This window comes from Nerophis ophidion, linkage group LG18 (assembly GCF_033978795.1).
Source record: "Nerophis ophidion isolate RoL-2023_Sa linkage group LG18, RoL_Noph_v1.0, whole genome shotgun sequence".
Lineage (NCBI taxonomy): Eukaryota > Metazoa > Chordata > Actinopteri > Syngnathiformes > Syngnathidae > Nerophis > Nerophis ophidion.
Genome location: NC_084628.1, coordinates 25,827,147 through 25,899,235, shown reverse-complemented (window position 1 = coordinate 25,899,235; position 72,089 = coordinate 25,827,147). Strand labels below are relative to the sequence as shown.

Sequence of the window (72,089 nt, the reverse complement as noted above, 5' to 3'; positions counted from 1 at the left end):
ACTAAATTGGCCCTAGTGTGTGAATGTGAGTGTGAATGTTGTCCGTCTATCTGTGTTGGCCCTGCAATGAGGTGGCGACTTGTCCAGGGTGTACCCTGCCTTCCGCCCGATTGTAGCTGAGATAGGCGCCAGCGCCCCCCGCGACCCCGAAAGGGAATAAGCGGTAGAAAATGGATGGATGGATGGAGGTAGATCCCCTCGATTTAATCCATTGAAAAGTAGCTCGCGTGCAGAAACAGTGTGTGCACCCCTGACTTAAGACCTTCTCCGTACCTTGAAAACAGAAAAATACAATTACTGTCCAGTAAATAAACAGACATCATTTGTGTCTTCATATAGAGATCTGATCAAAAGAAAAGGAAATGTTACGTCTGTTTGGCATCGTGGTGCCGGGTTTGATTCCCTCGTGGATATGTCAACAAGTGAACACAGCAAAGGTAAGATATGAACAATTTATTTAACGAAAATTATCTATGAAACAAAACACTGGTGCTAATAAAAAGGCAAACCAAAGACACTAGCATAAAAGCTAGGATATACAAAAATGAGAACTAAAACTGGCACGTAGGCACATAAAAGAGTAAAACAAAACATACAGTATGAGAGCTGGAATGAACAAATGGCTGAGCGTGAAAAGCTAGCGAGAATGTACATACGTGACAGAGTGCAGGCGTAACTTGTTGCGTGAAAGCAAATTATGAACCCAGGCTGAACAAACAAAAGAGGACGGCTTATAAAGTGACGGTGATTATCTGTAGCAGGTGTGCGGGGCGTGAGCAGCAGGTGAACTGATGAGTAACCATGGTAATGACTAAACAGGAAGTATGAGGGTAGAACGACGGAGTGATAAAAATGCAACAATAAACCATAATATGGGAAGATCGGAGTACGGATCTTAACAGGAAACCCAGGTTCTTACAACACAACAAACAAGTCATAGTTAGTCTGAACTGACCCCATCATGTTATAAGCAAATGAAGGCAGCTTTTTGTCCTTTTTGGCACACCGGAGGACTTTCTCCGCATATTCAGGAAGCCACATTTCGCATAGTTTTGCTGAAGCCTCGCCATGCATCACAAGGAAGTCCTGCGCAATCTGAAAAACAAAAACACTCTCTCTTAAAATGTAAGTCCGGTATGCACAGTGTGTGCAACGTGTCTCAGTAGTTCCATACCATACCTTAACTCAGTGGTCCCCAACCTTTTTGTATCTGCGGACCGGTCAACGCTTAATAATTTGTCCTGCGGCCCGGGGTGGAGGAGGGGAGCTTATTTTTTTTTTTTTTTTATTTTTTATTTGTCATGAAAAAGGGAGGTTTTTGTGGTTGGTGCACTAATTGTAAGTGTATATTGTGTTTTTTATGTTGATTTAATAAAAAAAATATATATATATATATTTATTTATTTATTTTTTTTAAATAAAAATAAATAAACATTTCTTCTGCGGCCCGGTACCAATCGGGCCATGGACCGGTACCAGGCCGCGGCCCGGTGGTTGGGGACCACTGCCTTAACTGATGAGGTGAAGGTACTCCGAAGTACCTCCGAGACATTATTTGAGTTATTTGCCCGTATGCAGTTAGCACGGTGGTGTTGAACCTTTTCCATATCGATAATGCTGGAGCGTCACATATACCAGGACTTTACTTGTAAATCATTAAAGGGGAACATTATCACAATTTCTGAAGGGATAAAACAGATAAAAATCAGTTCCAAGTGCCTTATTTTATTTTTCAAAGTTTTTCTCAAAATTTTACCCATCACGCAATATCCCGAAAAAACGGCTTCACCCGTCGTTATATCCACCCGTCCAATATCCTGTGACGTCACAGCGTGACCACACAGAAACAAACATGGCGGATAGCACAGAAAGGTATAGTGATATTAGCTCGGAATCTGACTCGGATTTCAGTGCAGTAAGCGATTCAACAGATTACGCATGTATTGAAACGGGTGGTTGGAGTGTGGAGGCAGGTACCGAAAACAAAATTAAAGAAGAAACAGAAGCTTTTGAGCCATATCACGACAGACAGCGGCACAGGAGGAAGCGCGGACGAACTCTGCGATCGCCTTCTAACCAACGATCTGTATGTGTTTGTTTGGCATTAAATGTGGGTGGAGGGAAAGGCTGGTTGCAAATATAGCTACAAAGGAGGCATAATGATGCAATATGTACATACAGCTAGCCTAAATAGCATGTTAGCATCGATTAGCTTGCAGTCAGGCCGTGACCAAATATGTCTGATTAGCACACTCCACATAAGTCAATAACATCAACAAAACTCACCTTTGTGATTTCGTTGACTTTATCGTTGGAAATGCATCTGCTTTGAGTGTCGCAGGATATCCACACATTCTTGCCATCTCTGTGCCATCTCTGTCGTAGTATAGCTGTCGTCGGTACAGTGTGCAGAACAAACGAGGGACTTTCGCATCTTTTGACCACTGGTGCAACTTGAATCCGTCTCTGTTCGTGTTGTTACACCCTCCGACAACACACCGACGAGGCATTATGTCTCCAAGGTACCGGAAAACAGTCCAAAAAACGGAAAATAACAGAGCTGATTTGACTTGGTGTGTGTAATGTGTTTGAGAAAATGACGGGTCGCTTCACGATGTGACGCCACAAGGGAAAGGCCATTGCTCCAACAGGCGAACTATTGAAAGGCGTTTAAATCGCCAAATTCACCCTTTTAGAGTTTGGAAATCTGTAAAAAAAAACTTATTGTCTTTTTTCTGCACCATCAAGGTATATATTGACGCTTACATAGGTCTGGTGATAATATTCCCCTTTAAAGGAGCCATATGTAATAATTGCATGTCAAGTCATCACTAAATGGCGCTGATATGTCAAAAGGCGGTAATAAATCATGTTCTTTTTGAATACCTTTATAAATGAAAACTGTAGGGTATATGCTCATTTCAAAATTGGATTTACAGCCCCAAAATCTTGTTCTTGTTTTCATTTCGATGCCCCACCCTCTACCGTTTGACCAATTAGAAAGTCTGTGAGTGTGTCACATCCAGGTTGCCAGTTACGCACCGTCATCTTTGTCTAGCTACTGCCATTGGTAAAGTCACTAAACATGTCAGACATTAGTCAATCCAAAAGGCCTCGTTACGATTCTTAACTTATTCATGACAAAGCTAGGAACAAAACAAGGATTTGTATCGGGATGCTTTTGAAAGGTGGAGACCATTTAAGGCGGGGAAGATTTTTTTCATCTGACGCCAAACCTGCTAATTTCCTCCTTGATTTACATTTTCTTATTACTTGTAATAAGTGGAAATTAACATTTGGCATGTAAACTATATTTTTCAATACAGTCTATGATCTTGTCTAACAAAGCTAGTATGTTCCTGCAACTAATGCATAGCATGCTAGCTCGGTCAATGACACATCGACATATAGGCAAATGGGGGAAATATATCCCCGCCTGTATGTCGATGTGTATTTGGATTGACTGGGCAAAATATACTTTTGACAAATAAAACCCATTTGGATATGGGTAGTGTCAGTGCCTATTTCGGTCTGAATATGCTGATACGCTGAGGGAAAGGGTTCCAACATTAGCACAGTGGTCATGGCAATGTGAAACATATAGAGACAGCAAAATCACATGACAAAATAATTCCTCATTCGTGTTTGCATATTGTGGACTACATGTACCAACTTATATGGCAATCTGAAATGTTTGAAACAGTAGCCTAGAGGCATACCTTGGTAAAATGTCTCCTCTTTAGTTTTGGCCGTACAATTGGCTGATATATAAGCACGCTCTACTTATTTTCACCAGTAGAACCATTGCTCGCGTTGGTTGTAGTTTGTTTTAGTCTTTGTTTTCTGATAGTACTGACAATAACCTAATGATTGCCATTTGTTATGATATTGGACACAGGGATGACATACTTCTTTCTTCCTTAAAATAGCCTCATTCTGTGTAAAATGTGTTAGTTAGTTAGAGATTTGTTATTGACTAAACGCTTGTCTATTCAGCTATTATGGTCCCAACACCTCAACCCCTAGTAAGAGGCAGTGGAAGTTTGAAGTTCCTTGGAGTAGCCCAGTCCATCGAGCTGGATTCGGCTGCGTATCTGGCAACCTCAGTCAGGGAGAAGGGGAGGGGACTACAGAATTTCGACCGTGATTGCAGTATCATTTGTGGTCAGATTCTTACATACGGCTCCTGTAATGCCTGTTGTTTTTTTTTAACTCCATCAATTTGCCAAATTCAGAAAATGAACAACAAATAAAAATTAAAGGGGAACATTATCACCAGACCTATGTAAGTGTCAATATATACCTTGATGGTGCAGAAAAAAGACCATATATTTTTTTAACCGATTTCCGAACTCTAAATGGGTGAATTTTGGCGAATTAAACGCCTCTCTGTTTATCGCTCATGTGGTGATGACGTCAGAACGTGACATCTCCGAGGTAATACAGCCGCCATTTTCATTTTCAACACATTACAAACACCGGGTCTCAGCTCTGTTATTTTCCGTTTTTTCGACTATTTTTTGGAACCTTGGAGACATCATGCCTCGTCGGTGTGTTGTCGGAGGGTGTAACAACACTAACAGGGAGAGGGATTCAAGTTTCACCACTGGCCCGCAGATGCGAAAATGTCTGCCGCCAGACCCCCATTGAATGTACCAAAGTGTCTCCACATTTTACCGGTGATGACAGACGTGGCACAGAGATGTATGGATAACCTGCAGATGCATTTGCAACGATAAAGTCAACGAAATCACAAAGGTGAGTTTTGTTGATGTTGACTTATGTGCTAATCAGACATATTTGGTTGCGACGTGACTGCCAGCTAATCGACGCTAACATGCTATTTACCGGTGGTGCTAAAGCAGACATGGCACAGATATGTATGGATAACCTGCAAATGCATTTGCAACTATAATGTCAACGAATTCCCAAAGGTGAGTTTTGTTAATGTTGACTGCCAACTAATCGATGCTAACTTGCTACGGTAATCGATGCTAACATGCTATTTACCGGCGGTGCTAAAGCAGACATGGCACAGAGATGTATGGGTAACCTGCAGATGCATTTGCAACTATATTACGTTTCCTTCCACCCACATTTAATGCGAAAAAAAACACTTACCAATCGACGGATTTAAGTTGCTCCAGTGTCAAGAGTTGCGAAAGTCCTGATCGTTTGGTCCGCACATTTTACCGGCGATGCTAACGCAGCTATTCGGCCATACTATGGCTATGAATAGCATCAATAGCTATTTGCTCAATAGCTTCAGTTTCTTCTTCAATACTTTCATACTCCAACCATCCGTTTCAATACATGCGTAATCTGTTGAATCGCTTAAACTGCTGAAATCGGAGTCTGAATCCGAGCTAATGTCGCTATATCTTGCTGTGGTATCCGCCATTGTTTGTTTAAATTGGCAGCACTGTATGACGTCACAGGGAAATGGATAGTGGCATCGCAAATAGCGAAAATCAAGCACTTTAAAGCTTTTTTTAGGGCTATTCCGGGACCGGTAAAATTTAGAAAAAAACTTCCAAAAATACAACAAGCCACTGGGAACTGATTTTTATTGTTTTTAACCCTTTTGAAATTGTGATAATGTTCCCCTTTAAAGGCCCAATTCCAATCCACACCCTAAAGACTAAAGCCCTGAACGCTCACTCGTTGAACTGACGTCAGCTCTAAGTGAGCGTTAGAGTGTGAGGGTCCAGATGATGTAAACATGACTGGAACAGTGCTTACCCACTTTCACTTTCACGTTGTCAAATCTGGTCTTGGACCAATAATTGACCGCTTACTTTCAACACGCACAAGGTGTGTGATAAGGATTCTGGATCCGATTTGATCAAATCAATAATCACAACTTTTTTTTGTTCTTCCATTAACAATAAAGAGACTGGCAAAGCTCTCTCTGATTACATGTGTTTATTTTCTTTTTCTTTATTTCTTTCTTCTTTCTCTCTGGCACTCACCGAGGGTGGACGCTCTCCTTTCCTCTCCCTTATCTCTCCTGCTTGCTTCTTTGTTTTGTCTTGTCTTGACTTTCTTGTTGCCTCTTTTTGCACTGCTCTCCAAATCTAAACATTGGAACTATTTAACTGGCCTCAACAAAATTGACAAGATCTTGGGTTTGGGGGAACCTGCTGTCGTGACAAAGCGGTTGTTGCTGGACACACGACGGACTCTTGCGAGAAGAAGGAGGGCCGCGTGCCTGGCGACCCTTTTCTGTCGAGGACGTGAAGATATCCACCTATTCGGAATTATGACAACAGGACACCTGCTGATTGGAGTAAGTGTTGCTCTGGTTTGTCGACAAATTGGAAGTTGCTGGCAGTCTTCAAAGTACCCCAAAGCTGCCACAAATGATTGGAGGATGCGGGAAGAACTGTGGATTACATCGGACTGTCCACCCCGCAGTTTTTGAGGACCAGTCATAGACAATTTTAGAGTGAAAAGCAAATTTTATTTTCATTCACATACAAATCATTTTAACTAGGTTTTTTTCCCCTGGCTTCGAGACTCTCCCAAAGATCACTGCAGGAAGACACAACAAACTCCCTTTTTTGTCTCTCATGGACACCCACCTGTTGTTGTGAACTTTGGACTAGCAACGGCAAATATATCAAGGCCCCGGAACAGAGACACACAATGGGCTTATACACACACACACATCAACAAAAAAAATATACGCCACACATACACCCTCCCATCCCCCAATCCAACGCCCTCAACGCAATCCCATTGGGATGATGAATGGATGGTCAGCGCCTGAGAGCTGCGACCTACCACCATGACCTTGAACTACCTTCCCTCTGTTGCTAGATATCTCGAGATGTATGTTGTAATATTTATATGTGCTTTGCTATGGAGGTTTTTTCTCACTTAGGAGCCCAGTCTGGACAGTATTTTTTTACTCATCCTTACCCAGCGTTTACCTTTTTTCCATCTTTTACGGGGCGCCTAATGGCGACACATCAGCGTTCTTGTTCTGTAACCCTGTACACTGTTTGTTTATCTAATCTTGAACAGGTTTGTGCTGAAAACAAAGTTTTGTTGTACTTGTTGCAATGACAATAAAGACCTACCTACCTACCCTTTTTCAACGCCAATGGCATCCCTTGTACTTGACGTCACTACACTATGAACTGTGGGTAATACCCTTATGTTAAGTCTGCATTAATGCAGACTTACGCTCAGGGGGCAAAAGGGGTATCTTGGCGGATGCACTGACTTGATTCTCCGACAATGAAACACCCCTCACACACTTCCTCTGAGCACGCCTCGAAGTAAGTCTGTGGACCGTCGGATTGGAACTGAGCCAATAACTTTAGGAACAAAAGGGAGCCCGCGTTCCCCGGTATGTACGGCCTTTATGGTTGGCTGGTTGAACTTGCTCGCGGGATCCACGCCTCAGCCTCTTTCTGACATTCCTTGGTCGCTCTTTCCAGCATTTATACCCCTGTGGCTTGGGGTGTACCATATTTCCTGAGAAAAAAGAAGATTGAACTATCATAATCCCAGGGGAAATGTGGATGACTTCAACAAAAGTTTTGCACTACAGACGAGACACAACAGGGACAAATAATGAACAGTTAAGAGAAACATGTGCTAAAAGTACAAAACCGAAAACCAGTGAAGTTGGCACGTTGTGTAATTCGTAAATAAAAACAGAATACAAAGTTTTGCAATTCCTTTTCAACTTCTATTCAATTGAATAGACTGCAAAGACAAGATGTTTAATGTTCAAACTCAAAAACATATTTTTTTTTGCAAATGATCATTAATTTAGAATTTAATGGCAGCAACACATTGCAAAAAAGTTGTCACATGGGCATTTTTACCACTGTTCATGGCCTTTCCTTTTAACAACACTCAGTAAACGTTTGGGAACTGAGGAGACACATTTTTGAAGAGGAATTCTTTCCCATTCTTGCTTGATGTACAGCTTGAGTTGTTCAACAGTCCAGGGCCTCCTGGAACTCTGCAGCACACACCAACTCTGTATCCCCTCTTCCTTCTTTCAGGGCTCAAACTCCTCCAAAGTCACCTGGCGTCACCCTCATTCTAAACGCTGGCCATTAAAAAATATGTACTTATTTATATTTAACATTTATTTTCATTCAAGTTTACTTTTAGGGAAACCAATACAATTTGAAGCAGTGACTTAGAATGGTACGCCTGGCTCGAATGAGTCATTACTGTTAATATTATAGACTTGGCTTCTGTATAGTTCATGTGGAAACATGGACAGGATAAAATGATAGGGATATAGATGTTTATAATGCTACATGGTTAGCTTGTAATGACTTACCTGTACCACTAGGGAGGCAAAACCCTGGTTGTATCTGTACTCGGGTTATTGAAAGCAACTTTACATGCTTGCTCTTCCTGGATAGTGTTGAGCATGACCAGTCTTCCTCTCAGAGAATAAAACACACTGGTTAATCCCAAGTTCTTTTGCATGACATATATGTTGAGTAAAAATGACCCCAGACACAGAATGGTACAATACCACGTTTTACTGAAGCTTCAGGAGACCAGCCCTTACAATGTGACAGTAGCATCTGTAAGAAGAAGTCTAAATCCAAACAAAAAGAGTCAGCTCATGTACAGCGAAAACAGCCCCTCTCGCCCAGAAAGGAGCGCGGCTGCTATTTCAAAACAGATAAGGAACTGGCCAAAACAACACAAACAGGAGCCCTTAAGACAAAACAAAGAGTTTGAGTTTGAGTTTATTTCGAACATGCAAGCATACAATATGATACATCACAATTTCCAGTTTCTCTTTTTAACATGTTCAAAAAGGAGTAGGAAGAAGCAGAGCTTATTTAATCCTGCCCCTTTTCTTTTACATAACAGTTGCTAAAACTTTTGTTCACTTCCTGTTCTCAATTTATTCACGATATACTCCATGAGTAATCACAACAAAAATAAAAAAATAAATAATTGGTGAAGTAAGTTATATTTAATATGATGAGATAAGTAAGATTATTCTGTGAATGAATAAATGGATGAAATACATTCAGAATGTTTATCATGTTTCTTCTTCTTTGTACTTTGTAAACACTTGAAGTTTGAAGAGTTTCTTGAAGTGGATCATATTAGTACATTGTTTGATTGCTTTGCTTAATCCATTCCATAATTTAATTATACATACTGATACACTGAAGGTCTTACAGTAAGTGTTGTATGTGCGTACAAATGTTTTAAATTACATTTTTCTCAAAGATTATATTTTTCCTCTCTTTTTGAGAAAAAATGTTGTATATTCTTGGGTAGCAGGTTATAGTTTGCTCTGTGTATAATTTTAGCTGTTGGAAAATTCGCTATGTCGTGAAATTTCAGTATCTTTGATTCAATAAATAAAGGATTTGTATGTTTTCCATATCCAACATTATGTATTATTCTAACTGATCTTTTTTGTAACACCGTTAGTGAATGAGGTGTACTTTTGTATTTATTTCCCCATATTTCTATACAGTAACTCAGATATGGTAACACTAGCGAGCAGTAGAGAATATGAAGTAATTTGTGGTCTAGAACAGGGGTGTCAAACTCAAATACAGAGTGGGCCAGAATTTAAAACTGAACAAAGCCGCGGGCCAAGGTTGAACAAATTAACCTTTTAATAGGGACCCAAAGAAGTTTTGCAAAGAATATTGAACAAGCGAGGCTTAAATAGGGCAGCACGGTGGCACAGGTGTTAGTGCATCTGCTTCACAATACGAATGTCCTGAGTAATCCTGGGTTCAATCGCGGGCTCGGGATCTTTCTGTGTGGAGTTTGCTTGATCTCCCCGCGACTGCATGGGTTCCCTAGGGGTATTTGGGCTTCCTCCGATGGAACAGGCAGAGCTAATATAACGTAATACTGCAAAATCGACTTTCAAAAAACATCAGTGGTATATGAAATAAAATTTAATTAAAAAAATGAATACCTCTTTTCTATTTGCAGCCTTCATAGGTAAATATCAACATTAACTTTTTCCACATGCTAATAAATTCAAAAATAAAATAAAAATGAGGTGGGCGGGGTTTGGTAGTAGCGGGGGGTGTATATTGTAGCGTTCTGGAAGAGTTAGTGCTGCAAGGGCTTCTGGGTATTGTTCTGTTGTGTTTATGTTGTGTTACGGTGCGGGTGTTCTCCCGAAATGTGTTTTGTCATTCTTGTTTGGTGTGGGTTCACAGTTTGGCGCATATTTGTAACAATGTTAAAGTTTTTTATACGGCCACCCTCAGTGTGACCTGTATGGCTGCTGACCAAGTATGTGTTTGTGAAAGCCGCATATATTATGTGACTTGGCCAGCACGCTGTTTATATGGAGGAAAAGAGGACGTGACGATATGTTGTAGAGGACGCTAAAGGCAGTGCCTTTAAAGCACGCTTCCAATATTGTGGTCCGGGTGGAAATCGGGAGAATGGTTGCCCAGGGAGATTTTCGGGAAGGGCACTAAACTTCGGGAGTCTCCTGGGAAAATCGGGAAGGTTGGCAAGTATGAGTATTAGCGGTGAATGTGGTGTTACCGGCGGGCCAGCTCTAATGTGGCCAGAGTTTGACACCCATGGTCTAGAACATGTTTGGCTTTATTCATTATTGACATGTTTAATAGCGGACATGAGATAAAAGCAAAGAGGTCACGAGAAGACACACGACATGGGAAACTACTAGCTGCTTTAAACATGACTATGGACTAAGAAAGAACACTTAAAAATATCTAATTCTCACATTAGGTGTGGTAGTTTGAATGGTTTCTGTTGGAAGGGTTGGAATTCGACCTGAGCTACTAAAATGGCTGACGGACATTATGTGGAACGATCCTCAGGGACTTGTGGTACCTTAAAATGCCGCCGGCACATAGGTCGCTCATGTATTCTTTTCTTTCAGTTTTTTTCGTTTAAATATTAGAAACAGTTCTCGGTACGATGCAGCCCCGTTACAAAGTACTATGACAAAATAAAGATGTATTACATTTAGGTTGAATAGGAAACATTTCCATATTTTCCTGTAATACGGGACGTTCAGGATTTGATTCAGTCGTCCCCACTGTGGCGTTTTCTTTGATACTTTCCAATAGCTTGCTGAAAAAGGCCGTGATTTAAAAGTAATCTCTGCTGCAGGCGGGTTATTAATTTATAAAACATCATCCGGTCGTATGAGTCAGGATGAAGAGAATCTGCATGTTGGATCATGGGCTGCCTCGGTGAAAACGCAGCAGGGAAAAGAAACCCTTTCCATATGGTCTCTTGGGAATAATGCTGCGAGAGTCCTCCTATTGATGGGCAAATCCCTTTGTCACTGTCAGGAAGTTTTATGTTTTCAATCCAATCTATGCTTGTGCTTCATGGAGTACTATTTACCCCCCATTAGTCACATTTTCATCTCCACAGGAAGATGTTTCCTGATGCCGAGGCCTCCGGCTGTTTTGAACATCATGTTTAAACTGTCAGGGGTAAATTTCTATTGCAATATCACTGGGGAGGAGTTCCCATTTAAAGGCCTACTGAAATGAGATTTTCTTATTTAAACGGGGATAGCAGGTCCATTCTATGTGTCATACTTGATCATTTCGCGATATTGCCATATTTTTGCTGAAAGGATTTAGTAGAGAACATCCACGACAAAGTTCGCAACTTTTGGTCCTAAGAGAAAAGCCCTGCCTCTACCGGAAGTCGCAGACGATGACGTCACATGTTTGATGGCTCCTCACATATTCACATTGTTTTTAATGGGAGCCTCCAACCAAAAGTGCTATTCGGACCGAGAAAACGACAATTTCCCCACTAATTTGAGCGAGGATGGAATATTCGTGTTTGAGGATATTGATAGGGACGGACTAGAAAAAAAAAGATGATTAAAAACAAAAAAGTAAAAAAAAAATGTGATTGCATTGGGACGGATTCCGATGTTTTTAGACACATTTACTAGGATAATTCTGGGAAATCCCTTATCTTTCTATTGTGTTGCTAGTGTTTTAGTGAGTTAAATAGTACCTGATAGTCGGAGGAGTACGTCCACGGGTGTCTTGACGCCGGTGTCTCAGGGGAGTCGACGGCAGCTATGGACGACACAAGCTCAGCTTTTCTCCGGTAAGAAGCGACTTTTTACCACAATTTTCTCACCGAAACCTGCTGGTTGACATTCCGTCGTGATTCATGTTTGCCTGACCGCGCTCTGATCCATAGTAAAGTTTCACCTCCAGGAATTTTAAACAAGGAATCACCGTGTGTTTGTGTGGCTAAAGGCTAAAGCTTCCCAACTCCATCTTTCTACTTTGACTTCTCCAATATTAATTGAATAAATTGCAAAAGATTCAGCAACACAGATGTCCAAAACTGTGTAATTATGCCGTTAAAGCAGACGACTTTTAGCTGTGTGTGTGTGTGCAGCGCTCATACTTCCTAACAGTCCGTGACATCTTGCGTACACGTCATCATTAGACGACGTTTTCAAGACGAAACTCCCAGGAAATTTTAAATTGTAATTTAGTAAACTAAAAAGGCCGTATTGGCATGTGTTGCAATGTTAATATTTCATCATTGATATATAAACTATCAGACTGCGTGGTGGGTAGTTTGGGTTTCAGTAGGCCTTTAAACCACATGATTTATGTTTTCACCACAATGCCAAGCATGTCAGGGAAATGACTTTCCTGTCTCTTGTTTACTTGTTTGTTGCCTATGTTTTCATTGTTTAGTTTAGGCCTCCTCTAGTGGCAGATGTAAGTAGCCATAAATTCAGTCTGTAACGCAGTGTTTTTCAACCTTTTTTGAGCCAAGGCACATTTTTTGCGTTGAAAAACATCCAGAGGCACACCACTAGCATAAATCATTAAAAAACAAAACTCAGTTGACAATAAAAAGTCATCGCAATTGTTGGATATGACTTTAAAACATAACCAACCATGCATCACTATAGCTCTTGTCTCAAAGTAGGTGTACTGTCACCACCGGTCACATCATGCCCTGACTTATTTGGAATTTTTTGCTGTTTTCCTGTATGTAGTGTTTTAATTCTTGTCTTGCGCTCCTCTTTTGGTGGCGTTTTCTCTTTTTTTGGTATTTTCCTGCAGCAGTTTCATGTCTTCCTTTGAGCGATAATTACCGCATCTACTTTGTTTTTATCAATCAAGAAGATTTCAGTTGTTTTTATCATTCTTTGTGGGGACATTGTCGATTGTCATGTCATGTACAGATGTACTTTGTGGACGCCGTCTTTGCTCCACAGTAAGTCTTTGCTGTCGTCCAGCATTCTGTTTTTGTTTACTTTGAAGCCAGTTCAGTTTTAGTTTCGTTCTGCATAGCCATCCCTAAGCTTCAATGCCTTTTCTTAGGGTACTCACTTTTTGTTTATTTTTGGTTTAAGCATTAGACACAATTTTACCTGCACACCCCCTCCCGCTGTTTCCAACAGCTACAAATCAATTAGCACCGGCTGCCACCTACTGAAATGGAAGAGTATTACACGGTTACTCTGCTGAGCTCAAGACAACAACAACACACATCATTTTCAGACTATATTTACTGGTTTGAAAACAATTTTAACCCAAATAGGTGAAATTAGACAATCTCCCACGGCACACCAGACTGTATCTCACGGCACTCTAGTGTGCCGCGGCACAGTGGTTGAAAAACACTGCTGTAACGTACACTGTCAGTGTTTTGGTCATGGGATTTCTTTTCATGAATGGAAATTGATCCAAAAAAAAAAACGACTACTTTATTTGAACTCATTTAAAAAAAGACAAAGAAAGTTTGTTTTCTTTGTTTCTGTGTCAACATCTAAAAAACGGTTTGATTTTCATTTTACAAAAAATCCAATCCCTAGAAAAGAGACCAAAACAGATGTTTGTTTTATATTCTGATATGGAAAGTTATTATTGCCAAAGTAAAAGCAGGAATATTGCGTTACTCTTGTGCCTGGCTAGAAAGTTTTTGGAGCTTTACACGGAAATAATTTTCGACATGGCCCAACGAGGACTAGTCTCCCCGAGAAATCTCCACGCACATATCACACAAAAGCGGAGGCAAAAATAGATTTGATCATGCACGGTAGAAAATGGATGGATGGACCATCGAGAACAGTATTTTTTTTCTTGGTTATAGTTATTGTTTTTTATTGACCACATCAACAGTACATATTGAAAATATACCGACAAATTCAGGCCCTTTCAATACATTATACTATTTCAAACAACAAGTTAGAGCAACCAACATATTTATGGAAACATACAATTTTAAATAAAAAGGTAAATAGATTAAATGAAAATAAAACATTTATAAAAAGTCAAATATTTATTTGCATATATTAAAAATACGCACATATAAAAATTTGGCTTATCTAAAACAACCTTAATTCTTCCAAAAAGGAGTTCTAACATACTGTACTGCTTAAAAAAAAATCGACTTCCGGTTTGGGTCTGTTTTTAATCGCTACTTGCGGTTTAGTCTGTTTTTCAATTTTGTTGATAATTGCGCAAAGATTTCTAGAAATGAAAGCTTTCGTTTTGTCATGTCTAAAATAATTATTTGTAGGGCTCCAAAGACATTTTAGCCAGAGTCACAGGCACACGGGTACCGTAGTAAACATCCCCGCTTTTAGTTTGAAAAAAAACAACATACAACTTCCGGTGTACGGTAATTTGGATGTATTTCCGTTTCTGTTTACTGGGGTTTTTAATTTTGTTAAATAAAACGAAAATCAATATTCGTTAATATCTTTGACGCAAATAAAATATAAGGCTTAGTTTTTTTCAAATTTAAAAGTAAATTCAAGTAAACAAATAGTGTTTTGTGTTTCAATTTCCATTCATGCAAAGAAAATTCAATGACAAAAATATACACTGAGCCACTACCATATTTTTTAATGCCCTTCGTGATGATCTTCAGTTCAGTTGTTGACTTTAAAATCCACTTTTGTGGTTAGTTGGTCGCTGGGTGGGTAAAAAAAAAGTCCACCAATCACAAAGCATAACACCGTCCGTTGCTGGGCAGATTACAGTAATTTATGCAATACAATCGTCGCTGCAGCTACCATTCAAGAGGTAAGAACAGCTTGAAGTTTCTCAACCAAATGCCTTAATTTGAACTATTTACTCATGCTAGTCGTTTCGTACCAGTATTAAGTCATCTTCTTGATCTTATAAGGCGAACGTTCACCGGCTTTTACCAGCGTAAACTCGCGTTGTAGTCCCACCCAAGATGGAGGCTCCGTCTTCCTTGTTCGAGCTCGCCTTGCAGGCTGGACTCAACTAGCATGAGGGATGGGTGGGTCGGCCGAAATAACACAACTATTTTGCGTTTATGCGCTCTTTTGTCGGGAATGTAGACATGTTAACGACGATGTAAGAGACGACGTGATATGTTTTGTGGCCGGGCCGGGCCTTACAATGTCACTATAAGGCCGAAATGCTAACGTTGATGCTCACTGGGCGCCCGCCTTTCTACGCCGCTATGTAGTTGTGGTATGGTCCGTTTGGGAGCGACAACCTGCCGGGTTAAGACGGGGGTAAACCTGATTATCGACCAGGCTGCGGTTTAATCGCTACATCTATTCGTCAGGTGGTGGTTCTTCCACGGGAAGGAGAGTGTCCACATGTGCGTGTATTTGGGCTCCGTTTCCCCCGGCGGCCTGGCCGGCGAACGTTAGCCGCCTTGTGCGCACTATACCCCCGCCGAGATGTGGCGAGTTAACGCTCGGTGGAGCATTCTGCTGCTGCATGCTTGTGTTGACAACCCCGCGTTGCTCCACTAATACCTCTTGGAGCTGACCTGGGTGCTTGAATTAAGTTGGAATAAACTGAATTCATCAGTAATAACAATGTTCTTATTAGAAATAGGGTTTATGGCTTGGATAAGGAGCCGGATCTTGAAGATGGTAAATGGTAAATGAATTGTACTTTTATAGCGCCTTTCTACCCCTTTTTAAGGAGCCCAAAGCGCTTTGACAGTATTTCCACATTTGCCCATTCACACACACATTCACACACTGATGGCGAGAGCTGCCGTGCAAGGCGCGCACCAGGCCCCATCAGGAGCAAGGGTGAAGTGTCTTGCCCAAGGACACAACGGACGTGACTAGGATGGTAGAAGGTGGGGATTGAACCAATAACCCTCAGATTGCTGGCACAGCCACTCTACTGTGATATTTAGATGTACGCTGGCTGCGTGGTGATGTCAACACGCCCTCGTGCAGTGGTTCTCAACCTTTTTTCAGTGATGTACCCCCTGTGAACATTTTTTTAATTCAAGTACCCCCTAATCAGAGCAAATCATTTTTGGTTGAAAAAAATTATGTGTACAATATATACACTGTAAGTGTGTGTGTGTGTGTATATATATATATATATATATATATATATATATATATATATATATATATATATATATATATATATATATATATATATATATAATGTAGTAACAGACACATTCATAACAATGTGTAATATGTACAATGTTTACAGTATTATAGTCATTTAAAGCCATAACGGAACGTGTTTCTTCTGCGCACATATTTTGGGTTCCTTAGCAGTGTGCTTCCGACTTCCGGTAATAACTGTGTGTTCCTATTTAGGGAAACAAATGCGAGTAATTACTAATTGTGGCAGACTTAATAAAAGACAATGAATACGACTATTTTTGTACAATGAGGATTCACAACCTTATCTTTTTGAAGCTGAATATAGGGAGGATGAACTATTGCTTATAGAAGCGAGCAGGAACAGAGGGTGAAACGATGGAGTATACCGACGCCGAGAGAGTGAGGTCGGCGTGACTTTGACGCTGTAAATGTGGAACTTGGAGCGCTTAAATGGAGCGCTTACCCAAAATAAACCGAAAAAAAATGTCCCTGGCTAGCTCAACCAAACGCACAATTGTCCATCGAATGAGTCACTTTAAAATGGATTATGATATATGGGCTTCACGGTGGCAGAGGGGTTAGTGCGTCTGCCTCACAATACGAAGTTCCTGCAGTTCTGGGTTCTAATCCAGGCTCGGGATCTTTCAGTGATGTTTGCATGTTATCCCCGTGAATGCGTGGGTTCCCTCCGGGTACTCCGGCTTCCTCCCACTTCCAAAGACATGCACCTGGGGATAGGTTGATTGGCAACAGTAAACATTGGCCCTAGTGTGTGAATGTGAGTGTGAATGTTGTCTGTCTATCTGTGTTGGCCCTGCCATGAGGTGGCGACTTGTCCAGGGTGTACCCCGCCTTCCACCCGATTGTAGCTGAGATAGACGCCAGCGCCCCCCGCGACCCCAAAAGGGAATAAGCGGTAGAAAATGGATGAATGGAAAAAGAGATAAAGAAGTATGTCATCAGTTTCTGATTTATTAAATTGTATCCATCCATCCATCCATCCATTTTCTACCGCTTATTCCCTTTTGGGGTCGCGGGGGGCGCTGGCACGCCAAATTTCTTCTCCCTACAAACCCCCCCCATTTACTTCCGGGGTCATGATTAATACAGACGTTTTGTTAACGCTATATTATAAAAATATAACGCTATATTATAAAAATACAGACGTTTTGTTAACGCTATATTATAAAAAAAATTTTAAAAACAATTTACAAACACAAGCTATGGGATGACATAAGAGGAAACGTGACCCCGGAAGTAAGTGCGTCATCCCATAGCTTGTGTTTGTAAATTGTTTTTTAATTTTTTTTATAATATAGCGTTAACAAAACGTCTGTATTTTTATAATATAGCGTCAAATTTTTATGATATAGCGTTAACAAAACGTCTGTATTAATCATGACCCCGGAAGTAAATGAGGGGGTCGGGGGGGGGAGAAATTTGGGGTGACAGCGCCTATCTCAGCTACAATCGGGCGGAAGGCGGGGTACACCCTGGACAAGTCGCCACGTCATAGCAGGGCCAACACGGATAGACAGACAACATTCACACTCACATTCACACACTAGGGCCAATTTAGTGTTGTCAATCAACCTATCACCAGGTGCATGTCTTTGGAAGTGGGAGGAAGCCGGAGTACCCGGAGGGAACCCACCAATAGTGCAAAATATTACTCATTTGTAGTTGTCTTTCTTGAACTATTTGGAAAAAAAGATATAAAAATAACTAAAAACTTGTTGAAAAATAAACAAGTGATTCAATTATAAATAAAGATTTCTACACATAGAAGTAATCATCAACTTAAAGTGCCCTCTTTGGGGATCAAATAGAGATCCATCTGGATTCATGAACTTAATTCTAAACATTTCTTCACAAAAAAAGAAATCTTTAACATCAATATTTATGGAACATGTCCACAAAAAATCTAGCTGTCAACACTGAATATTGCATTGTTGCATTTCTTTTCACAGTTTATGAACTTACATTCATATTTTGTTGAGGTATTATTCAATAAATATATTTATAAATGATTTTTGAATTGTTGCTATTTTTAGAATATTTAAAACAAATCTCACGTATCCCCTGGCATACCTTCAAGTACCCCCAGGGGTACGCATACCCCCATTTGAGAACCACTGCTCTAAAGGGTGTGCGTGGTATTTGCGACCTTGGTGGGGACAAGCGCCTTCCATCATTTACAGACCACGTTGGTCTGACTACGTTTCCTTTAGAAAAAAAACAAAAGTGACTTTTCCTCTTTTTTACACAATTTATTCATTTTGACTTTCTCTTCTCACTCCATGCAAAGATTCTACCGCCAGACAAACAAACTTGATGGCTGATACTGTCACCTGATCGGCTGTTAGCGTTGCTCGGATAGCGAGTGCCTTTGTTTATGCAACCAACCTTGCTCTCCCGACTAAGAAATAAAATAAAAAAATCAAACGTTTTATTGAACACATTTTTTATTGATATCGATTGTCTATTGCGATATATATATTTACTTTGTTTTAACGCCCAGCCCTACTGTACATTTTTTTAAGTAATTACTTGGCTGTCGTCATGGTTACATAAAATGCAGCAGGTGTCCCCGAGTGTCTCAAGTGAACTGAGGCTGCCGGCCAAGGCCCTGACACTGCGTTCCCATGGAAACCAAGCCCGGGACCCCCGCTGTGTGGAGTCAGTCCGCCAGCACCGAATCAGCCGAGGCGACACAGGTGAAACCCTGCACTTAAACTGTTCTGTCCGCACTTTCCCCAAAGACAATAACATTGGTGGTGTGTTCCAGGTGCATTTTGAAGGCAGCGCAGTCGCGCAGATAGTGTACAGCGGTGGCAGCGGAGGTCAGGCGGAGGGGGCTCCGCAGCAGCAGGTGGTCTACACGGCGGACGGCAGCTCGTACACCTCAGTGGAGTCTTCCGAGCACACGCTTGTGTACATCCACCCCGCAGATGGCACGCAGGTAAGGCGGCGCTCCGACCATGCCGTCTCTTGGCGCTTCCAGACATGTTTTGCACCCACGTGACTCTCCCCGCAGGCCGGGTTTGCCGACCAGCCTCAAGTGGCGTACATCCAGCAGGACGGCACCACCCAGCAGGTTGCATTTTGTCGCACGCTGTTGTACACCCCACGCAACCCTGGACTGAAACCTTTTTTTTTGTTCTCGCAGGTCGCCGTTTTGCTGCCAAGCGGGCAAAACATGAACGCCGCCAGTCTGCACATGCTCAGTAACGTGGCCGAGGCTCCGCTGGCCACGCTGGAGCCGGTGTCCCAGGTGAGGGCTCATCTTTGGACCCGTGAAAGGCCATGCTTAGTTCATTTTGTCTGTTACCTGTTGATCAGTGGGATACAATTTGTATCAAAACATGCGGGGGGCCAATTTGATATTTATCATTTTCAAAACCAATACAATGTTTTGACTTTTTAAAACCTTTAAGGTTCCCCTCTCGTTTGGTCCCAGGGATCCGGGACATAAAACTGTTAAAAAGGTGAAGTGAAGTGAAGTGAAATATATTTATATAGCGCTTTTCTCTAGTGACTCAAAGCGCTTTACATACTGAAATCCAATATCAAAGATATATTTAAACCAATGTGGGTGGCACTGGGAGCAGGTGGGTAAACTGTCTTGCCCAAGTACACAACGGCAGTGACTAGGATGGCAAAAGCAGGAATCGACCTTGAAACCATCAAGTTGCTGGCACGGCCACTCTACCAATCGAGCTATACTGCCCCATTAAGTCATATATTATTAAAAAAATAATATCTTAAATCTTTAGATCAGCTTACTGTTTGTCGATATAATGTCATTTTTTTAAGTCTTATTCCATTTAAAAAATCAACACTTTGTTTTTAATGGTTAAAACACAGAGTTTGCAATATTTCTCTCCCAAAATTGATGTGAAGTAATTGGGGCCTTAAATCGGTCAATAATTCATGCCAGCATTATTTCGATCAATATTTTTTTAGCAATGACACATTAAAAAAGAAAAATCCTACTAAAATGTGCACCTCAATCATAAAAGTGTTAAAAATAAGTCATACAGTTTTTGTTTTTACTTTCAACTCTTAAGTCGCTAAATCAGCTTCAGATTTATTCGTCGATAAGTTTTGTCTGTTTTAAGCCTTTTTATTTCTAAATAAACCGTATTCTTATATGAAAAAACACACAAAATATGAATATTTTTACCCCTAAAAATATTTCGAAGTGGAATATTCGTTGTGAAGTAATTGGATCCTTAAATATGTCAATAATTATCAAGAACTTTGGTTTTAATTTCTTATTATTTTTTGAGCAATGAAATTAAATTAAACAAATCCCACTAAAGTTATTGGGGATCCAAAATGGTTCTACTCATAGAAGTGTTAAAATTAAGTCATACATTTATTTTATCTTTTATCCTGGATCAACTTGTCGATTATTGGATTTTATTATTTTTTCATGTTTTCTGTTTGTTTTGTGCCCTTTCCATCAAAGAAAACTTTTTTATATGGCAATCACACAAAATATGCAATATAAATCACACAAAATACGCATCCTCCCCAAAATATTTTAATGTGGAATATCTGATGTGAAGTAATTGGAGCCTGAAATATGTCAATAATTCATAACAACATTGATTTTGATTCATTATTTTTGTTTTGAGTGATGACAGTTTTAAAAAAGATGCCTCTAAAATTATTGGGGAAACAAAAGAGTCCCACTCATAAAAATGTTAAAAATAGGTTGCACTTTTTTTTCTTTTTTTTTTACTTTCAACACCGCTGATCTAAATCAACTTCAGATATATTTGTTGATTATAAGTTTTATTATTTTTTCATGTTTTTTTGTTTGTGTTTTACATCCTTTTTTATTAAAGAAAACTTTGTTTTTTTTATATGGCAAACACAAAATGGTAATTGGAGCCTCAAATCGGCCAATAAGTCAAAACAATATTGATTTATTCATTTTTTTAGCTATGACACCTTAAAAAAGAAAAATGTTTGGGTGTCCTAAAGGCATATTACATATTCTTGTTTTACTTTCAACTCTTAAGATACTAAATCAACTTCAGATCTATCCTCCGATAAGTTTTTTTTGTTTTTTTTAATGCCTTTTTTTTTTAAGAAAACTATTTTTGGATAAAAAACACACAAAATATGAAGAACTTTCTCCTCCCAAATGTTTCAAAGTGGAATATTTGATGTAAAGTAACTGTATCTTCAAATATGTCAATGATTATCAAGAACTTTGATTTCAATTTATTATTAGTTTTTGAGCAATGACCAGATATAAAAAATCCAAAAGAGCTCCACTCATTAAAGTGTTAAAAATAATTCATACATTTCTTTTCACTTTTACCCTGGGGATCCAAAATGGTTCCACTCAAATAGATTGATAATTCATAGCAACATTGATTTTGATTCATTAATATCTTTTTGAGCGATGAATGTTTTAGAATACAGCCCACTAAAATTCTTGACGATCCAAAGGGCCCCTACTCATAAAAGTGTTAAAAATAGGTCACACTTTGATTTTTTTGTTTTTTTTTACATTTTCAACGCTTAAGTTTTGAAATAAACTTCAGATCTGTTTGTTAATTATACGTTTTTATTATTTGATCATATTTTTTTTTGTTTTATGCCGTTTTTATCAAATAAAACTTTTTTTTTATATGGCAAACATACAAAATAGTAATTTGGGGGTTGAGCCTTAAATCGGTCAATAATTACATTGATTTTGACTCATTATAATTTTTTTTTACAAATGACAGTTTTAACAAAAAAATGCCTGCATGGCAGCTTTTTTGTTATTAGAGTCAACATTGCAACATTTTCTCATTACATTTCACCTGTGCTTTTTTATTCCACTTTTTCATGTTTTTAATAGTATTATTAGTGTTATGATCCGCTGCTCGGATCATATTTTGATTTAGGTTTTTGAGTCTTTTTGTGTTTTCTGTTTGTTTTGGACTCTTTCGGTTCCTGGTTGTACTTCCTTGTTTAGTCTGTTACCATAGTTACGCAGTAGTTTAACCTGCCCCTTGCTTTTGACGCATACCTGTTTTCTGATTGCTGTCTTTATTTAAGCCTGCCTTTTCCGTTGATTCAGCCTTGCTTCCTAGTTTGTGTTTCACAACAGTGACGACTCTGATTCCGATCCTATATTCCTGTTCGCAACCAGCTAGCTTCCACGCTAAATCTTTGTTATTTCTCTAGCTCCCATGCTAGCTCTTTTGTTTTGCCTTTTGTGCCTTGTGCAAGTTTTTCTGTTTCGTAGTCTGTTTTTATGTTAAATAAATCAGTATTTCTTACCTTCACGCTGTGTCCGAGCCCGACTGCAACAAGAGAGAACGAACCCGCATTACGATGCCACGCAATCGTCACAATTAGACTGCGATGAGGTGACGACTTGTCCAGGGTGTACCCCGCCTTCCGCCCGATTGTAGCTGAGATAGGCACCAGCTTCCCCCGCGATCCCAAAGGGAATAAGCGGCAGAAAATGGATGGATGGATAATATTATTAGAATGTGCCGCGGCCCGGTAAAACATTAGCTGCGGGTTGCAAATGCACCCATCCCCGGTCTAACTGAACAATGAATTTACTGTCTAAACTTGTTTGTAAAATTTGACAGGGAAGTTGTCTCTTCCTAGCACAACAAGCCACATTTAAGTTAGTATCTTGCCATGATTGCTTTATATATCTCATGCAGGAACGTCTGTCCGTATCCAATTCCCTCTCTGATATGGCGGACCCCGCATCCAGCCCACTGGGAGCCATGGACACCACGGACGACACAGATGAAGACGACGACGAGGATTCTGAGATGGACGACTGGGAGCCTCGTCAGCCCTTCAACCCTCACAACCTCTGTGCGTAGCCGTGTTGGACAAATGGTTTCATAGACCTGACGTCTCATCGGTGGTCCGACTGTTTCTGTGCGCTCCCAGGGTGCGAGGAGTGCAACAATGCCAACCCCACAGATTGTATGGACCACGGCCCCCTGCACCCGGTCCCCAACAGGCCGGTGATGTCCAGGGCCCGGGCCAGCCTACCCCTGATGCTATACATCGATCGCTTCCTGGGCGGGGTCTTCTCCAAGAGACGCATCCCCAAGCGCACCCAGTTTGGCCCTGTGGAAGGACCCCTGGTTCCTGAGAGCGAGCTGCAGGACAACTACATCCATCTGAAAGTGAGCCGCTGTTCTAAAGCAGTTACGTAGCTTTTCCGTCAGCAGTTAGCCACCTAAGCAAGCTGCTGTAGAAATGTAAAGAGAAATTGGGCAGGAAGAGAGACAAGTTTAAACTATTTTGATCTTTGGAGAAACAAATCAACAACACTAAATGGAAGGGAGCACGCTTCTCCAGAGTACTGACGGTGGCACATCAATCATTTTATTAGCCTTTTGTCATTGAGTAGAAAGGAGAAAACAAGCGGTCAAAGCCAAAAAATAAAAAATAAAGCCGACAGCAAGTAACCCAGACCACCAGGAAGTCAGCCAGGTTGACCGGAATTAACCCAGACCACCAGGAAGTTAGCCAGGTCACCATGTAGACAGGAAGTAAGCCAGACCAACATGAAGTTAGCCAGGTCGATAGGAAGTTAGCCAGGTCGATAGGAAGTTAGCAAGGTCGACAGGAAGTTAGACAGGTCGGCATGAAGTTAGCCAGGCAGGGCACCAGGAAGTAGGCCAGGTCGGCGGGAAGTTAGCCAGACAGGCCACCAGGAAGTTAGACAGGTCGGCGGGAAGTGAGCCAGGTTTATGGGAAGTTAGCCAGGTCGGCGGGAAGTTAGCCAGGTTGACAGGGAGTTAGCCAAGTCGACAGGGAGTAGCCAGGTGGACAGGGAGTTAGCCAGGTGGACATACAGTTAGCCAGGTCAACGGGAAGCTAGCCAGGTCAACAGGAAGCTAGCCAGGTCAACAGGAAGTTAGACAGGTCGGCGGGAAGTGAGCCAGGTTTATGGGAAGTTAGCCAGGTCGGCGGGAAGTTAGCCAGGTTGACAGGGAGTTAGCCAAGTCGACAGGGAGTAGCTAGGTGGACAGGGAGTTAGCCAGGTGGACATACAGTTAGCCAGGTCAACGGGAAGCTATCCAGGTCAACAGGAAGCTATCCAGGTCAACAGGAAGCTAGCCAGGTCAACAGGAAGTTAGCCAGGCCGGCAGGACGTTAACCAGATCGGCAGGAAGTAAGCCAGTTCAACAGAAAGTTAACCAGGTGGACAGGGAGTTAGACAGGTGGACAGGGAAATAGCCAGGTCGACAGGAAGTTAGCCAGGTTGGCAGGATGTTTGGCAGGTCGGCGGAAAGTTAGCCAAGTCGGCGGGAAGTAAGCCAGGTCGGCAGAAAGTAGGCCAGGCCACAAGGAAGTTAGCCAGGTCGACGGGAAGTTAGCCAGGTCAACAGGAAGTTAGACAGGTTGGCGGGAAGTAAGACAGGTCGACGAAAAGTTAGCCAGGCTGGCAGATAGTAGGCCAGGCCACCAGGAAGTAAGCCAGGTCGACGGGAAGTTAGACAGGTCGACGGGAAGTAAGCCAGGTCGATGAAAAGTTAGCCAGGCTGGCAGAAAGTAGGCCAGGTCGGCGGGATGTTAGCCAGGTCGGCGGGATGTTAGCCAGGTCGGCGGGAAGTTAGCCAGGCGGGCAGAAAGTAGGCTAGGCCACCAGGAAGTTAACAAGGTTGGTGGTAACTTAGCCAGGTCGAAAGTAAGTTAGCCAGGTAGACGGGAAGTTAGTCAGGTCGACGGGAATTTCAAGTTAGCGTAGTCGGCAGGAAGTAAGCCAGGTCAGCGGGAAGTTAGCCCGGCTGGCAGAAAGTAAGCCAGACCACCAAGAAATGAACAAGTAGATTAATAATGAATTTTCTACCACTTGTCCTTAATAATGTTAACAAAATAATAGAATGATAAATGAGACAACATGTTACTGCATATGTCAGCAGACTAATTAGGAGCCTTTGTTTGTTTATTTACTAATAAAAGACAAGTTGTCTTGTATGTTTACTATTTTATTTAAGGACACAATTGCGATAAAAAAAGATATGTTTAATGTACCGTAAGATTGTTTTGTTAAAGTAAAGCCAATAATGCCATCTTTATTTAAAAAGGTATCGAAACGTATGGTACCAAAATATTGGTATTGAGACAACCCTACTAGGAACTCTAAAATTCCGACTTTCCAGTACAAGTGGAACGCACCATTTCTTCCTACCAGGCCTAGCTAACATCAGTTTTGTTCTGTGAGTATTGCGCTGATCCTGCAGCGTTTATGTGATTGCTGAATTTGTAATTTGCAGCATTTTCCTGCTGCATTTGCTTTATGGAGTTTTTTGGTTTTGTACCATTTCTGTGTTTGAAGCGTTCGGTCATTGCTGCGCGTTTGCATGTGGAAATGTTTGTATTTTTCTACTGGAAACAGTAGGCGTCTGACAATTGAGGTTAAAACACGTTGTGTGTGTTATCCAACGACGACATTGACTGTGAAACCAACAAATAGATCCGACATTGTGTTGTCTGTTGTCGCAGCTTAGCTTGTTGGACGCAGAGAAAGATGGTGAAAAGTCCGAGCACACGTGGCTGGACCTCTCGGGCGAGGAGAGCTGTAACTGGATGATGTTCGTGCGGCCCGCCGAGAACCACCTGGAGCAGAACCTGGTGGCGTATCAGTACGGCGCCGAGATCTTCTACACCTCCATCAAGAACATCGAACCCAAACATGAGCTCAAGGTCTGCCCTGCCTGATACATAATAATAATAATAATGATATTAATAACCGATCTTGAAAGGAGGAGAAAATTAATGGTGGTTCCTTCTGCAGGTGTGGTATGCAGCATCCTACGCAGAGTTTGTCAACCAGAAGATCCACAGCGTTACGGAGGAAGAGAGGAAAGGTGAGCCTCACCATCACATTGTTATACCTGGTCTTGTCGAGTAGATATTCTTCACAGGTGCACAAATAAAAAAAAACATTAAATATTATTTATTTGTTTCTATTAAATTGTAGCTGCAGTGCTCAAGAATTGTTACAATTGTTTTTTCTACTTTGCATGGTCACTTGTTGCTAGGCAGAGTTCATAGTTCTCAACCCTAACTGCATGTCTGTTGGGCTGTTTGAAAGTTTGTTGTGCTCATTTCTGATCTTACTCTTAACCTTTTTGACTTCAGTGCCCAACTTTTCCACAAAAGAGGGGACCGGGGGCCCACTCAAATTTTAACAGTGGATTAGTAATCTTACTCTCGATTTTAAACATGTTTAATAATTATATCTAACCCTAATGTGTCCAAACTACGATCCGCAGCCCAACAGTCTTCAGCAAGGCGCGCGCGAGATGTCATGAGTTTTAAAAGGAACCTGGCCCGCGATGGGTTTTTAACATTTATTTTGAACATCTGGTTGCTGCAAATATGCTGCTGTTTTGTGGAGAACACGAGTGAATACAACACAGCATTTACTTGTACGACCTAATCCAAACAACATTTCCTTAGTCATGGAGCAAAAAAAAGAAATGCAACAAACACATAACACAACCTGCTCACTGAACTTTGTTGATATTATAAAAAAATGTCTAAATGACACCCATTCAAATCTGCTGGCGCAACTTGAGGGTTCCGAGTTCAATTCCCGCTTCCGCCATCCAAGTCACGGCCGTTGTGTCCTTGGGCAAGACACTTCCCTACTTGCTCCTGATGCGTCGTTAGCGCCTTTCATGGCAGCTTTCGCCATCCGTGTGTGAACGTGTGTGTGTGAATGAGTGAATGTGACGCATAATGTAAAGCGTTTTGACTATCATTCCAGGTACAGTAAAGTGCTGTAGAAATCCAGACAATTTACTACATTGCATGAGGGGAAAAATGCAAAACACTCCACCATTATCAATGTTTGGCGCATTTTAGCTGCCTGGTATTTCTAAACTATTACAACACTTTAAGAAGGTCTTCACGGAAGTAAACAAAGTTATTATTATGATATTATTATACTATTATTATATATCCATTCTATTAATATAATATATACACTCATGTATAGCCGGCATACATATGTGTGTACATTTGTGTGTGTGTGTATATATATATATATATATATATATATATATATACACATCCCTCAGGTGTGCAGTCTAAAAAACGTTATATTTTGGTTTCATCTGACCACATGACATTCTCCCAATCCTCTGCTGTATCATCCATGTATCCATTTTGGTATAAACTCAACTTGTCATGTTTGGAGGAAGAAGAATACTGAGTTGCATCCCAAGAACACCATACCTACTGTAAAGCATGGGGGTAGAAACCTCATTCTTTTGGGGTTTTTTTCTGCTAAGGGGACAGGACGATTGATCCGTGTTAAGGAATGAATGGATGGGGCCATGTATCGTGAGATTTTGAGCCAAAAAACTCCTTTGAATGGTTGACCAAATACTTATTTTCCACCATAATTTACAAATACATTTTAAAAAATTCCTACAGTGTGAATTCCTGGATTTTTTTTCACATTCTGTCTCTCACAGTTGAAGTGTACCTATGATGAAAATTACAGACCTCTGTCATCATTTTAAGTGGGAGAACTTGCACAATCGGTGGCTGACTAAATACTTTTTTTGCCCCACTGTGTGTATATATATATATATATATATATATATATATACAAACCCCGTTTCCATATGAGTTGGGAAATTGTGTTAGATGTAAATATAAACGGAATCCAATGATTTGCAAATCATTTTCAACCCATATTCAGTTGAATATGCTACAAAGACAACATATTTGATGTTCAAACTGATAAACATTTTTTTTTGTTTGAAAATAATCATTAACTTTGGAATTTGATGCCAGCAACACGTGACAAAGAAGTTGGGAAAGGTTGCAATAAATACTGATAAAGTTGAGGAATGCTCATCAAACACTTATTAGGAACATCCCACAGGTGTGCAGTCTAGTTGGGAACAGATGGGTGCCATGATTGGGTATAAAAACAGCTTCCATGAAATGCTAAGTCATTCACAAACAAGGATGGGGCGAGGGTCACCAATTTGTCCACAACTGCGTGAGCAAATAGTCAAACAGTTTAAGAACAACGTTTCTCAAAGTGCAATTGCAAGAAATTTATGGATTTCTTCATCTTCACAAAGTGTATGTTTGTCCAGTATGTATGTGTATGTATATATATGTATGTATGTATATATGTATGTATTAGTCAACTGTAGTTACTGACAGTGGTTTTATGAAGTGTTCTTGAGCCCATGTGGTGATATCCTTTACAGACTGATGTCGGTTTTTGATGCAATACCGCCTGAGGAATCAAAGGTCCGTAATATCGTCGCTTACGCGCAGTGATTCCTCCAGATACTCTGGACCTTTTGATGATTTTACGGACCGTAGATGGTAAAATCCCTAAATTCCTTGCAATATCTGGTTGAGAAATGTTGTTCTAAAACAGTTTGACAATTTGCTTACAAAGTGGTGACCCTCGCCCATCTTTGTTTGTGAATTACTTAGCATTTCATGGAAGCTGCTTTTATAGCCAATCATGGCACCCACCTGTTTCCAATTAGCCTGCACATAAAAGTGTTTGATGAGCATTCCCTAACTTTATCAGTATTTATTGCCACCTTTCCCAACTTCTTTGTCAGCTGTTGCTGGCATCAAATTCTAAAGTTAATGATTATTTGCACAAAAAAAAGGTGTATAATTTAGAACATCAAATATGTTGTCTTTGTAGCATATTCAACTGAATATGGGTTGAAAAGGATTTGCAAATCATTGTATTCCGTTTATATTTACATCTAACACAATTTCCCAACTCATATGGAAACGGGGTTTGTACTTTTACATGCAATTGTTTAGTGCTCAGATAAATAAACTATTTTAATAATCAATAATTTTAAAAAAGTGCAAATGAAAATACAGCTTTACCACCGGTGTCATATTTTTTGCGCTGAAGAAACGTCTCCATGACTTTAGCTCCAGACTTCTTCTGTTTGTTTGAGACCACCACAAGGTAGAAACACAGAGGGGTCGCTCATGGCCCCTATGGTATTTCCTTATTAAGATGGCTCCTGTGATAGTGTTTCTTCACCTGGGCCCTCTGTATACAGCCATGTGTGTGTGTGTGTGATTGATAATGGGCGGTGTGGGTGGTCGGGGAATTGTTCATAAGTCACTTTGTGTTGCATTTATTTTATAAATACATTTGATTGATTTATATGGTTAAAGTGTTGTCCTCTCACTGGTGATCCTTCAGTTCTGCGGGAGCAGGAGAAGAACTGGCCTTGTTACGAGTGCAGCCGGCGCTTTGTGAGCTCCGAGCAACTTCAGCAGCATCTCAACCTGCACGATAAAATGATCCAGTCTGTCAGCAGGTTCTCTTTCACGCCGCCCGTTCTGTTCCCTGAAGCACCAATGACACACGTCTACTACGCCTCCTCTCCAGGTCCAGAGGTCGCAGCCGGGGGAGAGGCAGGAGGCGGTTTGGGACGGGAAGGAGACCGGGACGTCCGCCTAAATTCATACGTCTGGATGCCCCAATAGAAGACGATGCGGACAAGACGACTCAGGTTGGTTATTGTTTACCTATTACCAATTACCTATAATGCTTAGAAGACCTTATGTTGCCATCATCACTGATGAGAAACCGAATTGCATTTCATATTTATAATTGTCAATGTTAAAAGACTCCAATAAGTCACTGGTAACAACAATTCCTATGTGACTAAAAGAAAACGTTTAGAATTAGAAAACGTTTGGAATTAGAAAGTTGTTGAGGGGAATGTGTTAGCTCGAAGTGAGTTATGGTATGTATGAAGGTTGATGTAGACGTGTGCAAGACCGGGGGAAGGGTGTGCAAATAGGTCAGAATTAGTTTTTTGGAGTCTCTCGATCACTTCTTTAGCAGGTGAGCTTGATAGATGTGTTTTTGTCATTGTGACATGTACAATGAATGTTTGTAAGTTTTAGGTCTATTTTTTTTTTTTTTAATGACTGGCTGGCGATGGACCTAATAGGCACACCTGCTCTAAATGGACATCAGATCTATCCGTCAATTTTTCATGTTTTTTTTTTCATTTTTTTTTTCACGCCATTTTTGCTGAAGAAAACTTTGTTTCATATATAGCAAACATACAACATACGCAAAGAATTCCCCCCAAAAAATATTTCAAAGTGAACTTTTAATGTGAAGTAGTTGAAGCCTTGAAAAGGTCAATAATTCATAACAACATTGATTTTGATTCATTATCATTTTTTGAGACAGTTTTAAAGAAAAAAAACAGCCTTGTGTTATTAGAGTCAGCATTGTAGGGTTGTCCTGATGCCAATATTTATGTACCGGTACCAAAATGTATTTAAATACTTTTTTAAATAAAAGGGACTAATTGGCATAATTGGCTTTATAAATATCTTTAAACATATGTTTCTTATTGCAAGTTTGTCCTTAAATAAAATAGTGAACATACTAGACAACTTGTCTATTATTAGTAAGTAAACAAACAAAAATCCTAATTTAGTCTGCTGACGTATGCAGTAACATATTGTGTCATTCATCATTCTATTATTTTGTCATCATTATGAGGGACAAGCTGTAAAAATGAATCATTAATCTACATGTTCATTTACTGTTAATATCTGCTTACTTTCTGTTTTAACATGTTCTATCTACACTTCTGTAAAATGTAATATACACTTATTATTCTCTTGTTTGGATACTTTACATAGTTTTGGATGATACTACACATTTGTGTATCGATCCGATACCATGTAGTTACAGGATCATACATTGGTCATATTCAAAGTCCTCATGTGTCCAGGGACATATTTCCTGAGTTAATAAACATAATATGAATTTTACAAAAAGGACAAAAGATTTTGTGACGATAAAAAATATCGATGTTATTATAGTAGTATCGACTAGATACGCTATTGTACTTGGTGTCATTACAGTGGATGTCAGCTGTAGATCCACCTATTTGTTTACATTGAGGCCCGCCAGCTTGCTGTTAGCGATGAGCTATTGTATCATCTTACAGTGTGTAGTGAAGAATGTTTAGCTATTCCTCGTCCTGCAGGGATGATACTTGTAAGAATCTTACTTTATTTGTCGCCATGGAGACAATGATAAGTGATTTAGAAGTAGCTGAAACACTGCTGACTGCGGGTGGATGTTTGCTGCTAGCTAGCGAGCTTTGTCTTTAAGGACCTCTTCCTGAGGGCGTTTCAGTGTTATAGCTTCAAGTTTATCTTTATTTTTTAAGCCAAAATGCGTCTGTTCTCCCTTTTCTGCCTACTAGAGATGCGCGAATAGGCAATTATATCATCCGCAACCGCATTACAAACATCGTCATCCACCCGCCATCCCCCAGAACCAACATTTTATCAAAGCCACAACCGCCCGCCACCTGCCCGTTGTTCTATATCTAATATAGACGATGCAAGGCATTAGTTAAGTTAGAAAGTGTAACTCCCTCCAAATAGCACAGACACAATGGCTTTCTTGAACTGGTTTATTTGAAGGTTTCCTTTCCCTTCAAATTCACCGTGAAAACTGTAATAAATAAAGCACGTTACAAACGTAAAAATAATAACACGCTCAGCATGTGGATCAAACATTTTATCAAGTAAAATACCAACAAATGAAAAACAAATACCTCGTTGGTCTGCATGCTTATTTTAGGAGGAAATTGTGATCTTCTGGCTCTTATAGCCCAAACGCTTAAAGTCCTTGTGACACTTTTTGGTCTTTGTTACAATCAGTCACTCTCTTTCTCCCTTCTCATGCATCAAAAAAATGTGTACTCTTATCCGGAAGTAGCTTCCTTACATCCGTCAACAGCCCAAACGAGACACTTCAAAATAAAAGTATGCCCTCATACTGTTTCAAAGAGTGCTGCTCGTTTTTCGTATGTGGGTAACAACATTTAACTATTTATAAATGGTTGATTTCTATAGGCTAGTAATGTAAAGTGTTGTACCTGACAAGGTTCGGCTACCTGGCTTCTGCAGCCTTCATCAGAGGTGTCACGTGATGTTAGCGTGACGTTGTCTGTGACGTGTTATATGGATTGTTTTGATTAATACTTTTATTAGTAGATTGCACAGTTCAGTACATATTCCGTACAATTGACCACTAAATGGTAACACCCGAATAAGTTTTTCAACTTGTTTAAGTTGGGGTCTTCGTTAATCAATTCATGGTAAAAAAGTGAGTTTCCTGACCGGGAATCGAACCCGGGCTGGAGCGGTGAGCGCGTTGAATCCTAACCACTAGAATCTACCATCAAGTACTATCAAGTACAACACTTTACTTTACTAGCCTATATAAATCAACCATTTATAAATACACGTCAGTAGGCTAAATGCACCTCTTCAACATAACATTTAACTATGTATATATATTTCCGAATTGGTTCAACCGCCACCCGCTCGAATCTATTTAAAATCTATTTTTTCGTCATGTCACCCGCCCGACCCGTGGTTTATCCGCGGACTTCGCGGTTGTGACCGCAAACCGCGCATCTCCACTGCCTACACACTGTGTCCGCTTGTAAGTACTCTGTGATTGTGCGCTGCCGAACATGCTCCTCTGCTCTTAAACCAGCAATGTCATGACGTACGACGCACCGTCATGCCCGTTGAAATAATAATTAATAATTTTTTTTTCTAATGGGGAACCGGTACTTTTCAAACAGAGTATAGTACCGTTTTTGATTAATTTGTATCGCAATGCTATACTAGTACCGGTATAACGTACAACCCTACAACATGGCTAAGGGACGGCGTGGCGCAGTGGGAGAGTGGCTGTGCGTAACTCGAGGGTCCCTGGTTCAAATCCCACCTCGTACCAACCTCGTTGTGTCCTGAGCAAGACACTTCACCCTTGCTCCTGATGGTGCTGGTTGGGGCCTTGCATGGCAGCTCCCTCCATCAGTGTCTGAATGTGTGTGAATGGGTAAATGTGGAAGTAGTGTCAAAGTGCTTTGAGTACCTTGAAGGTAGAAAAGCGCTATACAAGTACAACCCATTTATCATTTATTTATCATTTACCTTTTCTAGTTTTTTTAATAGTATTTTTACAAATGGCCCCTGGGCCACACTTTGGACACCACTGTTATTTATTATCAAGATGTGTGGAGTTTGCATGTTCTCCCCGTGACTGCGTGGATTCTCTCCGGGTACACCGGCTTCCTCCCACTTCCAAAGACATGCACCTGGGGATAGGTTGATAGGCAACACTAAAATTGGCCCTAGTGTGTGAATGTGAGTGTGAATGTTGTCTGTCTATCTGTGTAGGCTCTGTGATGTGGCGACTTGTCCAGGGTGTACCCCGCCTTCCGCCCGATTGTAGCTGAGATAGGCTCCAGCACCCCCGCGACTCCGAAAGGGATAAGTGGTAGAAAATGGATGGATGGCTGGATGGACTAAATTAGCACCGATAGTGGCTTTGTTCTTTGTACCGGTGATATTATGGTGCCGTCTGCAAAAGTGTCATTTTATACCACCTTCTCAGGAAATGCTGGAGCTGGCGGAGGCACAGCCGCTGGAAGATCCCGCTGAGGCGGCCCAGAACGGCGTTGAGGTGATTGTGTCCGAACCCGACACGGAAGCAGAGGGACAAATGACGTCCGATGCCGGCGAGCCCTCCGCCGCCCAGCCCTCCGGCGTGGACCTGAGCGTGCCCGTGAAGGAGGACCCCACACAGAGCGACCAGTCGGACCCTCAGCTCTCGTCTCAGGACATGCGGCGCGTGAAAAGGATACGGGTGAGGTCCCGCGTGGCGTCTGTTGCGGCATCTGTTTTAGCTTCAAATGTTTTGTTTCTCCTCCTTCACGCCTTTCTCGTCCAAAGACGGACATCCAGGTAGGCAAGACCCGGGTGATGAATGTCAGACAAGATTGTGCACGCTAACATGCTGCGCCGTTACAAACCACAAACATTTTGTCTTGCCAGAACGCGGCGCTACAGCATCACTTCGTCCGGAAGAGCTTCCGTCCCTTCAAGTGCAAACACTGCGACAAGGCCTTCCGCGACAAAGACAAGCTGGACCAGCACCTGCGGGTCCACGGCCGTGACACCTTCGTCTTCCCCTGCCACCTGTGCAGCAAGACCTTCATGAACGACACGGCACTGGACGACCACCTGCTGGTGCACACGGAGACCCGCACGTATTCCTGTCTCTTGTGCGCCCAGACGTTCGAGCGGCTGGACTCGCTCCGAGACCACATCGAGGTGCACGCCGTGGACGGTACCTTCACCTGCCCGTCCTGCAAGAAGACCTTTTCCGACTTTATCCAGGTTGGTGCTGAAAGTCCTTTTGCGATTACAAAACCCAAAACCAGTGAAGTTGGCATGTTGTGTAAATGGTAAATGAAAACAGAATACAATGATTTGCAAATCTTTTTCAACTTATATTCAATTGAATAGACTGCAAAGACAAGATATTTAATGTTCACACTGAGAAACAAAATGTTTTTTTGCAAATAATCATTAACTTAGAATTTAATGGCAGCAACACATTGCAAAAAAGTTGTCAGGGAGGCATTTTTTCCACCTTGTAACATGGCCTTTCCTTTTAACAACACTCAGTAAACGTTTGGGAACTGAGGAGACACATTTTGGAAGCTTTTCAGGTGGAATTCTTTCCCATTCTTGCTTGATGTACGGACCTACCCCCTGTGATGCATTGCTGTAACCACGGCGGGAGACAAGGAAAGATTCAATGTTTTGTTCCCTTTGTTGTTTATAAGCTTACAGTGGTCCATCCATCTATTTATTTTCTTCAGAGGTATAGTTATAGAAAAAAAAATTATACAATTTATAGTCACAGGAGACAGCGGGGCGGCACGCGCAAAATATGAGCTTTTTTTACAATCTAGCATGCAAATACGCTAACAATAGCATGCTTACAGTTAGCGTTAGTGAAATAACAAAATATGACACTAAGGTTATCCATCCATCCATTTTCTACTGCTTGTCCCTTTTGGGATCGCGGGTGGTGCTGGAGCCTATCTCAGGTGCATTCGGGCGGAAGACGGTGTACACCCTTGACAAGTCGCTAATTCCTGTTAAATTAACTACAGAATATAGCATGCTAACAGTACTATGCTAAGAATAGCATCCTTACAGTTAGCATTAGTGAAATACCTAAATATGACACTAAGGTGTTTACCTGTTGAATTAGCTAAAAAAATCTAGCATGCTAACAGTTTTTTTGTTAACACGCTAACAATAGCATGCTTACAGTTAGCATTACTGAAATACCAAAATATGATAATAATACATGTTAAATTAGCTAAACAAATCTAGCATGCTAACATGTGAACAATCACATGCTTAGAGTTTGCAGTCGTGAAATACCAAAATATAAGACACTAAAGGTATGTTCCATTTGTACTGGGAAGTGAGAATTTCAACTCAAACTCCCTCCGAGGTCGGATTTCCGACACGGAAAGTTGGAACATTTTCACCACCTCCGAGTTTGTTTAAAAAATGGCGGCTCTGGATGTAAACAATGATTTCTGCTTTTAAAATGTACGTTAATAGCTGTTCTGATTAGTTTTTCTTTGTAAATTAACAATTGAGAATTAACTATTTAATGTGGTTTATACGCTGTACATTGTTAGATGAGGAGAAACGTCTGGGCTGTACTCTTTGTACAGTCTTCCACCAGGCTCTAACGAAAGATTGTACGCCTCCTCTTTTATTTGGACTTTCCCTGATTACATTCAACAGCTATTTATAAAGGAAGGGGGGTCGTAAACAGCCGTCGCCTTTGGTTACAAAACACTTCAAAGAAAAAGTGCCTGGAGGGGGGGTCAGGTCCTGCTTCCTCTCCACTTTGTAGATCTCAGGTCAAGACAAAATCTTCCTGTGGATTACAATACATCAAAGAAACTGACACCTTCATGTCACTTCCCATCCTACACAGTGGAGTTTTACAAGCCTTTTGATTGGTATGATCAAGGTCACCTTTTTTTGCTCACTGGTAAGTCATTGAACCACAAAGTTTTGTGATAACTTAGATACAATTATTCTGTCATTTAGGACTACAAAAGTGGCTTTAAAAAGCTAGCATATTACCAGGTATCATTCGTCAATTAACAAATAATTGACGCTCAGGTGTACACCTGCAAAATTTGCAAAAAAGCTAGCATGCTAATTTTAGAATGCTAATGATTGTACCGTTTAACATTAGCTACGGGCCGCAACTGGAACCTGGGCCGCACTTTGGACTTTGCCTTTAGCACTATTTATCCATGATGTGTGTGTTGTTTTTTTAACAGCTACTTTCTGTAGATGGCCTGCAAGCCAATTTGACCTTATCATACATTTGATCATTTGTAGTATAAAACTTGTTTATTGAATATCAAAATACACAAATGTAGTAATTATGTGCACAGATGCAGCGAGTGCATGACTTCCATTGGGGGTCGCATTTTGCCAATGTCGGAAATTGCCCAAAAAGTATCTTCAAGACGAATTTTTTGCATGATGACTCGCCGTTCGTCCTGCTAGTGTGATTCCAAAGAAACGACCAGAGCGGCGAAACCCACCGACACCTGTTGCCGTTAAACAACTGCATTGGGGTCTTAAATGCACACTGGGTTAGAGTCTACAGAAGTGAAACGAGACGACCGTTTGCAGCAGTCCTTGGAAAAGGTGGTTAATGTCAGCGAGGGCATCGGCGTGGTCATGGTGCTCTGTGCGCATACCCAGTGGCCTCTGGCGTGGGCAGTTCAAACAAATCATGGAGCTAAATTGGCACTGCCTGCTTTTAAATGTAATTTCCTCCTTCCCAATGAAGAATGCTTAATCCCGCTCCTACTTAATAAGTACTGGTAGCTCAGTCCTTGGTACTGGAAGGCGGCCAATTCATGAGCGGTCAAACAATGCACAATACCTCCAACTGCTCCCTCTGGTCTTGTGTGTTGTCAGGAGTTTCTCTGCTACTTTGTTGGTACTCATCGTCGTCTGACTTCTCCTCCGTCTCTGCTCCTCCCCCAGGTGAAGAAGCACATCCGCTGTTTCCATTCGGAGAAGATCTTCCAGTGCTCGAGCTGCGAAAAAGCCTTCTGTCGGCCAGACAAGCTGCGGCTACACATGCTGCGCCACTCTGATCGCAGGGACTTCCTGTGCTCGACGTGCGGCAAGCAGTTCAAGGTAAGGCCGTAGGTTAACTTTTCTGGCTGACATAGATATGTAATTTGCTTTATTTATATATTTATTATTATTCATATATTGTTATTTCTAATTTAAAAAAAATATTTTTATTTTATTTAGTATTATTTATTTATTTATTGTATTATCAATGTTTTATTTTTTTATTTTATTTTTTTTAGACATATAATTGTTATTTGTATTTTATTTCTTGATTAATTTTTAATTTAAAAAGATATGTTTATTTTATTTATATATTCATCATTATTTATATATACTATTATTATCAATTTTTAAAAATATACATACGTATTTTGTAAAAAAAAAATGCCATTTATTTATTATTTTCTGTATACATATTTAATTTTTATTTTTTTATTTACTATTATATGTATATATACAATTTTTTTTAAAGACATGCACCTGGGGATAGGTTGATTGGCAACACCAAATTGGCCCTAGTGAGTGAATGTTGTCTGTCTGTCTGTGTTGGCCCTGATGAGTTAAGTTAAAGTTAAAGTACCAATGATTGTCCCACACACACTGGATGTGGCGAAATTTGTCCTCTGCATTTGACCCATCCCCTTGTTCACTTCCTGGGAGGTGAGGAGTAGCAGTGTGCCGCAGCGGTGCCACGCCCGGGAATCATTTTTGGTGATTTAACCCCCAATTCCAACCCTTGATGCTGAGTGCCACACTGGGAGGTAATGGGTCCCATTTTTATAGTCTTTGGTATGAATCGGCCAGGGTTTGAACTCACAACCTACCGATCTCAGGGCGGACACTCACGGCGACTTGTCCAGGGTGTACCCTGCTCCAGCACCCCCACCACCCTGAAAGGAACAAGCGGTAGGAAATGGATGGATGGAAATTTTAAACATTTAATTTTACTTACTATTATTTTATATATGCATATTATTTTTATTTAGTTTTATTTCTTTAGTATTTTTTTGGGGAAAAAAAAATTAGTTTATTTTATTTATATATTTATTATTATTTATATAATTATTTGTGTTTTTATTTTATTACAGATATGTTTATTTTGTTATATATATTATTATTTATTTTATATTTATTATTTATTCTTTTTTAATTAAAGACTGTAAAGATTGTATTTTTTTTCCGTATACATATATTGATATTTTGATTTTATTTTTTTGCTTTTCACCCATTACTTTTTATTTTATTTAAAAAAAGGTATGACATTGGTTTTATTTAATAATATTCTAATATGTACTTATTATTTTAATTGTATTTGTATTTCTTTTTCTTTTTTAAATTTCTTTTATATACAGTAGCAATCATATGTTTACATACACTTGTAAAGAACATATATATATATATATACACATACATATACATATATATATATATATATATGTATATATATATATATATATATATATATATATATTTAATAAAAAAGATATGACGCTGGTTTTATTTATTAATATTCTAATATGTACTTATTTGTATTTTATTTGTATTTCTTCTGTTTTTATTATAAATATATATATGTATATATATATATTTATACATTTATTAAATATATATATGTACAGATATATATATAATAAAAAGTATGAAATTTTATTTATTATTATTTATACATAGACATTTTATTATTTTTAATTTTATTTTATTGTTTCTTATTTGTGACGTTGGTTTTATTTATTAATATTCTAATATGTACTTAGTATTTATTTGATTTGTATTTTTTTTTCTATTTTTTATTTTATATATATATATATATGTACATTTATGTTTAATAAAAAAATATGACATTTATTTATTATTATCTATACATATTATTGTTGTTTTTATTTTTTTTTAGTTTTAGTTTTTTTTAAAAATAAAACAAAAAATATATATATATTTTATATAATGTATGTTTTTTTATTATATTATATTATAACATAATATAATAATGTATTACAATATTTCATCCATCCATCTTCTTCTGCTTACCTGAGGTTGGGTCGCGGGGGCAGCAGCCTAAGGAGGGATGCTTAGACTTCCCTTTCGTCCAGCTCTTCCCGGAGGGATCCCGAGGCGTTCCCAGGCCAGCCGGGAGACATAGTCTTCCCAACGTGTCCTGGGTCTTCCTCGTGGCCTCCTTCCGGTTGGACGTGCCCTAAACACCTCCCTAGGGAGGCGTTCTGTTGGCATCTTGACCAGATGCCGTAACCACCTCATCTGGCTTCTCTCAATATGGAGGAGCAGCGGCTTTACTTTGAGCTCCTCACGGATGATATAATATTATATATATATATAATATACATATATATAATATAATATATTATAATAATCTATTATAATATAATATGATATAATAATATAATATTTTTTTTAATATATTTTATATAACGTCATATATATATATGACGTTAATGTTTTTCTGTTTCATGCAGAGGAAGGATAAGCTGCGGGAGCACATGCAGCGTATGCACAATCCCGAGCGGGAGGCCAAAAAGGCCGAACGCATCCTCCGCTCCAAGAGCCTCAAACTGAAGGCCCCCACGTCCGACTTTGAGAGCTTTATGTTCAAATGTAGGCTATGCATGATGGGATTCCGACGCAGAGGAATGCTGGTGAGTGCACAAATTTGAGGCGTTGCAAGATGACGAGAGCCAGCGTCAGTGGTCAACTTATTATTTTCGATCGCAGGTCAATCATTTGTCCAAGCGTCACCCTGAGATGCATGTAAATGACGTCCCTGAGCTGACGTTGCCCATCATCAAGCCCAACAGGGACTACTTCTGCCAGTACTGTGACAAGGTAATCCTTTTTGCTGCCGTCTATTACAAACCTCGTTTCCATATGAGTTGGGAAATTGTGTTAGATGTAAATATAAACGGAATACAATGATTTGCAAATCCTTTTCAACCCATATTCAGTTGAATGCACTACAAAGACAATATATTTGATGTTCAAACGCATAAACTTTATTTTCTTTTTGCAAATAATAATTAACTTAGAATTTCATGGCTGCAACACATGCCAAATTAGTTGGGAAAGGGGATGTTTACCACTGTGTTACATGGCCTTTCCTTTTAACAACACTCAATAAACGTTTGGGAACTGAGGAGACACATTTTTTAAGCTTCTCAGGGGGAATCCTTTCCCATTCTTGTTTGATGTACAGCTTAAGTTGTTCAACAGTCCGGGGTCTCTGTTGTGGTATTTTAGGCTTCATAATGCGCCACACATTTTCAATGTGAGACAGGGCTGGACTACAGGCAAGCCAGTCTACTACGCGCACTCTTTTGCTATGAAGCCACATTGCTGTAACACGTGGCTAGGCATTGTCTTGCTGAAATAAGCAGGGGCGTCCATGATAACCTTGCTTGGATGGCAACATATGTCGCTCTAAAACCTGTATGTACCTTTCAGCATTCATGGCGCCTTAACAGATGTGTAAGTTACCCATGCCTTGGGCACTAATACACCCCCATACCCTCACAGATGCTGGCTTTTCAACTTTGCGCCTATAACAATCCGGATGGTTCTTTTCCTCTTTGGTCTGGACCAAAGAGGTCCACAGTTTCCAAAAACAATTTGAAATGTGGACTCGTCAGACCACAGAACACTTTTCCACTATGTATCTGTCCATCTTAGATGAGCTCAGGCCCAGCGAAGCCGACGGTGTTTCTAGGCGTTGTTGATTAACGGTTTTTGCCTTGCATAAGAGAGTTTTAACTTGCACTTACAGATGTAGCGACCAACTGTAGTTACTGACAGTGGGCTTCTGAAGTGTTACTGAGCCTGTGTGGTGATATCCTTTACACACCAATGTCGCTTGTTGATGCAGTACAGCCTGAGGGATCAAAGGTCACGGGCTTAGCTGCTTACGTGCTGTGATTTCTCCAGATTCTCTGAACCCTTTGATGATATTACGGACCGTAGATGGTAAAATCCCTAAAATCCATGCAATAGCTGGTTGAGAAAGGTTTTTTTAAATTGTTCAACAATTTGCAGACGCATTTGTTTACAAAGTGGTGACCCTCGCCCCATCCTTGTTTGTGAATGACTTAGCATTTCATGGAATCTACTTTTATACCCATTCATGGCACCCACTTGTTCCCAATTAGCTTGCACACCTGTGGGATGTTCCAAATAACTGTTTGATGAGCATTCCTCAACTTTATCAGTATTTATTGCCACTTTTCCCAACTTCTTTGTCACGTGTTGCTGGCATCAAATTCTAAAGTTAATGATTATTTGCAAAAAAATTAAACGTTTATCAGTTTGAACATCAAATATGTTGTCTTTATAGTGCATTCAACTGAATATGGGTTGAAAAGGATTTGCAAATCATTTTATTCCGTTTATATTTACATCTAACACAATTTCTCAACTCATATGGAAACGGGGTTTGTATATTGTTTCATTTGATCCAAGAGACATGTACAGTGGAACCTCCAAGTTCATAAATAGAGGTTCCCCTGTATGCTTTATTCAACAAGAAGAACACTGACATCGCTTTACCAAAAAGTTGCTGGCTGCTTCTGACTCCCGCAGGTATATAAGAGCGCCAGCAAGAGGAAGTCGCACATACTGAAGAACCACCCGGGGGCAGAATTGCCCCCCAGCATCCGCAAGCTGCGCCCGGCTGCCCCCGGCGAGCCCGACCCGATGCTGACCACGCACACGCAGCTGGCCGGCACCATCGCCTACGCGCCCGTCTGCTGTCCACACTGCGCCAAACAGTACAGCAGCAAGGTGAGCATGCAAAGTGGTGCTGCATCCGGTTCTGTTCCGTTTGTGCCTAAAGTGTCCCCTCCCCCGCTTTTAGTGAAATCCGTGTCGTAGACGTACATTTTTTTTTCTTCCGTTTTTTGTTTTCGTTCATTATTTTTTCGTTTACAGGATGTTTTTTTTCATTTACTGTGCTTGTTTTTTCGTTTAAAGGTTGTTTTTTTATTATGTTATTTTCGTTTACAGTACTGCACAGTATGTGTTTTTGTTTCTTATATATATGTTCTAAGTCTGTAAACCACACACTTTATACACTTTTCTCAGACAGGCATTAACATTTTCTCACATTTCTATCGTTCAAACACTCAAAGTTCTAACCTTTTATATTTAAAAAAAATAAGTACAGTACCCCCTGTGACGAGGTGGCGACTTGTCCAGGGTGTACCCCGCCTTCCGCCCAAATGCAGCTGAGATAGGCTCCAGCACCCCCCGCAAATCCAAAAGGGACAAGCGGTAGAAAATATATGGATGGATGGGAGTACAGTACCCTACTGTATTAAACAATGAAACCAAAGCTCAAAACCTGTTTTTTTGGGATTTTTAAGCCCGGGTTTTTATCATAGAGGCTGCAGCATTTCCACATATAACAAGAGTCACACCATCTTTTTGGACTTTAAATCCTGTGCCCACTTTACGCATTCTGTACTGTACAGGACACACTGCATAAAGAAGATTGATTGACAATGGTCTACAGTCCTGCTGGCTGCTGTGACGCCCGTGATGTTCATTAAGCCACTAAGCTACTAACGAGCTAACATGTAATAATATATAATGGCACTTTTTTCTTTGGGGGAGACCTGGGACCACCGTGGGTCTTTTTATTGCCTTTGTAGATGACATCATGCAACAGAATGTTTTTTTTTTTAAGTTAGCGCAATGAAATATGGCCACAGGAGTTGTAAAGGAATTAATCTCAAAATCTGCATTGTCGTTCTTTGTTAAGTTACCGGAACCTTTTGGCCCCCATTGACTCCCTTTTATAATGGCTGTTTATTAGAAGTGTAATTTTCCCCCTCAACCACTAGATTACACAAGGTATCTGGCAGTGTTACTTAACCTTTTTGACCACGGGTCCCAATTTTTCTACTACAGAAGAGCCCACTTAAATATTAACACTAAATTAGTAATGTTTATTTTAATCTTATTCAATATTTTCTGTAGTAAAATAAAAACAAAATATAGCTAAATAATTGTAAATAAAATAAAATTAAAATACGTAAATTCTAACTAAATTTAATAATCTTTTTTTTTTTTATTAGGTACTGTGTTTTTTTAAATACATTTTCAATAAAATTAATGCGTAAATGAAAATAGTGTCACCACTTTAGTCATAATTTTTGCACTTAAAAAACTTCTCTATGACTTTAGCTCCAGACTTCTTCTGTTTGTTTGATATTGTCATTACTGCCACAAGTGGTGGAGAAGTGCAATGCAGCTGAGTACCTGTGCGGCCCATACGGACCACAGCTGAAAAAGAGCTCTTTTTTTTGGCGGCCAGGTTTTGTCAACTTTTGATTTGGGGCCCTCTCAAATATTAACACTAAATTAGTAATCTTACTCTTGATTTTAGTCTGTGTCTATGATTATAGTGCTAAAATAAATAAATATGAACTACATCAAAAAAATCATAATAATTAAATAATGATTCAATTCTAACTAAATTCAAAAATAAATATTTATTTATGAAATAAAGTGCAAATGAAAATACAGTTCTACCACTTTAGTCATGATTTTTGCGCTTAAGAAACTTTTCTATGACTTTAGCTCCAGACTTCCTTTGTTTGTTTGATATCGTCATTACTGCCACAAGTGGTGGGAGACTCTATTGCAACAGAGTACCTCTGCAGCCCATACGGACCACAGCTGAGAAACGTATCTTCTTTGGCGGACATATGGGAGCACTCCCCGTGGTTAAGAAACACTGCTCTTATCATATGAGAGGCATAGTTGCTTTGAATCTTCTAACAACTTAGATGTAATAAAAACAATGTTGTTGAGTTGATAGTGAGTGACATAAGAGGTGTGTGGGTGTGGTTACGAAAATATTGCACGTGCAGGCATTTATATTGCAAATGTTGTTTTTGCCATTAAAAAGTGGGTTTTCTTTGACAAAAAGGGCATAAAACAAAACAAAGAAAAACTTTGATACATCGGAATTTGAACTAGAGATTTAATCCTCAAAAATATCGTAATATATATTAATTATATTATATGTAGCCCGCCTTCTGCCCGAATGCAGTTGAGATATATATATATATATATATATATATATATATATATATATATATATATATATATATATATATATATATATATATATATATATATATATATATTTATATATTGGAATTTTGCCTATCGTTTACAATCATTATGAAAGACAACACACGTCTTTTAAAAAATATAATTTTGGGGATTTTAAGGATGATATACGCTTGCAAGATGCAGGTAATGTGAGTCACCGTTTTAGCCTTCAAAGCCTCTGAAACAACATCAAAACCCTCTATCAATGTTTTATATACACAGTGCAAGTATATATATAATGTAGTAACAGACACCTTCATAACTATATGTACTATGTTTTATATACACACTGCAAGTATATATATAATGTAGTAACAGACCTTCATAACCATATGTAATATGTACAATATTTACCATATTTTGGTCATTTTATACACAACTGGAACTAATTATTTGGTGCATTTATTTCCGTTTGCAACAAATGTATTCTTACTACAGGAATGAAACGCCAGTCTGTTTTCTAATCATTGCAGACTTGGTAATAGACAATGAAGACGACTGTTTTTGGACAAATGAGGATTCACAACCTTATCTGTTTGAAGCTGAATATACTGGGGATGAACTGCTGCTTATATAAGCGAGCACGAAGAAGAGGGTGTGACGTTGGAGCAGGCGGAAGCCGAGAGTGTGTGACATGGTTACGCTGCTAATGTGGAACTTTGAGCCAAACTATGCCGATTTAATGGATTGTTTACCCAAACCAACTAGAAACGTCCCTGGCCAGTTGGACCAAACGTACAACTGTCCATTGAGTGAGTCACTACACTATTGATCATGATACACGCAGCATATCATTGTACACTACAGTACATACGCTGTCAAGATAGCTGTGTACAAACAAAACATGAAATAATACTTTACAGAAACTGTAATATGATTGTTCATGATTTTCAGTAAGTACAGATTGCTGTCCTATCACAGTGTTGTGCATTACAAACTCAAACGCATTTTTTTTTGTGGAAGCTAGCTTATCTCTTTCTATAGCGAGCTTTTAATATGTTAGTACACTGGAAAAATTGTTATTTGGTTGCTCTTACAATTACATTGTTGCTCCAGCTTGGTTATTATAAAAGGTTATTGAACGTAAATTAAGTATTGTTGACGGTTTTTGAATGCATTTTGAAGTGATTTAGAGATAGAATTGATTGCTCCCATTAGCTGCATTGCTAGCCACCTAGAACGAGCCGATTTGTATGTTAGAATCCCCCCCAAAAAAGTTTGTCACATAGTGATTGTGAACGATAGGCAGTTTTTTTTTTAAGTGCAATTCCCCTTTAAGACTTTTTTGGCTGAGACCCTCTCTGGTCCCCGGGAACTGAAACATTCACCACATTTGGGGGAACATAAGAGTTTGCCTCTTCAAAGTTTTTCCAACTGAACTCGCAGGCCGGTCTGTTTGTCATGTCCGGGCGGGATTGGTCCTGGCATGAGTACGACCTGAGCGAGTCACTTGTATTTCAGACTAAGATGGTGCAGCACATCAGGAAGAAACACCCAGAGTTTGCCCAGCTCGCCAACACCATCCAAGCTCCTCTGGCGACGGCCGTCATCAGTAGCGCTCCCGCCGTCCTCAGCGCAGACGGCACCACCGCCGAGGCTGTCGTGGTGAGACTCAGCGACCACAGTTTTAAACTCAGCAGCCGCTGCATGATTGCACCTCTTTCCCCAGACCACCGACTTGTTGACGCAGGCCATGACGGAGCTCTCGCAGACGCTCACCGCAGATTACAGGACGGCGCAGGGAGACTTCCAGAGGATCCAGTACATCCCCGTGTCCCAGGCCGGAGGCGGCCTATCCCAGCCGCAGCACATTCAGCTGCAGGTAGTCCAGGTGGCGCCGGTGAGTTCCGCAACGCTTTTTAAAAGAGAAGAAGTAATACGACGTAGTAGAGGTGGGACTCTTTGGGCACTCCACGATTCGATTAAAAATCTATTATGGATGCATCTTTAATTTGTACTGAACAGAAATATAAACTCAACACTTTGGTAATTGCTCCCAGATGTAAAACTTGTACTATAAACACAAAAAACCTACTCTCAAATATTGTTCATAAATCTCTATTAGTGAGCATTTCTTCTTTGCCAAGATCACACAGGTGTGGCATATCAAGATGCTGATAAAACAGCATGATTACTGCCCAGACGTGCCTTAGGCTGCCCACAATAAAAGGCCAGACTGAAATGTGCAGTTTTATCACACAGCACAATGCCACAGATGTTGCAAGTTTTGAGGGAGCATGCAGTTGGTATGCTGACTCCAGGAATGTCCACCAGAGCAGTTGCCCGTGAATTGAATGTTCATTTTTCTACCATAAGCCGTCTCCAAAGGCGTTTCAGAGAATTTGGCAGTACATCCAACCAGCCTCACAACCGCAGACCACGTGTAACCACACCAGCCCTGGTGTCTTCACCTGGACAAAAGTGTTGCGTTTGTGTGTATATATATATATATTGATGCAGTTTTACATTACTTTGCATTTCACCAAATACGCGTTAATCACTTGCAACTTTAAAAAACAGTGAATTTGGAACAGGAATCTGTTAAATTAATTCTCAAATGTTTAAATCAATCGAAATGTGTGCAAAACTGAAACAAAGGAGACTTGAAATAAAGGAGCTGGTCGGATCTCTCGGTTAGGTGCCCTGCAGTCAACCACATTTTAGAACTGTATGCATGACTTAATTTACAATAAATAAATTGATTATTGATTATTGCTTATTGACGTTCACTAATTGATTTTATAATTGTCCATGTCCAAATTGCAATGCATCTAAAACGTCCCCCACCTTTACAATACAGTAACTAGGGCTGTAATTTTTTGGCTACCACACCATTTGATTCTTGGGGGTAAAGATTCGATTCAGATTAGATTCTCGATTCAAAATAATACTCTTTTAGTAACATTGAGTGCCAGTTCTATGATTCACTACATTCTGCCATAAAATTGAGAAACAGCTCTGATAAATGTTAATGTTTCTTAAAAGAAAACTGCTTTAATAAAATGCTACCCAAACATTTAATAATGTGAAATACAAATAAGGCAACAAGAGAAGTACACAACACTTATTTTGTAAAGTAAATCTGTACAGCAGATCTACATCAGGGGTGTCAAACGTACAAAAAGGTTTATTCCGGCCCGCGGCCCGAAAGATCAGTTCGCCAGTAATATAAAAATGAGCTGCATTTTTTTTATTGACAGAAAGTGCTGTTCTAAATGTGTCCACTGGATGACACAATAGCAGTTTCAAGTGTAATCCACGTCACACACGACAGTGTTTGAAGACGACGTGTCAGCTGACGCCGGATTGGCTGTTGGTACTCCAATCAGCCTCTGGTCTAAGCAATCAGCAACCCCTGTTGTGGCTGGCAGCAGATGGCGGCAGTATCGACGCACAGTACCTTTTTTCATTGTAAATTATTTATTCAACGGATAAGATAACGAAGCGGTAGGAGGCAAAGTCTTAGGTCAACTTGACCACCATCTTTGTAGTTCCATGCAACGTTTGCAATTAGTTGAATGCATGATGCGCACCCTAAACGCCATTGTAAAAATGTGTGTTTCTACATCTGTTGTGTTTTTTCTATATTATTGTATGCTTATATTTACCATGTTTGCATTGGTTAAGTTTGTAGTTATGTTACTTTTAATTCGGCTATGGTGACTTTTTGATAATTATTTTGTCTGTATTATAAATACAAAATAAGGTGTTGTGTCAGTTGTGGATGTCACCAATGCGCCGGTTTGAGGCAACCCTCTTATTGCTTTTTCAATCACGTCTCCAATGGTGAACTGCCAACATGAGAATGCTAAACAGGAAGTGCTTAAATTTCAACACTGAGACAAAGTCTGAGTTCATTGTGTTCTTTGTGGGGTTCTAGAAACTGCATACATGTTTTCCTTATATTTGTTCTATTTTTGGCCAAAGTAAGACAAATAAAACAATCTAAAGTTGTCTTCCTTTTTAAGTTATCATGCAATGATTTTACCAGACCGACACGCGTGGGAATAGATTTTCCTCCACGCGGCCCCTGAGCTAAAATGAGTTTGACATCCCTGATCTACATCAACAATATGATATGCCTGAGTGGCTGGAAAGGACATATTTACAAAAAAAAAAAATTGCGATTCAATTGAAAATCTATTTTTTTAAACCCCGAGTGGTGACCATATTTTTTGTCTGTCAGGCTTCCTCCCCTCATTCCCAGCAGTCGGCCCCAGATGGGGGCCCGCTGCATGACCCGCATGGCTACAGTCAGCACTCAATCCAGGTGCAGCACATCCAAGTCAGTGAGCCCTCAGGATCTGGACAAGGTGTCACGCAGGTAAGGACAGACTCTTTTAAAAATGAGCACATGCTTCAGCATCTCTGACTTCTCTTCTCTGTCACCGCCCAGCCTCTCAGCCCCAACTCCCAACAGACCAATCAGGAGCTGAGCCCTACCCAGAACCACAGCCTCCAGGGCGGCAGCAGCAACAACAGCAGCACTCAGCAGCAGCAGCAGGGGGCGGTGCAGCATGCTTATATACCTGGCAACTGGAACTACAGAAGCTACCGTGAGTCCAATGCTCGCAGCTTTGCCTCAGATTGTCACGTTAATCACACATGACCGCTGCAGCCTCAGAGATCCAGATGATGGCCTTGCCTCACGCGCAGTACGTCATCGCTGAGGCTACCACGCCGGTCACCGGAGCCAACGGCAACCAAGTGAAAACGGTGAGTTTGGGGTCACGACATGGTAGAGCAGGGGTGTCCAAAGTGCGGCAATTAATTTGGTTACGGCCCATGACACGTTCTAAAAATACTACTGCAAAAAAAAAAGCATACAAATGTAAAGTAAAAGAGCAAACGGGTGAAATGTAACAAGAAGATTGTCTTGGAAAGAAGGCATAAACATAGAAATATGATTAAAAACGTGTAATCGATTAATAGATCTGAAGTTCATCTTTAAATGTAAATATAATATTAATATATGACTTATTTTTAACACTTTTCTGACTGGGGCCCTTTTGGATCCTTGAGAATTTTAGTCAGATTTTTTTTGACTGTCAATGCTGAAAGACATCCATCCATCCATTTTCTACCGCTTAAAGTTAAAGTACCAATGATTGTCACACACACACACTAGGTGTGGTGAGATTTGTCCTCTGCATTTGACCCATCATTCACACACTAGGGCCAATTTAGTGTTGCCAATCAACCTATCCCCAGGTGCATGTCTTTGGAAGTGGGAGGAAGCCGGAGTACCCGGAGGGAACCCACGCATTCACGGGGAGAACATGCTAACTTCACACAGAAAGATCCCAGGCCGGGATTGAACCCAGGACTACTCAGGACTTTCGTATTGTGAGGCAGACGCACTAACCCCTCTACCACCGTGCTGCGCTCAAAAACATACTGAACCAAAACAAATATGTTATGAATTATTTAAAAAATATTAAAGGCTCCGATTACTTCACATCAAATATTCCTCAATGAAATATTTTCTGGGGAAAGTATTGCAGGTAGTGTGTGAATGTGAGTGTGAATGTCGTCTGTCTATCTGTGTTGGCCCTGCGAGGAGGTGGCGACTTGTCCAGGGTCTACCCCGCCGTCCGCCCGATTGTAGCTGAGATAGGCACCAGCGCCCCCCGTGACCCCAAAGAGAATAAGTGGTAGAAAATGGATGGATGGAAGTATTGCAGATTTTGTGTATTTGCCAAGTAAATAAAACTAGGTTTTCTTTGACCAAAAGGCATAAAATAAAAATAACAAATCAATGTTGTTTATTGACCTATTTAAGGATCCAATGACTTCACATCAAATTTTCCACTCAGAAATATTTTCTGGGCAAAGTACTGCATGTTTTATGCATTTGCCATGTTTTCTTTGACAAAAAGGGCATAAAACATAAGAAAACATAAAACAAATTTACCAAACACTCACATGTAAAAAAAAAAACCCCAATGTTGGTAAGTTGGTAGTGACATGAGAATTGTGTGAATGGGGTTCCAAAATTTTTTTGAGTGCCTGCAAAAATATTGCAGTTTTGTTTTTGGCAGTAATACTAGGGTTTTTATTTGACAAAAAAATGGCATAAAGCAAAACAAAAAAATATTCAATGGACAGATACGAAGTTGCTCTTGAGATTTAGGCGTAAAAATAAAATTGACAAATAACTTATTTTCAACCATTTTTTAAGTGGGGGCCCTTTTATATCCGTGAGAATTTTAGTTATGTATGTTTTCTATTGTCAATGCTCTAAAAACAACAATGGAAATCAATGTTATGAATTATTTACATATTTAAGACTCAAATTACTCCACATTTAAAATATTCCACGTTGATCTTTTTCAGGGGGAAATACTGCATTTCTGATTTTGTCATAAAAATAAGATTTTCTTTGACAAAAAAGGGCCTAAAACCCAAAAAGACACCAGACAGTTCTGAAGTTAATCTCTAGATATTTAAGCGTTGGAAAAAAAAAAATACTTTACTGTACGACTTATTTATAACACTTTATTAACTGAGACCCTTTTGGGTCCCCGGGACCTTTAACACTCATCAACATTGAGGGAAGCCCTAATGGTTACAATAATTCTGCTTTGAAAATGGATAAATATCAAAATGGCCCCCAGTGGAAAAGTTTGTACATCCTAGTTAACTAAAAGATGTCTGCTCTCGGTACCGCAGGCGCACTACGTCATCTCCGATTCCGAGCCGGACACAAAGCCGTCGGCTGCTCCGAGCTCGGGTCAGAACCACGGCGACCACCTGGAGCAGCCGAGCGGCCAGCCAGCCACCACGCAGTACATCATCACCACCACCACCAACGGCAGCGGCGCTAGCGAGGTCCACATCGCCAAGCCCTGAACCTCCATCACCGCTCCTCTGCGCCGACCTCGGCAGTTTTTTACGCAAGTGGACACTTTGGGGGGAAAGACAAAAAAAAACTCGATGAGTTTAGAGAAGAAAATGAAAGCCGGCACAGTTTTATGTGTTAATGTTGTGGTCACATGCTGCTATCAAATTTACTGACACATATCACGGATCTTGCAGAGTCATCCTTTCTAACAATTGCCATGGACATATCTGGGATAAATTGGACATCTTGCCGAGTCATCATTATGAACATCTCCGCAGTACTTTTTGTACGCGAAAACTGTGAGAGAAGATGAGAATCTTAAAGCGTTAATGCAGTCGCCATGTTTTCCCTCTACATTTGCTAATCATGATTTCTTTTTAATTTTGTGTCCCAACCACAAGGCGTGTGTTTTCGTAGTAAAACGTGTCCGTATAAATATATGTTTTATAAACTTTTTGTTTGTTTTGGACACATTTGAAAAGAGACTTGTCATTTACTTGAACACTGCATACTACTTTTCTTTTAGTGAGATTAAGTTACACGACTTTGGTGTGTAAATATTGTATTATTTTGTGTAGGCAGGAAGTGACTCGCTCATAGGCATCCAGGAGTGAGGGGGCGGGGCTGATGAATAAATACCAACGCTCGACTTGTCCAACGAGCTCCACAAGTCGCACAACTCCGCTAGCCTCTCTTGATTCCTTTTGTCCCCTCAAATCCCTTCTTGTCGGCCCCTATGCCTCGGCTGACGCTCGGCAGGCCCGAAAGTCACGGGGGCCCTGGGGCCAGTGCGAGCGCGGCCCTGGACCGGGCCCCCCGGCGGCCCCGGGAGGAGGGAGAACCTGCTGAGACGAAGCCTCACGGGTGAGTTGTCACTTGTTTTATTTTTATTTCTTCTGACATTTGCTGCCACCAATCAGTGCACATCTCAGGAGCCCACGGGATGGGCAAAAACAACTTCTCTTCCGCTAATATTTGGATTTAACAGGTCATGGAAATTCTACACGTAAATTAATAACACCTTAACTCTATAATTGAGATGAAAATTATTAATTTTTCTGCTTTGTTCTCCTTTTCAGAGTCACAGGTGAGCTGGAGCCTATCCCGTCTGACTTTGTGCAAGGAGCGGGGTGCACCTTGGACTGGTATGTCAATTATCCATCCATCCATCCATTTTCTACCGCTTATTCCCTTTCGGGGTCGCGGGGGGGGGCGCTGGCGCCTATCTCAGCTACAATCTTATTATTATTACTGTTATTATTATTTACGATCGTCCTTCCCCTTAAGAATATTGTGGCTTCACTCTCGCCGTTTTTTCATAATATATGCATAAAAAAAAAAAAAATCATATTGTGATGCCTGTACTTCCTGTTGTTGGTCAAAAATATGCATATTTAATAGGGGTGTCAAAAAATAAATTTTTGAAAGAATTGCGATTTCTTACTTTTTTTATTGATTAAAGAAAAAAAAAGAAAAAAAATCTGTTTTATTTATTTTTTTAAATCTGTCCTATTCAGCCACTCAGGCAAATCATATAGTTAATGTAGATGATCATATCTGCTGTACACATTTACTTTAGAAAAGAGAAGTGTTGCCTGCCTTATTTGTATTTGACTTTGTTAAATGTTTGGGAAGCATTTTGTTAAAAAAAAATCCAGTTTTCTTTTAAGAAATATAGACGTGTATCAGAGTTGTTTATCTATTTTATGGAGGAATGTAGTTAATCATAGAACTGGCACCCAATGTTATTAAAAAAAACGTTGATTTTGAATCAGGGAACCAAATCTGAATGGAATCGCTAACACTAAGAATCGAATCAAATCATGTGGTGCCCAAAGATTCACAGCTCCTATATTTAAGCACAGTTGACATAATTTTGACTGAAATTAAGCTTAATGGTTAAATTAACTTCATAAATCTGTGGGATGTCAAGAGAAAGGGGCGTAAACGTATATTTTGCGTTAGTAAAGAACTATCTTAACATATACAGGTAAATACAAAAAAAATAACTTCAGGAGGTGTGAAAAATTCTCTCCATTAGGGGGATGTAACAGAAAATAATTGAGGACTACGTTAAGGCTACTGCTATTAGAGATTTCCTAACAAGTAAAACTAAGGAGTAAGAATATTTTTTAGGTTTCTTATTATTTTAGAGGATGTACATTTAAACTAGACAAAATGTTATTAGTTAAACCAATCAACATTTCAGCTTGTTCTCGTTACACTGTGCCTTTTTTTGCAGTGATTCTTCCATCAGGGCTGTTTTGTTTTAGTTTCATTTTATTTTTACCCAAAAAATATGCCAGCACTTTGGACACCTTGACGTAAGCCGTGACCCGACCGCTAGCTTTCATTGCACAAGAATGTCAACACCTGCCAAAAAGTGAGCCCATGCTTCCTGTAATAATCTGATTTAATTAAAAAAATATTTTATTTTTTATTTTATTCTATTGTTTTTTCTTTTTTTTAGAAAAAAATGTTACATGAAGTGTTTATCTTTTGCATTTTTTTAATAATTTTTTTATGAAATATTTCTTATAAAGTGTTTATTTTAAATCTGTTGTATTTTTATTTGTATTTTTTAAATTAAGTGTTTATTTTATGTACTAAATTTGTATATTTTGTAATTAATGATTATTTTATTTATTTTGTTCATAATAAAATATATATACTATATATATATATCCATCCATCCATTTCTATCGCTTATTCCCTTTTGGGGTTGGGTGGGCGCTGGCGCCTATCTCAGCTACAATCGGGCGGAAGGCGGGTACACCCTGGACAAGTCGCCACCTCATCGCAGTACTGTATGTATATATATATATAAATATATATATATATATATATATATATATATATTTTTTTTTTAAGTGTTTATGAAGCCTACTTTTCAATGCACCTTTGCCACCAAGATAATCACCTTTTTCATGGGGATGTTTATGTGCAGCTCAGAGCAAACGTCACATGGCATTCAGGGGACACGGAGGAGGAGGAAGCTCTTCTTCTCCCACAAAAAAGCATGGCGCGTCTTCCTCCCGGCGGCTGCAGTATGGTCAGTGTGCCACCAGGATGCGCCACTGTCCCCGGTGGACGTGTGCTGGACGTTGGCGCTGCTCTGCTCGCTATGGGCCGCGATGGGGGGCTGCGTCTACCTGCTGCTGTGCCACCTGAGGTCACCGCACCAACGGGGCGACAAGAGTCTCCGGTTACAAGAAGAGGTCGTCAAAAACGAGCTTTGCAAACCGTGCGTTGTTATTTTGATGATTTTTCCATCTGTATTGGAACTGACGGGAGTGTGGACCTGATGTTGCGTCCAGGTCTAGCAGACCGGATGTCCACATACCGCTGGGTCTTGTCCTGGCTGACTGCCTGCTACTGAACGTGCTCCAGGAGCACCTACCAGATCCCAGTGGATCACATATGATGGATCTCCTCTCCAGGCTGGAGGTAAAATTACCTTAAACAGTATTTAGTGTAGGTTACTATGGCAACACAGGAACCCTGTTGATCTTGAATGATGCCCTTTATAACTAAACCAGGCAGCTGGGGGCAAAGGTCATAAAACGAACACACCTTTTTTCAATTCAAGTGCCAAGAATGTACACATTGCGGCAAACTTTTGTGAAGACTTAACATATGGGCACTCAACTTTGTCAATATGATATGTTATATTGTCAAAAGAATACAAAAATATTGTGCAAATGTGTTTATATTGAGCTATCCAAGGAAGTGGCAATTAAGACAGCCAAAAAGAACAAAATGAAAACTAGGTGTCAAGTTCAAATCAAACCACAGCAAAAGACAAAGAAAATGATCAGTGATCATAAGGACATACTAAGAGTTATGAGAACTTAATTGAACAAACAGCGAGTAAACCAGAAATAATAATTGCATTAAATGGCAGAGAAATAAAATTTCTGTGTGACTACATGTAGAGAATATTTTCCAGGAATAAAAAAAAGTGGAAACAAAATTTCTGCTAGTGTAGGGTGAAACTGTAACTGAGTGTACAGCCCAATACATCTCTCCTCATGAGCAAAATTCAACTCTGTCTCTGCCTGATTCCTTCTTGTCTTGTTTAATAGATAGTTCGGTGTTTGAACCTGACATTAGGCGAGGCCGTCGTGTGCACAATGCTACAGCTGGCTAGCAATGTAGCTATAAAGGATCAAATGGCACAGAATGAGAGGAATGAATCCATCTTTAAGTAATTACTCAAATGTGTCATTTTTTTAAATTAAAAAGATAATTTCACTTCAAATTATATTTATTCAACTATTGAATTATTTCAGAATTAATTTACTTATTTCTTATTTGCAATATTTATTTATAAACATTTCACTATTAAATTTGTTTAACGGTGTGGCTGCGTCATGAAAAAAGTATTTTAAAAATTATTAAATCGTAAAATAATTGAGTTATGAAATTATTAAATCGTGAAATGTACAATTAGATTGTGAAATAATCAAAACATGAAATACTGAAATAAAATGATTAAATACTGAAAATATAATTTAATGGTAAAATATATTACAACATACATTAATTTAACACATTTCATAACACATTTAGTTATTGGATTCAAATGTTAGACACATTTATATAATTATTTAAAGTGAGTAACGCTTGTGCCTTACAGCGAGAAAGTCCTACTTTCGATATATATATGAATGTACTGTCGTGGTCAAAAGTTTACATATACTTTTAAAGAACATAATGTCATGGCTGTCTTGAGTTTCCAATAATTTCAACAACTCTTATTTTTTGTGATAGAGTGATTGGACCACACACTTGGTCACAAAAAACATTCATGAAATTTGGTTCTTTTATGAATTTATTATGGGTCTACTGAAAATGTGACCAAATCTGCTGGCTCAAAAGTATACATACAGCAATGTTAATATTTGGTTACATGTCCCTTTGCAAGTTTTACTGCAATAAGGCGCTTTTGGGAGCCATCCACAAGATTCTGGTTGATTTTTTGACCACTCCTCTTGACAAAATTGGTGCAGTTCAGCTAAATTTGTTGGTTTTCTGACATGGACTTGTTTCTTCAACATTGTCCACACATTCTCAATGGGGTTTAAGTCAGGACTTTGAGAAGGCCATTCTAAAACCTTAATTCTAGCCTGATTTAGCCATTTCTTTACCACTTTTGATGCGTGTTTGGGATCATTTTCCTGTTGGAACACCCAACTGTGCCCAAGACCCAACCTCCGGGCTTAGGATTTTAGGTTGTCCTGAAAATTTTTTGGAGGTAATCCTCCTTTTTCATTGCCCCATTTACTCTCTGTAAAGCACCCGTTCCATTGGCAGTAAAACAGGCCCAGAGCATAATACTACCTCCACCATTCTTGACAGTATGATTGGTGTTCCTGGGATTTGAGGCCTCACCTTTGCTCCTCCAAATATTGCTGGGTATTGTGGCCAAACAGCTCAATTTTTGTTTCATCTGACCACAGAACTTTACTCCAGAAGGTTTTATCTCTATCCATGTGATCAGCAGCAAACTTTAGACGAGCCTTAAGGTGTGGGTTCTGGAGCAAGAGCTTCTTTCTTGCATGATAGCCTCTCAGTCCATGGCGATGCAAAACACGCTTGACTGTGGACACTGACACCTGTGTTCCAGCAGCTTCCAATTTCTTTTAGACCTGCTTTTTTGTGGTTCCGGGTTGACTGTTGATCATTCTGACCATTTTTTTGTCAACAGCAGGTGATAGCTTGCGTTTTCTTCCTCATCGTGGCAGTGACAAAACTGTCCCATGCACTTTGTACTTACAAACAATTGTCTGCACAGTTGCTCTTGGGACCTTAAGCTGCTTTGAAATGGCTTTCCTGACTTGTTCAAGTCAATGATTTGTTTTTCAAATCTGTGCTGAGTTCCTTTGACTTTCCCATTGTCGCGTTTGTAACCCAGTCTAATGACTGCATCACATGAGCCCTTGTTAAATGGGCTCAGACAAGTCAACAGGTGTAGTCAATCATAATCACTCACTTGAAGGTAAGGGGCCATGCCATGACCCAGCAAATTTGGTCACATTTTCAGTAGACCCATAACAAATTCATAAAAGAACCAAACTTCATGAAGGTTTTTTGTGACCAACAAATACAGTATGTGCTCCAATCACTCTATCACAAAAAAATGAGAGTTGTATAAATTATTGGTAACTCAAGACAACCAGGACATTATGTTCTTTTCAAGTGTATGTACTTTCAACCATGACTGTATATATGTTTGTGTATATGTTTAAAAAAAAAAGTGTATTTATTTTACAGTCGATTCTTACAAATAGCAGTGCTCCTATTACATAAAGAATCTTTGACTAGCATTAAATATATATTTTGGCTTTACAGTATTAACTGTTTGATGAAATAAAAAAGTCTAACATCAGGGCATTCAATCGATCACAACTGGATTGTTTGGTTTGTCTTTGAAGACGTTTCTCCTCTCACCCAAGTAAGCATTATCAGTTCATGCTCATAGACGTAGATTGGTCAGATCTAGGGAATTGATAAGATTTTTCTGGTTCCGATTCCATTTTCGATTCTGCTAAACGATTCGTTTTGGTTTTTTTAATCAGATTTCTCATTGATTCTTATATGGGAAAAAAGATAAATAGAAGGATTAGCATCAATTGTGTTAAGTTTAGCGCTAACATGACCTTACAAAGCCAACAGTGAGGTCTTAAGAGGCACATAACATAGAAAAAAACTTCTGAAACTTCTGTAGAGTTTAACAATATAAAACATGTGGAAATTACACTTTTTTTCCGGACACATTCCCGGTTTACCCCAAATTACAGGAATTCCAAAATACTAATTTCAATTCAAACTGTTACTAGGTCAACATTTTTTAACCGATTCCAAAAATTCTAACATTCATGTCATTTAGGACAATTGTGCTAGTATCAATATTTTTAAAAATTCACGTTTTTTTCCCGAAATTTCCAAATTTCCAGGAAATTCCTATTATAATTAATGGACGCATTCAAAGTTCCACAATACCCTAAATACTCAACATTTTTGAACCCGATTCCGACCTTTCAACCATCGACCAACACTATACTTTTCCAATACATCGAACGCAAATCATCTACCCCTTTCCAAAAATTTCGGTTTACCCGGAACTTTGAATGAATAAATGAATGAATGGTTTATTTTGAGCCATGCAAACAAAACAAGAGAATGACATAAAATCAAAAGAAATATATAGATACATTATTTTTACACCTACATTGAAAACATTACATGTGACTAATCTTTTTATGTCAAGATTGGCTCAAAAGGGAGTGGGAAGAAGTAAACTTATTAGGTCCCACCCCTATACATATACAATATATATATACAATATATAATACGATAATATATAATATAATTCAATTCAGTGGTTGCTGCTATATATTGTCTATATATAATACATTTAAATTCACACACACTTACATATATACATATGTACACAATACACACACACATATATACAATTTATATACATATATACATATATATATATGTATATATATATATATATATATATATATATATACACATACATACATATACACACACAATCACATACATACACACATGCATATACCCAAAATACACACATATCCATCACACACACACACACACACAATTCAATGTATTCCTCTTATTGATACTAATTCATATAGTTTAACTAGTTGGGTGATGTCATAGAAGTAATAATAATAATGATAATATCAACTATGACTAAACAATAATAATATCGATAATGATGACAATAATAATAACAATATGAACAATAGCAATGACAATAAATGATGACAATAATACATATAAAATAATGAAGATGATGATGATAATAACAACAACAATAATAATAATAATGGTCATTATTAACCAGTGATGGAGTTTAACACTTAGGCATCCACGTTCACATTCATATACATTGCCCATTCCATTTTTTTGTATCTTGTTTTAAACTGAGGGACATTTGGACATTGCTTGAGCCCCACATCCAAACTTTCTCCCCATTGACAATGAATGGGCATTATACAATCTACTGCATATCCCACTTTCTCCACCGAATCAAACCATTCCACCATCCACACACTACACTCACCTTAGACAATCAAACTACCATTTTCCAACTTCATAAAAATTCCAGGAATTCCCGGTTTTCCAAAGCCCTATTTTCACCTGTGTATGAAAAATTTTAACAGACCACATCATTCCACCTTCAAATCATTCCTCTTGGTTTGGGCAACAAGTATTCCTTTTTTTTTTTTCTGTGCACATTCCCGGTTTTCCCCAAATTCCAAGAATTCCGAATTACCCATTTCAATTCGAACTGGTACTACGTCAACATTTTTTGACTTATTCCAAAAATTATAACACCAACCCATTTATATCATCTCGGACAATCGTGCTTGTATCAGTATTTTAAAAAATTCACGGTTTTCTCGAAATTGCCAAATTTCCAGGTAATTCCCATTAAAATGAATGGACGAATTCAAAGTTCCACAATGCCCTAAATACTCAACATTTTTAAACCCGATTCCGACCTTTCAACCATCCACCCACACTACTTTTCCGATACTTTGAACGCAAAACATCTTCACCTTTCTCAAAATTCCGTTTTTCCCGGAAATGTATCCCCATTGACATTGAGGGCATTATACACTCTAGTGAATATCTCACATTTCTCAACAGAATCATTCTGTTCCACCATCCACACACTCTACTCACCTTGGACAATCAAACTACCATTTTCCAAGTTCAAAGTAATTCCAAAGCCCTATTTCCACCTCTTCCTGGAAAGTTTGCACAGTGTACATCATTCTACCTTCAAAAAATTCCTCTTGGTTGGGATAACAATTTTTTTTTTTTGTAGAGTTTAACATAATAAAACATGCAAAAATTGCACTTTTTTTTGTACACATTTCCGGTTTCCCCCAAATTCCAGGAATTCCGAACTACCCATTTCAATTCGAACTGTTACTTCGTCAACATTTTTAACCGATTTAAAAAATTCTAACATTCATATAATCTGGGACCATTGTGCTAGTATCAATATTTTCAAAAATTCACGGTTCTGCCAAAATTGCCGAATTTCCAGGAAATTCCCATTCAAATGAATGGAAGAATACAAAGTTCCACGATGCCTTAAATTCTCAACATTTTTAAGCCCGATTCTGACCTTTCAACCATCCTCCTACGCTAATATTTTGAAATAAATGTAAAACATGTTTCCCTTCCCAAAAATTCCCAGTTTCCCCCCAAAATTTCCCTCTTGACAATGAATAGGCATTGTACAATTTACTGCATTTTCCACATTTCTCATCCGATTTGAACCGTTCCAACATCCACACACTCTGCTCACCCCGGACATTCAAGCCAGTTTGTTTCTGGTTTTGAAAATTCCCTGATTACTCGTAATTACCAGGAATTTCTCTCAATTAAAAATAAATGGGCAATATACAAACCTTTGCATAATTCCACATTTCTCATCCGATTCAAATTGTTCCAACATCCACACACTCCACTCACCTTGGATTTTCAAGCATTTCAGTTCCGCTCACGCGTAGGGCATTCACACGCAATTCCTAACGGAATTGCAAATTCTAGTTGTGATCACTATTTTATAAATCTGGAACAAAGTGATCCAAAATACTACAATAATTCTGTGTAATAAGAATTTAACAGGAAATATTTGTCAGAACAGCAGAAACATGTAGGACGGTCACATTTTAAGAAAATGTATATAATTTATTATTATTATTAACATAAATAATCATCATTAAATGTTTTATTTGTTATAAATTCCCTCCCTTACAGTGTGTGTCAAACGCACTGGACACGGCAGTGCTCGTCCCAGAAGTCACGAGCCAAAGCCGCCGTCTGACCGACAAAGTGACGCTCATACGCACTTACCTAAATAAAAGGTAAGCCCCGCCCCCCTCTGCACGTCCGATCCCTTCTAACAGGTCCACTTCTTCGCCATCAGGACCAGGCTCCTGAGGAGGCTGGTGCAGGTCCAGGCTGACTTGGAGGCCGGCATGAAGGGGCTGCAGGACGGGGTGCTGGTCCACTGGGCCCGGCTGGAGGATCTACACACGGGGGTCACGCTCACTAGACAAGATGGTCAAGACCACGGGGACCTGGCGTCCACCTGCAAAGACGCCGAGGTAAGTTGGAAGTTGCACAGTTCTTATTGGTGAAGTGATAACGTGACTGAGTCCTGGTCCGAAATATAATAAATTCCTACAGGACTGTAAATTACAACAACACATACAGATTTTTCTCAAAATAAACATAAAAGACAATTGAAAAATATCGATACCATCTTGCTAGTATCGATCCAATACAGATACGAGTCTGGTATCAAAGCTTGAACCAGCCACCTTTACTGTACAGTAAGCTTGTGTCCTGTAGGTGGCAGCAATGTCATTTTTCATGAGGGGTTTTGGCCTCAAGTGGGTCAAGTACTTTCTGTAGTTTTAATACCAGCTGCTGTCCAAAACTCTTGGGTCACTACCAGAGGTAGGTATGGTACCTAAGAAGTGTGCTCAAGTAAGATTATCGTTACTTTAGAATAATATGACTCAGTAAAAGTAAAAAGTAGTCATCAAAATAATTAGTTGAGTAAGCAAGTATTTTGTGAAAAACTTTTACCGGTGAGTATTGAGTAACTTGCCCTGTGATGAGGTGGCGACTTGTCCAGGGTGTACACCGCCTTCCGTCCGGTTGTAGCTGAAATAGGCACCAGCGACCCAAAAAAGGGAATAAGCGGTAGAAAATGGATGGATGGATGGATGGAGTAACTTGTGAGTAACTTCTGATTTATTTTGTTATTTTTTAATAGTTCCTGGACTACAATTGTGTGTGTGTGTGTGTGTGTGTGTGTGTGTGTGTGTGTGTGTGTGTGTGTGTGCGCGTGTGTGTGTGCGTGTGTGTGTGTGTGTGTGCACCAAATTCGTCCGATTTCTCAAATAATTCAGTTTCTTCTATTTTCACACCAATTTTTATATTAAGTTCTAGTTTCCATGTTCTATCTTTAATGTGACTGTTGGCCACACGCAGTGTGTCTCTCGTACACTGGGGGGCGATTGTGGTTATTTCAGCTTGTTTAAACCTACTCAGTGGCCAAGTAGTTAGAGCAGGGGTCTCAAACACGCGGTTATTTTGCGGCCCGCAAAACATGTATATTTGTATACCCTCGATTTTCCCAGGAGACTCCCAATTTTCAGTGCCTCTCCAGGGGTAATCATTCTCCCGAGTTTTACCTATCAACATTATTATGGTGGTACCGTGGAGGCACTGCCTTGGAAGCCATCTGCAACCTGTACAAACTGCGTGCCAGCCCAGCCACATGTTGTAAATGGCTGCAGTAGACACAATAAGCAACTGCAAGACATACTTAATCAACAGCCACACAGGTCACACTGAGGGTGGCCGTATAAACAACTTTGACACCGTTACAAATATGCGCCACACTGTGAACCCACACCAAACAAGAATGACTAACACATTTTGGGAGAACATCCACACCGTAACACAAAATTAACAAAACAGAACAAATACCCAGAATCGAATGCAGCCCTAACTCTTCCGGGCTACAATATACACCCCCCCAGTGTCGAAGATGTCGAAAATGTGACTCGGCCGCCACGCTGGAGATGCGGACGAGACAGCAGGTTATAGAGGACGCTAAAAGCAGTGCCATCTCAGCATGCCCTAATTGTTATTGTCCGGGTGAAAACCGGGAGAATGATTGCCCCGGGAAATTATCGTTAGGGACACAGATATTTGGGTGTTTCCCGTAAAGACCGCGAGAGTTGGCAAGTATGTTGCTAGGGCGGGAAAGCCATTCAAAGAAGGTGAAGTAATTAAAAAGTGCATGTTAGATTTTTTTAAGAAATCTTTTCTTGCGGCCCAGCCCCACCCAGGTTCTGCATCCAGTGGCCCCCAGGTAAATTGAGTTTGTGACCCCTGAGTTAGAGTGTCCGCCCTGAGTTCGGTAGGTTGTGAGTTCGAACCCCGGCCGAGTCATACCAAAGACTATAAAAATGGGAGCCATTACCTCCCTGCTTGGCACTCGGCATCAAGGGTTGGAATTGGGGGTTCAATCACCAAATATGATTCTTGGGCGCGGCCACCACTGCTGCTCACTGCTCCCCTCACCTCCCAGGTGGTGAACAAGGGGATGGGTCAAAAGCAGAGGACAAATTTCACCACACCTAGTGTGTGTGTGAGAATCATTGGTACTTCAACTTTAGCTATGTGGAAATGCAAATACCACAGAAGAAGAAAATGTTACATGCTAATAAGCTAGTGCTAGCAACGTTAAAACTACAGACCTAACAGATAAGTATAACTTAAGTTTTCCACTGCTTTTTGATGTTGTTGGTAATGTTTTAATGTGTTTACATGACATTTGTGGTTATTAGGATCGTCAGAGAGGTACAAAAAGATAGTTTTTTTTTTAGTCAACTGTTTTGTTTAGCAGTTGTCTCAAACAGCCGGGATGTGCTGGTGTCACGTCATGTCATTAAAGTGTATTCTTTGGGAACATTATGACACTTTTTGAACAAGTACGTAGGTCTATTTTATAATACACTTTAAAAAAACTGACATATTTCAGCTTCTTGTAGCTGTTCTTTGTGCTTCTTCGATTGGTGGAATGGACCTAAACGTCACTATACGTTGGATTGGTCAAACAGAGTCACGTGACAGTGAAAGGTGAAAGAAAAGTGAAAGGTAGGTCTTTATTGTCATTGCACAAGTACAAAAAAAAATGTGTTTTCAGCACAAACCCATTCAAGATTAGACAAACCAACAGTGTACATATCACAACATCTCGAAACTAGCAACAGAAGGGAGGGAGTGGGGGCCACGGTGGAAGGCTGCAGCTCTTCAGGCGCTGCCCATCCGTCTATCACACCAAAGGGATTCGGGTCAAGGGTGTTGGATGGGGGTGGGGTATGTGTGTGTGGCCTATATTTTTGTGGATGCATGTGTGTGTAAGCTCGCTGCGTGTGTCTATTTCGCAGCCTTGATGCCGTGCAGTCGCTAGTCCAAAGTCAACAACAACAGAAGTGTGTCCATGAGAGACAAGAAGGGAGTTTGTTGTGGCTTCGCCGCACTGTCCTTCGGGAAAGTTTAGAAGCCAGGGAAACAAATCAAGTTAAAATGTTTTGTATGCGAGTGAAAATAAAATGTGCTTTTCACTCTAAATCAGTGGTTCTTAACCTGGGTTCGATCGAACCCTAGGGGTTCGGTGAGTCGGCCTCAGGAATTCGGTGGAGCCTCCGCCGCGGAGGTCAAGCCACACCCGACTCATCGAACAGAACTTCTCCCTATCGTCGTATTATGGATACGGCAACAGCAGAAGTCAAACTGATTTGCAGGCGTGTAATTTGTTGTAAGTTCATGCACTGTGTTGGTTTTGTTCTTTGAACAAGGGGATGTTCATTCATGGTTCATTTTGTGCACCAGTAAAAAATCCTCTAACTTTGTCTTAAATTTGAAAAAAATATATGTTTTTCACTAAAGAAGGGTTCGGTGAATGCACATATGAAACTGGAGGGGTTCGGTACCTCCAACAAGGTTAAGAACCACTGCTCTAAATTGTCTATGACTGGTCCTCAAATTCATCCTGTGGGGCAGGTAGTCCGATCTCATGCAAATCACAAAAGTGTCCAGAGTTCTTCCCGCATCCTCCAATCATTTGTGGCAGCTTTGGGGTACTTTGAAGACTGCCAGCAACTTCCAATTTGTCGACAAACCAGAGCAACGCTTACTCCAATCAGCAGATGTCCTGTTGTCATAATTTCGAATAAGTAAATATCTTCCTCAACTGAAGGGTTGCCAGGCACGTGGTCCTCCGTCTTCTCCTAAGAGTCAGTCGTGTGTCCAGCAACAACCGCTCCGTCACGACAAAAAGTTTCCCCCAAAACCCAAGATCTTGTCAATTTCGTTGAGGCCAATTAAATAGTTCCAATGTTTAAATTTGGAGGGCAGTGCAAAAAGCGGCTACAAGAAAGTAAAGACAAGACAAGACAAGACAAAGAAAGAAGCAGGAGAGATAAGGGAGAGGAAAGGGGCGCGTCCGCCCTCAATGAATGCCAGTGAGAAAAAAACGGAAGCAGAGTCCCTGAAATAAGAATACATCTTTACAAGTCTTAATCGATAATTATAAATAATTGTGATATAAATAAATGTAATGAAACTCAATGTAACGGAGTAAAAGTAAAAAGCATGTTGCATTAAAACTACTCTGACTAGTACAATTTATCCAAAAAGATACTTAGGTAAATACAGCGCGTTACTACCCACCTGTGGTTAGTAAAACAAGGTCAAAGTGGAAATCCTTGAGTTGCATCGCTCTTCCTGTTGAAAGCTGATGAGGACTTACATTCATGTTTTATGTATCTGCTAAGACCTTGTTTGAGGTCGTGAGCCAACACAGGAGTCAACTTGAAGGCTGCCAGGACCTCCTGAAGGACAGCACGCAGCTCCTGCAGGTAGAAGCCTCCTCGGTCCCCTGGAGATCCTCCAGCTGACACGTCTCCTTGGTCTGTCCGTGCAGGAGTTGACATGGAGTCACATCAGCGCCAGGAAATGTCTCAGCAGTGGCGGCGGTGGCGGCGAGTCAGTGTGGCCAGAAGTGCTGCTCCAATCCAACATGGAGGAGGTGCACTCTGCAGACAGACACCGCCGTGTGTTTTGTTGACTCCGACTGAAGTGTGTGTCCTTCCTGGCAGTTTGACAAGGTGCGGGAGAACTTCCTGTCCCTGCAGCAGCAGACCGCCACCTTCCAGGCCCACCTGGAAGGGCTCTCCGCAAGGGGCGTGGAACACCTGGCTGCTGACCGACTCTCCTCCAGCCCTCCTCTGGACCTCAACAGCGGACGCTCCAGCGAGGTTTCCTCGGACCACTGGGAGTCCACCACCGCCGAGTCGGACACTCGTCAGTCTTTGTGTGAGAGGTCAGTGCTGCAGGTCACCTCCACATTAGGACGCCTGCGGAAGTCTTCCAGAAAGAAGAAGGAATGAGTGAATATTCTTTTTTATGAAATAGTTTTATACACTGAAAGCGGACACAAGAGGGCGCCCTATGACCTTTTATTACAACAACTATTATTTATAGTGGATTTAACCATAATCTACATCGTTTATAGTTGACCTAGATATTATATGAATTATTTATAGTTGATTTAAACATAATTAGATGTTTTTATAGTTATCCCAATCAACTAAAATTGTTTATAGTTGATATAAAGCATAATTACATTTTAATAGTTGATTTAGTGTGTGAATGTTATCTGTCTATCTGTGTTGGCCCTGTGATGAGATGGCGACTTGTCCAGGGTGTACACCGCCTTCCACCTGGATGCAGCTGGGATAGGCTCCAGCAACCCCCGCGAGCCCAAAAAAAGGGACAAGCGGTGGACAATGAATGGATGGATGAATGGATGATTGAAAAATAATTTGACATTTTTTATTGTTAATTGAAACAATTTACATTTTTATTGCTGATTTAAGCATGATTTCAATTTGCATAGCCTATGCAAACATACTTTAAATTTCAAGTTTATTTAAACATAATTTGACTTTTGAATAGTTTATTCCAACCATTTAAATAGTTTATAGTTAATTTAAAACTACTTTTATTTTAATTAGCTTTTTTTAGTTTTTTTAATTATTATGTTTATTTATAGTTTACTTAAAGTTCAAGCAAACTATAAATAATTATAATTATTGTTTTATAAACATAATATGAATTATTTATAGTTGATTTAAACTTAATTGTAATTATTTATAATTTACTTAAATATAATATGAATTATTTATGGTTGATTTAAACATAACTAAAAAATTTTATTGCGGATTTATACATCCATCCATTTCCTACCGCTTATTCCCTTTGGGGTCGCAGGGGGCGCTGGTGCCTATCTCAGCTACAATCGGGCGGAAGGCGAGGTACACCCTGGACAAGTCGCCACCTCATCGCAGGGCCAACACAGATAGACAGACAACATTCACACTCACATTCACACACTAGGGCCAATTTAGTGTTGCCAATCAACCTATCCCCAGGTGCATGTCTTTGGAAGTGGGAGGAAGCCAGAGTACCCGGAGGGAACCCACGCATTCACGGGGAGAACATGCAAACTCCACACAGAAAGATCCCAAGCCCGGGATTGAACCCAGGACTACTCAGGACCTTCGTATTGTGAGGCAGACGCACTAACCCCTCGTCCACCGTGAAGCCCTAATTGTAATTATTTACAGTTTATTTAAATTATTTATAGTTGATTTAAACATAATTTTTATTATTTATAGTTAATTTAAACATAATTTTAATTATTTATAGTTTATTTAAACATTATTCAAATTATTTATAGTTGATTTAAACACAATATGAATTATTTATAGTTGATTTAAACATATAAATTATACACACATAATTGAAATTATTTATGGTTGGTTTAAAAATAATTTGAAATATATATAGTTGTTTTAAACTTAATTTTAATTAGTTATAGTTCAAACATAATTGAAATTATTTTTAGTTGATTGAAACAATTTAAATTATTTATTGTTGGTTTGAACAAGGGCAGCACGGTGGTGGAGGGGTTACTGCGTCGGCCTCACAATACGAAGGTCCTGAGTAGTCCTGGGTTCAATCCCGGGCTCGGGATCTTTATGTGTGGAGTTTGCAGGTCCTCCTCCTGAATGCGTAGGTTCCTTCTGGGTACTCCGGCTTCCTCCCACCTCCAAAGACACACACCTGGGGATAGGTTGATTGGCAACACTAAATTGGCCCTAGTGTGTGAATGTGTTGGCCCTGCGATGAGGTGGCGACTTGTCCAGGGTGTACGCCGCCTTCTACCCAATTGTAGCTGAGATAGGCACCGGCGCCCCCCACGTCCACCAAAGGGAATAAGCAGTAGAAATATTGATGGATAGATGGATAGTTGTTTTAAACTTCATTTTGATTGTTTTACAGTTCTAACTAAATTTTAATTATTTTTAGTTGATTCAAACAATTTGAAATATTTATTGTTGGTTTGAACATAATTTGAATGACTTATACTATCATTAAGATGAAGAGCACGTTTGACATTTCTGACGGTGAAGACCTTCCAAGTACAAAAACATTTTGGGAACTGAAAGGGGGTAGGGGGGTGTGAAGGTCAACGCCGGAAGCGTTTTTGTTATTACAGAAAAGGAGGCGGCCCTCTGGAGCCCAGCGAGACATGAATGTCTTTGATCCCAAATTCAAGTTTCTCTGGACTTTTTCCTGACGTGGCCAACAAGATGTGGTTTAAAAAAAAAAAGAAGAAAAAAAAAGAAAGTCGACACAGACGATGTTTAATGGAGTTCATGGACCTGTTGGTGAACCATGTGCAGTGTTGTTATTGTTGTTGTTGACAGAGTTCATGTTGGACTCATTGGTGCACCAGCTGCGGTGTTGTTGCTGATAAATGCAAGGTAGTCTGCAGCGTTGTTGATGAAGAGCATGTATCTCCACTTTTGCTGTGAAACTATTTATTTGTGGGCTAAAAACCTCTAAATTGTCGGTGTGTTTGACTGAAAAACATTTGCTGGGTTGTTTTAGTCCCTAACAATGTGTTTGTGTGTTGGATCAAAAAGTATTTTATTGATTTTCTTCCTTCAGTTTTAGCCAAAAATGAACAAATCTAATGTGAGAAATGAAAAAGCAGGTATGTTCTATTTGTAGCCAAACAAACCAACTCGTCTGTGTTTGCATTGCATGTATGTACATATGTACTTTTTTGTGTGTCTTTCAAAAATCTCATTTGTTTAATGGACTGAAAAGCAGCTATTTCCAATTGAGTTTATTGTTAGCCACTTTTAAGAGCAAGTATTTCTACGTTGGTGTATTTTATTTGTTTTAGCTCTCAACATGTGTTTGTGTCTTGGACTGAAGAGCACATATTTCAGCTTTTTAATTTTTTTTAACCCCTCTAAAATATATATATATATATATATATATATATATATATATATGTATATATATATATATGTTCGATTAAATAGTCAATTTTTTTACCCATTTTCGTAAGCTTTGGTTTTAGCTTGTTTTCGATAGTTTTCCTCTTCTTCAGCCAAATGAATAAACAAAGGCAAAATGGTTTCTGTTTTGAACTGAAAAGCATGTATCTCCAATTAATTTAATATCAGTAGCCAAACAACATCATCATTGCTGATTTGAAATGAAGAGCGTGGATGTCCAGGTTTTTTTTTATTTTTAACATTTATTGGGCTAAAAAAACCTTCAAAATATGTCTGTTTTTTTAACTTAAAAACATGTATCTCCAATTTTTCTATTACTAGCCTAACAATATAAAAAAAAAATTGTGTTTTAAATGGAAGAGTTTGTAGTCTTGGGTTTTTTATTTACATTTTTTGTTTGGTGCTTAAAAAACAACAACTCAAATTTGTCCTTGTTTTTTTTTTCTTACTGAAAAGCATTTATCTCCAGTGTATTTTCTATCGTTTAGCTACACAACATATGTTGTTATTTCAGTGGAAGAGCATGTATGTCCATCTTTTCTTCAGTTTTTAGTTGAAACATTTTTTTGGCCTAAAAAACCCCAAAATGTGTCTGGTTTTTTTAAAACTGAAATTCATGTATCTCCAATTGTTTTTCTATTTTTAGCCAAACATCATAAACTTTATTTGTCTTTTGAAAGAAAGAGCATGTGTGTCCACTTGTCTTCAGTTTTTAATCAAACATTTTTTATTTGGGACTTAAAAGCACACCAAACATTGTCCTTTTTTTTAACTGAGGAGCATGTATGTACAGTATGTATGTGTGCTTGCATGAATGTATATTTGCATGTATGTGTGTGTTTGCATGCTTACATGTATGAATGTTTGCTTGCATGTATGTATGTTTGCTTGCATGTATGTATGTTTGCATGTATGTGCATCTATGTACAAATCCCGTTTCCATATAAGTTGGGAAATTGTGTTAGATGTAAATATAAACGGAATACAATGATTTGCAAATCATTTTCAACCCATATTCAGTTGAATATGCTACAAAGACAACATATTTGATGTTCAAACTGATAAACTTTTTTTTTTTTTTTGCAAATAATCATTAACTTTAGAATTTGATGCCAGCAACACGTGATAAAGAAGTTGGGAAAGGTGGCCATAAATAAAGTAAAGTTAAAGTACCAATGATTGTCGCACACACACCAGGTGTGGTGAAATTTGTCCTCTGCATAGACCCATCCACTTGATCACCCCCTGGGAGGTGAGGGGAGCAGTGGGCAGCAGCGGTGCCACGCTCGGGAATCATTTAGGTGATTTAACCCCCAATTCCAACCCTTGATGCTGAGTGCCAAGCAGGGAGGCAATGAGTCCCATTTTTATAGTCTTTGGTATGACTCGGCCGGGGTTTGAACTCCCAACCTACCGATCTCAGGGCGGACACTCTAACCACTAGGCCACTGATAAAGTTGAGGAATGCTCATCAAACACTTATTTGGAACATCCCACAGGTGTGCAGGCTAATTGGGAACAGGTGGGTGCCATGATTGGGTATAAAAACAGCTTTCCAAAAAATGTTTAGTCTTTCACAAGAAAGGATGGGGCGAGGTACACCTCTTGGTCCACAACTGCGTGAGCAAATAGTCAAACAGTTTAAGAACAACGTTTCTCAAAGTGCAATTGCAAGAAATTTAGGGATTTCAACATCTACGGTCCATAATATCATCAAAAGGTTCAGAGAATTTGGAGAAATCACTCCACATAAGCGGCATGGCCGAAAACCAACATTGAATGACCGTGACCTTCGATCCCTCTAAGACGGCACTGTATCACAAACCGACATCAATCTCTAAAGGATATCACCACATGGGCTTAAGAACACTTCAGAAAACCACTGTCACTAAATACAGTTTGTCGCTACATCTGTAAGTGTAAGTTAAAGCTCTACTATACTTAGCCAAAGCCATTCATCAACAACATCCAGAAATGCCGCCGGCTTCTCTGGGCCCGAGATCATCTGAGATAGACTGATGCAAAGTGGAAAATTGTTCTGTGGTCTGACGAGTCCACATTTCAAATTGTTTCTGGAAATATTCGACATTGTGTCATCCGGACCAAAGGGGAAGCGAACCATCCAGACCGTTATCGACGCAAAGTTCAAAAGCCAGCATCTGTGATGGTATGAGGGTTCATTAGTGCCCACGGCAGGGGTAACCTAAACATCTGTGAAGGCACCATTAATGCTGAAAGGTACATACAGGTTTTGGAACAACATATGCTGCCATCTAAGCGCTGTCTTTTTCATGGACGCCCCTGCTTATTTCAGCAAGACAATGCTAAGCCACATTCAGCACGTGTTACAACAGCGTGGCTTCGTAAAAAGGAGTCCGGGTACTTTCCTGGCCCGCCTGCAGTCCAGACCTGTCTCCCATCGAAAATGTGTGGCGCATTATGAAGCATAAAATACGACAGCGGAGACCCCAGACTGTTGAACGACTGAAGCTCTACATAAAACAAGAATGGGAAAAAATTCCACTTTCAAAGCTTCAACAATTAGTTTCCTCAGTTCTCAAAGGTTTATTGAGTGTTGTTAAAAGAAAAGGTGTTGTAATACAGTGGGGAACATGCCCTTTCCCAACTACTTTGGCACGTGTTGCAGCCATGAAATTCTAAGTTAATTATTAAAATAAAA

General features: G+C 39.7%; 2 protein-coding genes across 2 annotated transcripts; both read left to right on the top strand.

Moving 5' to 3' along the window:
- The first annotated feature begins 14,969 nt into the window (after positions 1-14,969).
- prdm10 (PR domain containing 10) lies at positions 14,970-52,062 on the top strand. Its single transcript, XM_061877854.1, has 23 exons — positions 14,970-15,041; positions 18,942-19,077; positions 19,149-19,322; positions 19,398-19,457; positions 19,530-19,634; positions 23,050-23,209; positions 23,288-23,529; positions 25,859-26,059; positions 26,151-26,223; positions 29,574-29,691; positions 29,763-29,886; positions 33,831-34,082; positions 34,271-34,615; positions 37,325-37,480; positions 39,889-40,068; positions 40,145-40,255; positions 41,999-42,199; positions 46,001-46,144; positions 46,209-46,379; positions 48,726-48,863; positions 48,936-49,095; positions 49,158-49,255; positions 51,212-52,062. The coding sequence occupies exons 2-23, from the start codon at positions 19,006-19,008 to the stop codon at positions 51,389-51,391; spliced, it is 3,465 nt and encodes a 1,154-aa protein (XP_061733838.1). The 5' UTR covers positions 14,970-15,041; positions 18,942-19,005; the 3' UTR covers positions 51,392-52,062.
- A 44-nt stretch (positions 52,063-52,106) lies between these two features.
- Positions 52,107-67,362, top strand: si:ch211-151h10.2 (uncharacterized protein LOC567699 homolog). The gene is made up of 9 exons (XM_061877855.1): positions 52,107-52,247; positions 52,463-52,528; positions 54,331-54,627; positions 54,701-54,830; positions 61,203-61,309; positions 61,372-61,552; positions 65,807-65,890; positions 65,956-66,060; positions 66,131-67,362. The coding sequence occupies exons 1-9, from the start codon at positions 52,120-52,122 to the stop codon at positions 66,419-66,421; spliced, it is 1,389 nt and encodes a 462-aa protein (XP_061733839.1). The 5' UTR covers positions 52,107-52,119; the 3' UTR covers positions 66,422-67,362.
- The last annotated feature ends 4,727 nt before the right edge of the window (positions 67,363-72,089 follow it).

Bases quoted from the DNA above. Each gene is read 5' to 3' on its own strand.
- prdm10 (XM_061877854.1), top strand. From the start codon at position 19,006: ATGGAAACCAAGCCCGGGACCCCCGCTGTGTGGAGTCAGTCCGCCAGC. The intron at 29,887-33,830 runs GTTGGTTATTGT...CCACCTTCTCAG, and splicing joins ATGCGGACAAGACGACTCAG to GAAATGCTGGAGCTGGCGGA. The intron at 40,256-41,998 runs GTAATCCTTTTT...TGACTCCCGCAG, and splicing joins TCTGCCAGTACTGTGACAAG to GTATATAAGAGCGCCAGCAA.
- si:ch211-151h10.2 (XM_061877855.1), top strand. From the start codon at position 52,120: ATGCCTCGGCTGACGCTCGGCAGGCCCGAAAGTCACGGGGGCCCTGGG. The intron at 52,248-52,462 runs GTGAGTTGTCAC...TCTCCTTTTCAG, and splicing joins GCTGAGACGAAGCCTCACGG to AGTCACAGGTGAGCTGGAGC. The intron at 61,553-65,806 runs GTAAGTTGGAAG...GTATCTGCTAAG, and splicing joins CCACCTGCAAAGACGCCGAG to ACCTTGTTTGAGGTCGTGAG.